At 33.0% G+C, this 72089-nt stretch overlaps 1 pseudogene; it reads right to left on the bottom strand.

The window, feature by feature from the left end:
• Positions 1-24182: 24182 nt before the first annotated feature.
• On the bottom strand, positions 24183-44620 carry LOC149575104 (uncharacterized; annotated as a pseudogene).
• Between the last annotated feature and the right edge of the window lie 27469 nt (positions 44621-72089).

Below are 72089 nucleotides of genomic sequence, written 5' to 3'. Positions count from 1 at the left end.
TTCTACTGACTCTCACATTTCTTTTGTATCTCTCAATATACTATTTTACATCATATTTTTGGTGTGTCATCTTTTGATTTTGCTCCCGAGGGGGCAGGATGATTACATCATTGAATCTAAAATTCAAATCAATCTGAATCTTCATTGCTTGGGGCATCTTGTTCTTACATCATTGAATCTAAATTTCAAATCAATTTAAATCTTCATTGCTTGGGGCATCTTGTTCCCATCTTATGTCCTCATCACTTTGGGCATCTCATCACTAGGGGCATTTTGTTCCCCTCTATCCAGTATCATTTTTCATCTATCTCATCTTTTCATTTTCTGATCACATCTTATAAGAGTCTTTATCATAGTTTGATGGATAGGTATTGGGGTAGGCTAAACCTCAGATCCTAAGGATCAAGCCTCATTCTATGGGTGATTCTATGACTGATGATTGGATCTTGTTATCTTTTATGCTTAGGTATCTAGGTGTTCTATCTATATTCCCTAAGATTAAGCTCCATTTTGGAGAAAATCTTTAAAATATTATTCAATTTAGGTATCTAGGTATTCTATTTGGATCCCTTAAGGTTAAGCTCCATTTTGGAGATAATCTTTAAAAGCTTGTCAATCTAGGTATCAAGGTGTTTTATTTAGATCCTTTAAGGTTAAGCCCTATTCTAGAGATAATCTTTAAATGCTTGTCAATCTAGGCATCTAGGTGTCCTATCTAGATCCTCTAAGGTTAAGCTTTGTTTTTTAGATGATCTTTAAAAGCTTATCAATTGGTCTCTATGTCATTAATTTTAGAACCAATCTTGTCAATCTAGGTATCTAGGTTCCCTAAGATTAAGCTCCATTTTAGAGATAATCTTTAAAAGCTTATCAATCTAGGTATCTAGGTGTTCTATCTGGATCACCTAAGATAAAGCTCTATTCTAGAGATAATCTTTAAAAGCTTATTTAACTCAAATATCTAGGTGTTATATCTAGATTCCCAAAGGTTAAACTCCATTTTGGAGATAATAATTAAAAGCTTATCAATTGGTTTCTACATCATCAAATTGTAGAATCAATTTCATTTCTTGATCAACGCATCATGCTTTCTAGTTTTCTTTGAATTGAACATGTTGCTTCCACATTCATTTAAAGAGGGGAAAAATGTAATACCTCAAAATTGGATCATTGCCATGTTAACCAATTTTGGTCTATTTTGCTCAATTCTAAAGTCCTATTTTAATGGACAATTCTTATTCCAATTTTTGCTACTTGACTTAATATTCAAATGAAGAAAACCCTAATCTGCATTAATCAAGCTACTTATTTATTTCCTAAAGTATTGAATCAAATTAGTCACATTAAACCTATTGATTAAGATTTAATTTAATTTGAAGTGTTTATACTTTAATTAAATTAAATTGTATCCTAAGGCTAATGTACTAAAGAATTAAAAATATTTAATTTAATAATTATGCTCACTTTAATAAATTGAATGAGGGTATTCAATTAAATGAAAAGGGTATTTATGAGGTCATATCTCACTTTATTAAATTAAATTATCCCTTTAAAATCCTCTCTTTAGTTCCAAAATGGAAACTCTGATTGAACTATCTCTTGAATTGGAATTAATTTAGGTAACTTGTTCTCACACTCATGAAAACCTAGTTAACTACTCATCACACTCAGATCTGAAACAATTAACTTCACATTCACAAGGAAGTTTCTATTTCAATTGAGGGTATTCAATTAAATGAAAAGGTATTTATGCGGTCATATCTCACTTTATTAAATTAAATAATCCCTTTAAAATCCTCTCTTTATTTTCAAAATGGAAACTCTGAGTGAATTGTCTCTTGAATTGGAATTAATTTAGGTAACTTGTTCTCACACTCATGAAAACCTAGTTAACTACTCATCACACTCAGATCTAAAAAAGTTAACATCACATTCACAAGGAAGTTTCTATTTCAACTAAATCTTCTCTTTGATCTTAACCATTTGTCCAAATTGATCTTGACCATTGATTACTTCTTGGATTCTGTTTAAGGGACTCCTAATCTCTCATTACAGAGGTTGGAATTTGAATTGTATTGAATTAATATCAAACTAAACACTCATTTTGATATTGCTCAACATTTTAGATTATCATTTAGATCAAAATGCATTCATATAGTTTAATTTTCTTTAAATTGTTATTAGATTAATCACATTCTCATTTAGATTTAATGCATAGTCATATAGTTGCATAAAATCCTTCATTATAGAAAGGTTCAGTTGCCTCTTCCTCATTCTAAGAGCATATAGGCATAATCCTTCTAGTTAGAAGGCAACAAGTCGCATTGTCAGGCCTCTTGGATAAATGACTCCATGTTTATTCTAGGATGACTCAACATATAATGACCATGTTGAAGTGTAGGTGAAAGATCTGAGGTTACATTTTGACATATACATCTACCTTCAACTTTTTTCTATGTTCAAGAACACTACCTCATACATCAATTTGAGGAGATTGAATTGTGTGGACCTATACAAACTAAGTCAATGTAGATGGTTGAGAGGCACTTGAAATTTATGAGGGGCTTGGTTCAACAAAGAGAAAATCCTAAGGGTTCTATTGTTGAGGGATATTTGGTATACCAAACCATGGTGTACATTAGTGAGTATCTTCCCAAGTTTTCAATAAGTATCCTTGTAGATCACATTTGGGATCCCAACTCTATTAACAAATTCAAAGGGGAGTACTTGATGGGGAAAGGTAGATTGAGGAAAGTGAGAGTTAATTACAAGATGTCATTGTTATTGAAGATAAAAGAGGGATATTGTTGTAAAAGAATGTATTCAATCATTATTTTTTTATTGATGTCAAACCTACTATTTGTAGGGATGATATTTTTCTTATAAGATCCAAGTACTATCACTTATTTGATTGATGAAGAGGATTTGATCAACAAGATGTAACAAGAGCACCTAAGGGAAAGGTTTGGTTGTGATGTTGTAATGAAGTGCAAGGATCAATTAAGACAATGGTTAAGTAATGTATTGATGACATACTCAAAGATACAGAGGTTGGCCACACTTAGAAACATTGAAGGAAGAAGTTGTAACAAGGTCAATTGCAAAGCTTAAATTATGATCTTTAATGGGTGACAAGTGAGTTAGTTGAAGCTAAGAAAATTTTTTGTAAGGGTTGAGTAATAGAAAAATCTAGTGTGTGTTAAGTGAAGATCAGGTGTCGAGCATCATAAAAATTTCAATTGGAGCCGAGTGATCTTCATGTGTTGAGTGATCTTTAGGTGCTGAACATTATGAAAAACACAATTGATGCTGAGTAACATAGTATGTGCCAAGCACCAGTATTTCAAATAGTATTGAGCTGCTGCATTATTTCAAATGACAAAGATTCACCAAATCTAAGCCAACATAGTGATTACATTGAATTTTGTGAATGAGTTGGAAGATAAGGATGATGAGTTTTTGGCATAGAATCCTATGTAAATCATTTTTGGTGGAATTCTAAAGGATTATTCAAAAAGTTTCTAGAGTAAATAGAATATGGGTTAGATATAATGTATCCTACCTAATCCATGCAAATTGAAATTGAAGAAAAGAAGAATTGAGTGGGAAAAGGAACTCGAAGACTTCTATTTAAGGAGTCATAGACCAAGAAGCAAAGAGCCATTGATACTATTTTTGCAAGAGAGCCAAGTCTACAAAGTGGTTGAAGGGTGTCAAGGAGAAGACATCTAAGAGAAGGAAGAGCATAGAGGCTCTGCTTCTTTAAGTGATCATGAAGAGATGATTACACTGGTACATTGAGTATGAAGACTCAAGGGGACAAAGCTTGAAAGTAGGGAAAGCTGTCAAGAGTTGCAGAGATTGAAGGATAGGCAAGGGTATGAGCTGAGTAGTGATCTAAAATTTGCAAGATAAGTTGTATGTTGTAATCATATCAATATTTTCTAATACTCTTTAGCAATTGTATTGGATTTCAAAATCTTATGGACTTAGGTTGGCCTAACAGCCATTTGTAAATCCTTTAATAGGGTGGCATTCCAAGTGAATTTTCTAAAGTCCTTAACCAAGCCCAATTCTAATAGGGTGGTTAAATACTCTAACAAGGTCACATTTAATAGTGTGTTGTAAGCCTTTAACAGGGTAGATCTTTTATAGGGCATCACTTCAGAAGAGTGAAAATTGAGTAACATGTTACTGGTGGTTTTTCCCAAATTGGATTTCCACATAAATCATTATGTCATGTGTTTATTTCTTGTGTGTTATATTTGTATGTTGATTTACAGTAACTTGTTTATTAGATAAGTTAAAGCTTGGATGAATGCATGGTTGAATGAGTTCACTATACTTGGTGAAAAGTTTGAATAGGACATTTGGACCTTGAATAACTGATTCTGCCCCCACCACTACCCCCCCCCCACCTGCTCTTAGTTATTCTAAAGAAATTCCAATAATAGGTATCAGAGCCATTTTTTGATTTAGTTTCAAGGTACTAGAAGTAGGAAGATCAAGATGTCCAATAGGGAAGTTCCCAAGCTCAACAAGGACAACTTTTCTACATGGCAAAGTCTAATGAAGTTACACCTTGGATCAATAGGTGACTATGCAAAAACCTCAATTGGAATAGAACATGTGACTTTAGCAAGACCTCTTACTATAGATGATTTGAACAAAAAGAAGGAGCATAACCAAACAATGTTGGAGATTATCTCTACACTTAACTATGCAGAATATGATGACATCAAAGACTATGATACTGCATTCAAGAGGTACAAAACATTGTCAGAAATCTATGGAGGAGATCAGAATGTCCAAAGAGAAAAGAGAGAAAGCCTAAGAGGAAAGTTTAATGACATTAAGATAGAGGAAGGAGAGAATTTTGCTAAGTATGCTGCAAGAATGAAAGAAGTGGTCAGTGCAATAAGAAGTCTTGGTGGTCAATTGGAAGAAAAAACAATCAACAAAAACCTAAGAACTCTACTCCCTATCTATGCCATAAGAGTTTCATCCATCCAAGAGCTTAGGTGTGTACAAGGGAACACACTAACCTTTGAAGGAATAGTTGGAAGACTTAATACCTTTGAGCTATCAAATTTTGACAACTATAGACCTAAGAACCTTAAATCTATTTTCAAGGCCAAGATGAGAATGAAAGATACCAAGGAGGACACATCAAGAAAGAGAAGAAGAAAAGAGAAACATGCATCCAGTGATAGCAACATAGATGAGGAAGATGTGGAATAGTTAGAAGCACTACTGGCTAGGAGGTTCCATAGAGAAAAATGCAAATTCAAAGGCAAGCTCCCTATCATATGTTTGAATTGCAATGAAGTAGGTCATATTGCTATAAGATGTTCATAGAAGAAGAATTACAAAGAAGGAAGCAAGTACAGGAACAAGAAAGAAGATGATAGCAAGGACTACAAGGAGAAAGGCAAGAGATGTTACATTGTTGAAGAATATTCTGAGGAGAATGATGATGAAGTGGTCTATGTAGTCATGAAGGATGAATAAGAAAAAGATGAAGATGAAGCAACAACATTGGTTACCTATGTGAACAAGAATGACAAGTGGATGCTCACATCACATGATAGGAGATAAAAGTAAGTTCATTACCTTTACTCAATATGATGGAAATAATGTTAGATTTGGTAATGATGCCCCATGTCAAATCAAAGGAAAAGTCTCTATCAAACCCACAAAGAAAATTTCATGTGATAATGCATACTATGTTGAAGGATTGAACTACAACTTGTTGAGTGTATCATAGTTAGGCAATATAGGTTACAAAGTTGAATTTGGAAACAAGACTAGCAAGATCTATGAAATTGATGGAAATTTGATAGGAAAAGATGAACAAACTAGAATTAATTTGTTTTACCTAGATATGGAAGATGCAACATGTCTTGTTATTAGACTTGATGATGTATGGTTGTTGCATAAAAGTCTGACATGTTAATTTTGATAATCTGATTAGTATTAGCAAGAAAAACAAAGTTAGAGGGTTGCCCAAGTTGAAGTAACTTGAAAACACAATATGCAAACAATGTCAACTAGGGAAGATGACTAAGTCTAGTTTCAAAAGCAAAACATACACTTCCAATGAAGTATTAGAGTTAGTTCATACAGACTTATGTGGCCCAATAGAAGTGCAACGCTACCTAGGAGATAGATACATAATGCTATTTGTAGATGACTATTCCAGGATGATGACTGTTATGTTCTTAAAGCAAAAATCTCATGCATTTCAAATGTTCAAGTGGTATTTGGCTAGAGTTGAGAAGGAAATAGGAAAGAACCTAAAATGCCTAAAGTCAGATAGAGGAGGTGAGTTCACATCAAGAGAGTTTGAAGTATTTTTCAATGAAAAAGGTATTAAAAGGAAAATGTCAACACCAAGAACTCCACTAGAGAATGGTACTACTAAAAGGAGGAATAGGTCAGTGATTGACTGTGCTAGAACCTTGATGATGGAGAAAAATGTTGCACTAAATTACTGGAGAGAAGTTGTAAGTACTACAGTCTACACATTGAATAGAGTTCAAGTCAAGAAAGGTACTAATGCAACACCTTTTGAATTGTGGTATGGTCACTCACCTAATATTAAATATTTCAAAGTCTTTGGTTGTAAATGCTATATTCTTAAAGACACTAGAAATGGGAAGTTTGATGCTAAGAGTGATGAAGGCATATTTCTTAGATACTCTACTAGAAGTAAGGCATATAAGTGTTTGAATGTTAACACTAACAAGATTGTGGAGAGTGCAAATGTAAATTTTGATGAGCATGTAGAAGTTCAGGTAGATGAGTCAAAGCAAACAAAGGACTATAGATCTTTTGTATACTTCAATAAAGGAATGATTGTTGAAGAAAATACTACAAATCAAGTTGGGAATCAACAAAATTTTTTAATATTTGTTGAGTCTCAACTTGTGAATGTTGAGCTGCATTTAGAAGCCAAATTGTAGAATGTAGAAAATGTACACTGATTCTAAAAATAGTATACAAGAAAGGAATGATGAAATGGCAGATGAAGAAGAACAAAATGACTGAAGCTGAAGGATCAAACATGTCAAGGACTAAACCTAGATTAGACAAGTATGTAAGAAGACATCACCCTGTAGATCAAATCATTGGTGACAAGGATGCCAGATCCATGACAAGGAATAGGCTCAGAAGTGAATCATGTTTGCTGAGCAAAGTTGAACCAAAAATTGTAAAAGATGTACTACAAGACAATGACTGGTATAAAGCCATGAAAGAAGAGATAGATCAGATTAAGAAGAATAAAACACGGTCTCTAGTTCTTAGACTAGCTGATAAGAATGTGATTGGTACCAAATGGGTGTCTAGAAAAAACTTGATGATAATGTTGAGATAACAAGAAAAAAAGCCAAACTAGTTTGCAAAGACTATGTACAAGAAGAAGGACTAGATTATGGGGAAACATTTGCCCCTGTTGCAAGAATGGAAGGAGTAAGAACATTGCTTGCATATGCTACATACAAAGGTTTCAAATTCTACCAGATGGATGTAAAGTTTACTTTTTTGAATGGTATATTGGAAGAGGAAGTCTACATAGAACAACCAAAAGGATTGTTGATGAGAAGAACAAGGACATGGTCTGAGAGGTTGCATAAAATATCTTGTGAAGATAGGATTTGAAAGAATAGATGAACACAACAACTTGTACATCAAAGTCAAAGAAGGTAAAGATATTTTGATTTCAAAAATCTTTGTTGATTATATAATATTTGGAGGAAAAGATATTCTTTGCAAATATTTTACTAATCAAATGAAGCATGAATTTGAGATGTCAATGTTTGGAGAAATAAAATTCTTTGTTGGATTACAAGTACATCAATTGAAGCATGGCATATTTGTGACTCAATCCAAATACATAAAGGAAGTACTCAAAACATTTGGGCTAGAAGACTCAAAACTAGTTAGCACACCAATGTCAATTAGACATAAACTATCCAAGAATGATGAATCGGCTAAAGTAAATTAGACATTGTATAGGTCAATGATTGGAAAGCTTCAATATGTTGTACATAGTAGACCAAACATTGCATTAGTTATTGGAATAGTGGCTAGATTTTTTCCAAACCCAAGAGAAAATCACTTAATGGTAGTGAAGAGAATACTAAGATACCTAAAAGGAATTGATGACTTTGTTTTGTACTATAAGAGGAATGAGAAGTTTGAACTGAAAGCCTACACTGATGTAGATTGGGGAGGTAACATTGATGATAGAAAAAGCACCAGTGGAGGAGCACTTTTCTTAGGAAAGAGATTGAATACATGGACTAGCAAAAAGCAAAGTTGCACCTCACAGTGTACTGCTGAAGCTGAATATGTGGCAACTACTATAAACTACACCAATATTGTATGGATCAAACATTTGTTGCAAGGTATGAAGGAAGAGATAACTGAACTAGTGATACTCTATTGTGATAATACAAGTGATATTAACATATCAAAAAACTCTATAATGCATGCCAAAACCAAGCATATTGCAATCAAGTATCACTATGTAAGAGAGTTGGTGGAAGAAAAACAAGTGAAGATGGAATATGTTAGCCCAAAAGAATAGATTTCTAACATCTTCACAAAAGCACTACCAAAAGATGCTTTTGAGTATCTTGGAGGTAAGTTAGGGGTGATACCCTTAGCTAAGGCTACTTGAAGCAAAAGCAAGTAGGCCCTGCATGAAATGAACTAAATGTTAAAGATATTACACATTGATGTAGAGGATGTCTTCTTTGGGATCCATGCCTAAAGTAGTAGAAGTGCTAAAATTCCAAATCAATCACAAGCAAGGTGATAGAGGGAGGCATTAATTGAACATGTAAGAGCTACATCAACATATTAAAGACATTAATATGTCTTTGGCATTGTTTTCAAAGAGAGAGAAGTAAACAACTAATCAACAACTGTTGAAGATCAACTAATCAACAACTATTGAAGATAAAAGATTCCAAAAAAAGGAGGAGAAGTAGACAACTAATCAAATAAAGAGGGAGATTTAAGAGGTTGATCAAAAAAGTAGAAGATGAACAATAAAGAGGGAGAAGCTAAAATGAAGTAATCAAAATAGTAGAAGGAGATGTGATGTTACAATTTACTTTTTGGCATTTGACTTACTATTCTAACCTAGTTAGTTTGTGGTTGAATACTTTAGTCTGATGGTTGAGTAGTTTGGTTTTTCATCAATGCCAAAGAGGGAGATTGTTGGAAATCTAATTGAAAAGTTCATTGTTGTTGAAGATAAAAGAGGGATATTGTTGTAAAAGAATGTTTTCAATCATTGTTTTGTCATTGATGTCAAACTTGCTATTTGTAGGGATGATATTTTTCTTATAAGATTCAAGTACTATCACTTAGTTGATTGATGAAGATGATTTGATCAATAAGATGTAACAAGAGCACCTAAGGAAAAGGTTGAGTTATGATGTTGTAATGAAGTGCAAGGATCAATTAAGATAATGGTTAAGTAATGTATTGATGACATACTCAAAGATACAAAGGTTGGCCACACTTAGAAACATTGAAGGAAGAAGTTGTAACAAGGTTGATTGCAAAGCTTAAATTAAGATCTTTAATAGGTGATGAGCGAGTTAGTTGAAGTTGAAAAAATTCTCTAAAGGAGCCAAGTAATAGAAAAATCTAGTGTGTGCCAAGTGAAGATTAGGTGCCGAGTATCAAAAAAAATTTAGTTGGTGCCGAGTGATCTTCATGTGTTGAGTGATCTTTAGGTGCTGAGCATTAGGAAAAACATAGTTGATGTTGAGTAACACAGTATGTGCTAAGCACCAGTATTTCAAATAGTGCTAAGCTACTACATTATTTCAAATGACGAAGATTCATATAATCTAAGCTAACATAGTGGTTACATTGAATTTTGCAAATGAGTTGGAAGATAAGGATGATGAGTTATTATCATAGAATCCTATGTAAATTATTTTTGGGCAAATTCCAAAGGATTATTCAAGAAGTTTCTAGAGGAAAAATAATATGGGTTAGATACAATGTATCCTACCTAATCCATGTGAATTGAAATTGAAGAAAGGAAGAATTGAGTGAGAAAAGGAACTCCAAGACATCTATTTAAGGAGTCATAGACCAAGAAGAAAAGAGCTATTGATACTATTGTTGCAAAAGAGCCAAGTCTCCAAAGTGGTTGAAGGGTGTCAAGGAGAAGACATCTAGGAGAAGGAAGAGCACAAAGGCTCTGCTTCTTTAAGTGGTCATGAAGAGATGATTGCACTAGTAAATTGAGTATGAAGACTCAAGGGGACAAAGCTTGAAAGTAGGTCAACCTATCAAGAGTTATAGAGATTGAAGGCTAGGCAATGGTATGAGCTAAGTTGTGATCTGAAATCTACAAGATAAGTTGTGTGTTGTAATCAAATCAAGATTTTCTAATACTCTCTAGCAATTGTATTAGATCTGAAAATCCTATGGACTTAGGTTGGCCTAATAGCCATTTGTAAATCCTTTAACAGGGTGGCATTCCAAGTGAATGTTCTAAAGTCCTTTAACCAAGCCCACTTCTAATAGGGTGGTTAAATCCTTTAACAAGATTACATTTAACAGTGTGTTTTAAGCCTTTAATAGGGTAGGCCTTTCATAGGGCATCACTTCAGAAGAGTGAAAATTGAGTAGCATGTTACTGGTGGTTTTTCCCAAATTGGGTTTCTAGGTAAATCATTGTGTCATGTGTTGATTTCTTGTGTGTTATATTTGTATGTTGATTTACAGTAACTTGTTGATTAGATAAGTTAAAGCTTGGATGAATGCATGGTTGAATGAGTTCACTATAGTTAGTGAAAAGTTTGAATAGGACATTTGGACCTTGAATAACTGAGTCACCCCCTCTCTCAGTTATTCTAAAGTAATTACAACAGTAGTTTATTAATTCTTATAAATATTCAATATAAGTTATTTATATATTCAAAATAATCTTGATTAGATGATGGTATAGATTCAATAATCTTAAGAAAATGGTTTTTGATTAACATGGGAGGGTATTAAATCATTGATTAAAGAATCTTATCTTAATGGAGATCTCAATTTTATACCAATGGTACTTGATCTAGCATATAATTTAAGAGGTAGAAAGGTACATATAAGTTTACTAATCATGACCAATATGTTTAGTATCAACTCATGGATTGATGCAAATAATTTTGATAGGTTTGAATAATTGCATATCAAACAACACAAATATATGTACAACCATAGCTATAAATTTCTCATAAGAAAGTCAGATGACACGAAGAAAAATTGTGATTTTGGGATAAGTGCAGTCTTTGAGGTCACTAATATTTCATCTAGAAATGGCATACATCCTAAACAATATGAATATTGATACTATGACATTTTGGATGATATACTTGAGTGTGACTTCAATTCATTCAAATTAGCTCTATTTGTTGCCAAATGGTATAGGCTACAACTAAATCAAAATGAACCTGATAGTAATGTTATTGAACATGATAGTCAATTTATAATGATTAATGCAAGGTTATTTGAGCTAGTTTGAGATGAGTACTATATTCTTCCAAGCTAATGTGAGAAAGTGATTTACTTTGGTATTCTAGATAAATTAGGTTGGTCATTTATTATTAGATATGATCCAAGAGGAAGGCAAGTAAAGTATAATATGATGAAAGAAGAGGACATTGAAGAATCAAAAGATAAAGTAAATGATGATTATGAATGATTGTTATACAATGATGATGATTCTGGTGATGTTGATGATTATGATAATAATGACCATGCTTATGAAGAGGGTGAGGATCAAGCTGATGATGGTCATGACAATGATGGTCATGATAAAGGTGATGAAGAAGAAGATGATGATGATGATGATGAAGATGGTGGTCGTGTTGGTCATGATCATGATGATGACAATGATAATCAAGATGGAAAGTATGATGATGGTGATGATGATGATAATAGTCATGACTATGATATGGATGAAGAGGATGATCAATGGCATGATAAATTAAATTTATGTCAAGGTATGGTCAATTTCACATATGAGGTATTGATTTATTCATAGATTTTTTTTGACTTGTATGTTTTTATAATTAATTTATTATGTGTTGAAGTCTAATTTCATGGAGTATATACAAAGATTAAGCATAGCTACCATACATAAAGTAGAGGTAAGGAGTTAAAAAATCTACAATCATTTTGATGAATGCATCATGTAAGTTTTGTTTTCTATGTAATTTTTAGCATACATATCATGTAATTTTTGGCTAACTTAAGATAAAAGATTTTAATATGCATGAAACTTAATGCCTTTGAATAAGATCACACACAGTGACATGGATTGGTAGGTATAAGTCAATAGACCCTATAGATACAATTTATTATTTATGTATCTCCTCTTTATGATTCACATCAACTTTAGTCACACATCAAATTTATTATTTAGTTTCCTCTCCTTTACCATATTCATCAATGTTACTCTCATGTAACAAAATATAGAGATCCTACCATGTCTCTCATTTGATAGATTGCATGTACCAACAAATAGGTATTTGTTTGATATGTATTCCTTGATTGCAGCAAATGTGGGAATAAAAGATCAACACGAGGTCAAAAGATTGGAAGAAAATTCAATAAACAAATGCAATTTTCCTGTTGGGGGGTCACATTCTTATGATAATGAGACCAAAGGAGACATGGAGGTGTTTCAATTCTTTTAGATGGGGGGATGAATCAATTAATTAAGGTCCACATGTCCAGATTATTTTTTTTCATAATTCAATGAACCCATATAACATTCTTAACCATGCATGCATTCATTGTGTATCAACCAAAACTGATATGTTATAGTTAAACTAACATATAGAAATGTAAAACATAAAATAAAACATAGTCATCAACACACTTGACACAATTATTTAATGTGGAAAGCCAATTTGGAAAAAACCTCTAGTAACATGCTACTCCTTTCACACTCTTCTAAATTTCTGCCCTACTAAAGGCTAACCCTTTTAAAGGTTACAACACACACTATTAAATATGATCTAGTTAGGGGATTTTGATCACCCTATTAAAAGTGAGCCTTGTTAGAGGACTTTAGGCCATTCACTTGGAATGCCACCCTGTTAAAAGATTTTCCAATTACTGTTAAGTCAACCTTTCTCCAAAGGATTTTACCCTAATCTGATACAATTGTTAGTGAGTAATAGTAGAGTTTGATCTATTACAACTTACAACCTTACTTGTAGATTACAAATCATTATTCAATCCTCAACTCTGCTTGGCTTCTAATCTTTGTAGTTCTGACAATTTATTCACCCTTCAAGCATTCATCCTTCTCTAGCCTTCTTACTTAGCTTGCCATTATAGACTTCTCTTCTTGGGTGACTTGATGAAGCAAACCCTCTTGCTTCACCTTGTCAAATTTTTGCATCCAAAATCTCTTTGACCTCTTACTAACATCCAACTTAGATTCTTGACTAGATATCCCTACATATAGGGAATTAGAACTCTTTTTCGTACTCATTATCCACCTTATAATTTAGGGTTTTTGATGGATTAGGTAGGATACAATGTATCTACCTCATATGTTGTCTTCTCTTGAAACTTCTCTTTGAATCCATTTGAATTTGCCTCAAAAACAATTTACATAACATTCTATGCCTCCAGCTCATCAATCTTATCTTCCTCCTGATTTACAAGTTCCAAGAAAATAAACTTGTTGGTTTCTATTTGGAAAATCTTTGATCTTATTCATAATGCAATAGCTCAACATTATCAATTTACTGATGCTTGGTAGATACTATGTTACTTGGCATCTATTGTAAAATCACTCAGCATCAACTAGATTTTGCTGGTGCTCGACACATACTAAAAATCACTCAGCATCTACTAACTTTCTCAACACCTATTAGTTTTCTTGGCATCCACTAGAAATTACTTTCACTTGGCTCCAACTAAATTTTTTCTTAGCTTGCACTAACTTTTCTCGACACCTTCTATCAACTTGGTCAATCTTAGCAAATGAACTTTTTCCAACCTTTTTTATCTAAACTTTCTTAAGTGTAGCCAAAAATTTTGTAACCTCAAGTAGATCATCAATACATTATGTTATCACTAGCTTAACTAATTATTGCACTTCAATACATAATCATAACTCAACCTTTCCTCTAGGTACTTTTGTTACATCTTGTTGATCAAATAATCTTCATCAATCAACTAAGTGATAGTACTTGAAACATATAAGAAATTGTCTTACCAACATATAGCAAGTTTGACATCAGTAACAAAACAATGATTGGAAACACTTCTTCATCAATAACAATCTTTCTACTCAAATGATCTTTTCAATCATATATCAACAATCTCCCTCTTTGGTATTGATGGAAAACCAAACTGATCAACCAGTCAAACAAATGATGAACTAACTAGGTTAAAATAGTAAGGCAATACCAAAAAGAAATCTTGTGAATAAAACTTCTCCCTCTATCAGCAACTCCCTCTTAGGTTACAAAATAACTCTTATATGATACTCATCAATAGAATATAAAAATATCTCCCTCTTTTGTTTTTCTACTTTCTCACTCTTTATTGCTTCTAGTCTTCTGATGATGTACCTTTACTTCATTTTTCTTCTTTTACACTACAATTTCTCCCTCTGACTTGATCTTCTATTTTTGATCTTCTTTCCTCTTGATCACCTCTTGACTAGTATGCACTTGATCAGTTTACTAAACATTCTCCCAATTCGACAACAATGCCAAAGACATGTACATAACACTTTGACATTTTTTGACATATGTAGATATAGACTTTTGTATCTTCTTCAATTTTCTTCCTATTTTACCTTTCTCATGACTATTTTGAAATTCTAGCTCTATAATTACTTTAGGCAACTTCCTAAAGTAAGATCCACTGCATCAATTTGTATGAAATGTATGTCACCTTGTTTGATGCAGGATACTCCCTCTATGTTTTACATAGCCTTTGATAGGGTTATCACCTCTAGTTTGCCTCTCAGAGACTCATAAGAATCCTTAGGTAATTCTTTGGTGAAGATATCAACAATTTGTTCCTTTGTTGATATATTCCATCTTCACCTCTTTGTCTTGAACCAACTCCCTTACATAATGATACTTTATTGCAATGGGCTTTGTGTTTGTATGCATGACATGATTCTTTGATATATTTATAGTAATTATATTATCACAATAAAGTTTCATTGCTTCATTCCATTTAGCAGTTGTTTGATCCATACAATGTTTGTGTAGTTGATAGTAACAACAACATACTCAACTTCAGTATTAGATTGGGAAGTACAACTATGCTTTTTGCTTGTCCATGTAACAAGTCTTCTACCTAAGAAAAATGCTCCTCCACTAGTGCTCTTTTTGTTATCAATATTTCCAACCCAATCAACATCAGTGTAGGCTTTCAACTCAAACTTTTCATTCTTCTTATAGTATAAGCGATAGTTTTATGTTCCTTTCAAGTATCTGATTATTCTTTTCATTGCCATCATGTGATTTTACCTAGGATTAGCAGAGAATCTAGCAACTATTCCCATGACTAATTCAATTTCAGGTTTGCTATGTATTACATATTGCAATTTTTCAATCATGGATCTATATAATGTTTGATTGACCTTAGCTGATTCATCATTCTTTTATAGTTTGAGTGTTGTTACCATAGGTGTACTTACTGGTTTTGAATCCTCAAGTCCAAATCTCTTCAATATCTCCTTAATATACATTGATTGAGAAATATATACACCATACTTCATTTGATATACTTGTAGTCCCACAAAAAAATTGATCTCACCAAACATTGACATTTCAAAGTCTTGCTTCATCTAATTTGCAAAATCTTTACATAAAACATCTTGTCCTCCAAATATAATGTCATCAACAAATATTTTAGATAATAGTATACCTTTTTCTTCATTTGTCTTCATGCACAAATTTCTATTATCATCTATCCTTTCAAATCCAATCTTACCAAGATAAATATGAAGTCTCTCATACAATGCTCTTGGTGCTTGTTTCAATCCATACAGGGCTTTGTGTAGTTTGCATACCATATACTTTATATTTTTGTCCACAAAACCTTCTAGCTATTCTATGTAGACTTCTTCTTCTTCCAATATTCCATTTAGAAAAGCAGACTTAACATCCATCTAATAAAATTTAAAACCTTTGTATGTGGCATAAGAAAGCAAAATTCTTACTCCTTCCATTCTTGCAACAAGGGAAAATGTTTCATCATAGTAAATTCCTTCTTCTTGAGCATACCCCTTGCAAACTAGTCTTGCTTTGTTTCTTGTCACTTCACCATTATCATCTAACTTGTTCCTGAATACCCATTTTGTGCTAATCATATTCTTTTCCTCTGGTTTAGGAGCTAGACTCCAAGTTTTGTTCTTTTCTATCTGCTAGATTTCTTCTTCCATAGCCTTGTACCAATCATCATCTTCTATGCATCTCTTACAATCTTAGGTTCCTTCATGCTTAGAAAACATGATTCATCTCTCAACCTATTTATTCTCATTGGCCTTGCATCTTTTTCTCGAATGATTTGATCTATAGGATGGTGTCTTTTTACATATTTGGGTAGTCTAAGTCAATTCTTGTGGCTGCATTCTATCTCTCAGCTTCAATATCACTATGTGCATCTCTTCCAAGTATCTTAGCATCTGTTTCATGTGTGTCAATCTTAGAGTCATATTGTACATTCTCCTCATTTTGTAACTTGGCATCTGAATGCAACTTGGTAATCAGACAATGTGACTTGGTAGTTGTTGAAACTTTCTATTGACTTGCTGCATGATTTGTGACATCTTCTTCAGTAGGAATTCCTTCATTGTAGTATGCAAATGTCTTGTAGTCTTTTGGTTCTTTTATAGTTTCATCCTCATGTGCTTCTGTAATCTCATCAAAATTCACATTTGCACTTTCCACAATTTTTTTAGTGTTAGTAATTAAACACTTATAAGCTTTACTTCTTGTGGAGTAACCAAGGAATATACCTTCTTCTCCTTTTCATCAATCTTTCCACTCCTAACATCTTTAAGAATATATCATTTTCTTCCAAATGCCTTAAAATATTTCATATTTGGTGGATGACCATACCATAGTTCAAAAGGTGTTGAATGAGTACCTTTCTTTACTTGCACATGATTCAAAGTGTATATTGTAGTACATACAGATTCTCTCTAGTATTTTAGGGCAACATTTTTCTCCATCATTAGTGTGTTGGCATAGTCCATTATTGACATGTCTATTCTTTTAGTAATTCCATTTTGCGGAGGGTTCCTTGGTGCTGATGTCTGTCTCTTTATTCCTCTATCATTGTAGAACATCTCAAATTCATGTGAAGTGAATTCACCTCCTCTGTCTGATCTCAAACACTTCAAGCTCTTACTTGTTTCCTTCTCAACTCTTGCAAAGTACCATTTAAACATTTGAAAAGCATCTAATTTTTGTTTTAGAAACATGACTGTTATCATTCTAGAGTAATCATCAACAAGTAGCATTATACACCTATCTCCTTTGTAGCTTTGCACCTCAATAGGTCCATATAAGTTAGTATGAACAATTTCAAGTATTTCCTTAGAGGTATAAGCTTTTCTTTTAAAGCTTGATTTTGTCATCTTGCTTAGCTGACATTGTTTGCACATTATATTTTTTGGTTTTTTCAACTTAACCAAACCTCTACCTCTTTTCATGTTACTGATACTGATCAGATTATCAAAGTTAACATGACATAATCTCTTGTGCCAAAGCCATACATCATCAAATTTTGCAATAAGAAAAATAGCATCTTCTATATCCAAATAGAATAGACTACTCCTAGTTTGATCACCTTTTCCAATCAAAATTCCATTTGTATCATATATCTTGGCTGATTTGTTTTCAAACTCAACTTTGCAACCCAAATTATTCAATTGTGACAAACTTAACAAGTTATAATTCAATCCTTCAACATACACTAGTACATTTGACCCCATTTTTAGACCATCTAATAAAATAGGGTCAAATTGGTCAAAATGTGCAAGGCAACATATATATGTTTTTAAATACAAGCCCATGTTGGTCAAAATTTTGACCAACAAGCCCGTGTTTGTCAAAATTTTGACCAACAAGGGCTTACACTATGTCAAAATAAGAAAAAGCACTGTTTGTCACCCTAATTTCATTGTCACATGACTATAAGATAGCTTGTGCACTTAACAATTTCCTACACTGCATTTTGTGCCAAGAAGTATGTGCCAAAAGGTTTTTATAGCTTTAGCACCAATAGGGTTTGACAGCTTGGGTTGTTTGGTGCTTGATTGTAGCAGAGAAGAGCTCGTGAATGCTTCAAAGTTGACATTGAAAGAGATTTCAGAAGCAAAAGCTCTTGCAACATCAAAGAGTCATAGTGAAGTTGAAAGAAGGCAGCGTGAAAGGATTAATTCACACTTGGAAACATTGAAGAGTCTACATCCCAGTGTTACAAAGGTGAGTTGAAGTTTTGATTTATAGATTGACATTTGATTAAAAAAATTTATCCACCTGATTGCATAAAACTGAGGGTTAACATGCATAATATAAGAAAGAAGAAGCACGCTCCATTATATCTTTTCCATAAAGTAGTATTTGATAAACATATAATGATTTCCCATCTAAAGGATATCTTAACATAGATGAAAGGTTAGGTTTTTGCCATGGGATAAAAGATCACTCTCTTCAAGACACATTAACTTGCATCCAAAGACAAATTATTGTACAACATTAAAAAATTTATGATTGTCAACAGAGCACTCATTCACTTGTGAGTTAGGAGAGGTTTCTTACTACCCACCAAGATAACACCCCACCTTTAGCCTCTCTCATATGACTGGTCAGAAATGAAGGATGTAGATATGTACAAGTCCTAGTCTATGGTGATCTGGGATAATTATGGATAGTCTCTAGAAATAGAATTTAAAGAACAAATACAATGAAAATAGCACAAAAATGTAATGTGAATCAAAATAAGACTCATTTTCCTATGAAAAAACATTATTGTGTTGTAATGGTAAAAATCAAGTAGAAGATTAGTTTTTGTGACAAATCACACTCTGCTATTTTGAATTTGTTTGACCTCTCTATTTAGACGAAAATGTTTGTTGAATTTTTAGCTATCCTAGTTACTGCATAACTTTCTTCTATCATATAATTTTTGTTTGAAAGCCCTCATATTTCTTTTAAACTTATATCTGCACCTTAAATTTGTATACTTTTGAGCACATTAAGGCCTCCTTTCATGTTAACTAGTTAAATTTTGCTTGGTTTTCTTCTGATTTGTTAGATCCATACCTTGGTTGTAGTATCAAGATGGCACCACAACTCTTCATCATGTATCTTCAAAAGGTCTGTCATTCATACCATTGTAGAATGGATGCCTATAGTAGTATTGTCTAGTTTCTAGGAAAAATGGTCCAAAAAATTACTCAGCAACTCTACAAAACAAGAAAAAGCATCTACTTCTGCATGGACCTGTGCAGCAACCAAAATGATTGTAATTAGCATTTAATGAATTACAATCTAGATCTACATATCAAGTGATTTAAAGTTTTGAATGAAAGTTTGGTGCACATGCTTTGACTGAAATATGCATTATAAGCAAACAACATTGATGTAAACTAGTTTATAGCCTTAAATTGAAAAATCAATATTTTTGTGGTTAAAAGTTCTATAGCCTAAAAAGTTAGAAAATATTCAATAGTGCATGAAATCAACAAGAGAAAAAATAGTTAGTTGTGTATAAATAATGCTTTGAAGTAAATGGTCTAAATTGGCCTCCTAAAGTAGACATGTACATTCTCTTTTCAATAGATAAGGCAACTCGTACAAATTCATTCAATGCATTCTATTATCATCTACAAATAGCCATCTAAACATTGCATGTTTGTCATCAATGATTTGAGGCATCTTTGTCCTGCCAGATAGAGGAAATGGAAAACATCTCCTGCCTAAACCGGACTACTTATCTAATTCTATTAGTTGAATCTTCTTCTTACAGTTAGTACTTTTGAATGGTAATGTTTCATGCATGTTTCATCTACATTTCTGTGTTTTTATATATTGAAAAGAAATTTCCACCTATTTACACAAAATAATGTCAAATCTAGAGGAATTGTGAATGTGTCTAGGCAAGTGTTTGAGTAGTTTACATCATATAGTATGACCAAACTGTCGATATATATTACTCTCACATAGTTGCATCCAGATGCATTCCTAATCAACAAAAAAATTGAGGGAAGATTATGTCTAACAATTTGAAGGACTCTGCTTGAATACAAGCGACAAGAGTTTCTATATTTTTTTACCCTTGTAATTTATTAATATACAATGATTTGTATTTCATATTTTTCATATCTCACAAAAATTGGATGAGAATTTTACTTCTTATATAATGTCAACTGTGCATAGAAATTTATGGTAAACCAGTAATCTACAGATGAGTTCCCACTATTATGGTTGGATCATCTTCCTTCAAAAATTAACACTAATCATACAACAACTACAACATAATTTCTTAGTAGGAAAGGCCACTAATGTGGGTCCAATTATGTGCTAGTGTCTCAAGGACCTGCTACTGCTTGTTGTCAATGCAAGATACATGCTAGAAGAAACAATTTCTCTCATTCAAATGAAACAAGACTGCAAACTAACATCATTTTCTTCTTGCATATTTTGCTAGGCCATGTGTTAGAAGACATTCAAAAATCATTTTTACAAACTTTCTTTTGATGGAAAATAAATGTAAAATGGAAATAACATCTAGTAGTGTATTTTTGTTACAACAACCATTTCACTAACATAGGTTTGATGACATAAAAAGGAGTGGCTTATTCTGTGTTTCATCATATACAAGAGTCTAACAATTGTGCAGTGGTTGTGTCATTTAATTACATTTTAATATTCTGGATTTTGAGATTATATGTGGTAAACCAAGATCAATGAGGTCATTCCCAATGGATCAAGGGTTGACTTGTTGGTCTAAATATTTTTTAAGAATAAATCCATCCTACTTAACTATCAATCATGGGAAGCCACACAAATGCATGATAGGTTTGTGAGTCAATATTCATGATTACAAGGCTAGTTATTCACCTATTCTAGCATAAGCCTTATTGTAAATGAAAGGAGGAAAAAGAAATAGAGAAAATAATAGAAATGAAGAGTCTCATGCTCAACATATATCCTCTTATAACTGAAATAGAGCTTTATGAATCATGGATCACTAGTCCACAAAAGTAACAATGATAAAACACATATGCATTAGACATTCATAGACACAATTAAGAGTTAGACTTTTGAGAACAACCATCTACAATGCAAGACACATACACTTAGGTTCCTTTGTTGATTAATAAGGAGTCAAAAAGTGTTATATATATGAGACTCAATAGCTCATTTACATGAAATGGATTCTCCATTACAAATGGGAATAGGGCTGCTCATTTATAATAATATCTCAACAAGCAATAAATTCTCCCAAAAAATGAGTTTGAATTTTGAATCCATGGAGGTAGAAGTCATATTTAAGTTGGGTAGCATAGATCTCCTTTGCTGATTTTTGGAGCACCTATAGGATGGGTGCAAGGTAATTAACCTTGAACTTCAACTCTTTGTTTCACATATGCAACTAATGGGGTTGGATTTCTGGACAATGTTTAGAACATGGCTACTAAGCTTTGAAATCTTTTCAAAAGCCATCCATGATATTGTCAAGATTTGGATATGAAACAACTCAATTCTTTTTTTAATATGCATCTCTTGGATTATAACTCAAAAATGATACTTGGTATTTTTATTTATAAATATAACATAATAAAGAATTGTGAATTTTTCTATATTATTCAGTTTTCTCACTTAGACACAATTCTGAAAATAGACTTATCTTTATTTTCTACTATTATCATCTTCTCTATTTGCAATTATTTTTACTTGAATGTTTGTCCTTGACGCCTAGAAAATTTATAGGTTTTTGTCCAATAATTTGATAGGAGGAAGGTTGTTCATCTTTAAGTCTCTGAATATCCTTGGAGGCATTTTGTTCACTTTGGCTTTAACAATTATGTGCAAAGTCACATAATATTCATTTCGAATAGATGCTCCTTTTCTTAATGATTTGATTTCTCTTTTATACTAATTGGTGAAAGATTCTTATCCATCCCCTTGGAAATTTAAATTTAATTATTTTGCTAGCACCACCTCCTGAATATTGTTCGTGCTAGTTTTATCATATTATTACAACATTGGCTTTTATGATATGGGTGATATTTAAACTTCAATCGCATAGAAAATGGTTTTCACATGTTGAATGTATGGCATTTTGGTGGGTGCATGAAAATAAATGGTTCCCCCATGATTGTGCACACAAATTTTCAGAGAAAGTGCCTGATATGAACATGCCACTACTACATTTGCACTTGTTTTTCTACCAAATTTTTTGACCAAAGCTATAATTCCTTTTTTTTTTTCTTTTCATTCTCGTGTTGGTCGAAATTAAAAATTCTATGGCTGATTTGGTTGAAATTTTGACAAACCTATGTATTCTTAAGTTGAATTTTGACCAACTCAATGTTATAACAAAAAAAAAAGAAAAAAAGTTTCATTCATTCACAAATTAAAAAGAAAAAATTTCATTCATTCATGGGTAATGCATTTCCTCATGCACTGATTTATGCCAACTACTAGGATTCCTTGAGCTTTTCCCCTAGCAAGGGCTTGCCATAGACCTTCTTACCACATGAGTGAGCACCTAGGTGAAGTGTAATTTGGTTCATAGCCAGGCATCAAGCCATGAGTCATTGCTTTCTATTTTGTTTGGCTGAGTCATGCACCGCAATGCCCTTTCTAATAATGCTTGCATTGTTGGCTACAAATGGCATAAGAAGCAGACAATGATGGATTGGAGAAGAGGTCTAAATTTTTGACATTTCTTGGCTGGAGCCAAATTGGTATTTCTCCATTCTCCTTTTACTAGGGTTTCAACTTATGTGTAGTTGCCTGCATTTTCAGACACTCTCCAAATGTAGTTGTTTCAATAATTACCATATATTCTAATACAACTCATTTCAAAAATTCTTGTTTAAGCCACAAATATGGGATGAATTTATTGTATCCTAAGAATTTGATTTGTAATGGCTATATGGCACTTCAAATTTTCTTGCGGCTCATCAAAAAATACTATTCCAAGGAAACATTTTGGTAGAATAAATGATAGGAAAAAGCTATGACTAAAAATGCATTTGTACATCTAATTTACTCTAACCAAAAACATTCTTAAGCAGAAAAAAGGATGAAGGATTAGGAGCCTCTTTATGAGCCAAAAAGTTCTCTATTCAAATTAGTATGCATATTCGTGCTCATTTCTTCACTAGTCTATAAATGATTTTTAATTTTTAATCTCCAAGATAACCATGAACTAAATGAAATCACCAACATACAAATCCTTCAGGTTAATTTAAGTGTGTGGAATCCTTCATACTCAATTGAAGCGTGCTGTTTCCCTTATAGATCTATCTCTCTATATTAAAAGGAGAGAAAGCTATTTGTATAAGATATCCATATCACAAAACTACCATACTTTTCTTAGTGTATATAGTCCCTTTTGGATAGTTCTACCTCATTTCGAGGCAACTATACTCAAATGTTAATTTTTTTCTTGGATCAATTTTGTGACAGTTTTTAGCATCAATGTTTTGGATCATCCTATGTGATCTATCAATGTTACTCTCCCGTATCTTGATGATGGATCATGTAGTATGATCTGAAATGTTGATGCTAAAAACTATCACACAATTTATCCCAAAAACAAATCAGCATTTAACATGGATTGTGAAGATCTGGTAGACTTACCTATATTTAAGTCATGTCAATTATTCATGATACATTCTTGGACATTTATTATCGTGGAATCTGCTTCTACATAAACAAGATAGGAAAACATGGCTTCATGCCAAGAAGATCTTAATGCTAAATCTTATAGTTTAAATCTCATTGTGATGATAAAATAGAAAATGTCAGTGTACTTCAACCATGAACTTTACATTGGTTAGCATGGAGAATAAATAGAAAGCAAGCACAAATTAGTAATATATGCATACTTTTGATTTGTATATTTAGCAAATAAGAAAAGAACATAGATTAAATATGAGGAGTTCCAAGCAGGCTGGTTAATACCAATCTCTTTCTAATTTATTCCTTTGATACAAAACTTTAGGAATACTCAAAAAATTGTTCCTTCCTGGTATCCAATTAAACATCTTCACATTAGTTCAGAAACCCTAGGTCTGAAACTGAATACATGCATGTTGAAGAAGTTATAAAAAAATTTAGATAGAACTCAACATACCTTAGGAAATTAAAATATACATCAATCTAGTATATTTGAAATAGGATTGAAGCATTTCATAAACCTTTGTAACTGCTCCTCTAAAACCTTGCACTTGGTAATGGCATCTTTGCATTGCATGCGCTCCTCCTGAAGCTCTAGCTCCAAAGCATTCAATTTTTCAAAAAAACCTTTCATCTAAGTTTCTCTTGCCTTGAATTGAGATTTAATATCTAATTTATGAGAAATCATGGCTGCCATTTTATTCTCTAATAACTACTTTGATTCCTTAGTAGATTCAAGTTGCATTTGCAAGTTTGCCAGCATTTGTTTTGATTTAGTAAGTTGACTTTCTATGTGTTCAAGTGTCTCTTTAGTTATAGCTAGGACTACCTTTTAGATTAGCATTGTCACTCTTCAAATGCATAAGTTGTTCCTCCAACTCTATAACTTGATGTTGGGTATGATCAAGCTTCTCTTTTGTTACAATGAAGACTCCTTCCAGATTAGCATCCTCACTCTTGAGACGTATGAGCTCCTCTTTTTTCTCAATAATTTGATACTATGTGTGTCCAAGATCCTCTTTGGTTTTAGCCAAGACTATTTCTAGATTTTCATTCTCACTCTTGAAGCACATAATCTCCTCTTCTAACTGTCCAATTCTGCTTACCTGGGCCTTCAACTCAGATTCCAAAGATGTATTTTCTACTTGAATGATGTTATGCTTCCTAATTATGTATAAATTGCCACCAACTAGTTGAAAGCATAGGCTATTAGCCTTTTCTTCTCCTGAAAGATCTTGACCACTTTCTTGTCTTCTTAAATTATCTATACTAATCAAATTACAAAGAAAACTATACTACATTAGGTTGGGCAATTGGTTGCAAAAATCTGTGGCTTCATTTTGGAAGATTTCACTAAAACCAAGAGCAAACATTTTCCTAAATTAAAATAACAAAGATATCAGTTCAACAATTAACTCTGTAATGTTTTCTTTGCACCACAAAAAGTAATCCACTAATTGAGAAAACTCTTGAATTCTAAAAACTAGTTTATCAGTATTTGATGATTTAAATTTTTGAGTCTTTTTAGGGTCTTGGGCTATAGATTGTAAGGAATTAATGATGCTGACAATAGCAGTTGCAAACTCTACATCAATAGAACTAATTCTAATCCCAGTATCAGAATGAGAAGTGAAGTTAGCTTTCACATAAGACTAGATATGTGTTTGAGAATCTCTAGTACTTTCAACATCTATTGCCATGGCATATTTGACCTCATCTAGTATTTTATGTAGGTCTGCACCCTCAACATCAACATCAAGGATCATATCATGCTTTTCTTTGAGACTAACTAGGGCAGATTCATTCCAAGTGTTTCTAGCTTGTAGAATAATTAGATTTTCTTGTAAATGGTTCTTTTTTTTTAACAAATTAGAGCATTCCTAATTGATAGTTTGAAACTTTGATTCTTTTTGTACAAGAGCTTCTTCTAAGAAAGCTCTATCTTCTTGATTAGATAAAATATCAAAACTTCTTGAAACATTCTTGTCAGTTATTTCATCTAAATTTCCTACTTCTACGTAATCCAATCCAGTTGAATCCATGGAAGCCAATCTCTCCATCTCAAGGAAATCATCCATAAAATCTACCTTGGACACATCACTGAGCTTCTTAGCTTTGCCAATAGCCTTTTCTATTTTGATATGATCTAGCTCTGCAATTAGTGCTGAAGCCCATGACTCTACACTATGGTCACCATCATTCCTATCCTTAGAAATGGAAGACAAGCTTGGTGGATTGCCTGTGCTTTCATTTCTTGATCCTTCCAAATGAAACTCAAGTGCAGGTTTTCCTTGCCTTTGCCTCAAAGATTCTAACTATTGTTTAATAGTGGAGAGTTTGGTAGCTGTTCTAGCACACATGACTCTAGAAGCTTTAAGCTCACCATTTTTCTTTTAGAGAGCATCTTTTAACATCTTGTTCTTTTCTTCTATTGCTGACACTTTTCTTGTATGGTATTCAGTTGCTTTCTGAGAATGTTCTTTGTGTTTATCATTTAATGTCTCTACTGAAGAATGTGGTGAACCAACACCCTTACTAAGTGACTTCCTCAATTTGATATCCCCAGACTCCCTTCCAGTAGTATCCACTTCAAGTTTCATTTGAACCAATGTAGTAGGCCCTGGTAATCATTTTTTAAGTAGACCTCTTAGCATCTGACACTCGGCCTCTAACTTGGTAACTTTCTTAATTGTTTCTATTTGCTTCTTGCTAGTAGCCTGGGTAGATTTCTTACTAATATCCCTTTCATCAATTATTATACCTAGTTCTTTGTTAAGAGCATGAAGTTTATATTTGAGGCCAACATTCTCACTTTCTAACATCTCAAGTTTAGTTTGATGAACTTTAGCCTCAGACTCAACTTAGTTTCTAGCTTCTTGCAAATCAGATAATGCTTTTGAATTTTCTTGAAGAGATGTGGATGCTACATTACTTCTTGCTTCTGCCTCATTTAGCAGTTGCTCCAATTCTACTATTCTAGAATCAAGATCACATTTTGATTTGTCCCATTCTCTAGTCTTTTTCACCATAGCCTCATGAAGCTTTTGTTCTTGTTCCTCTCTTGAACTCCTAAGCTCCCATGAAATTACCTGATTGAGTGTCTATTATTTTTTAAATCAAATCATATTTGAGAGTTCATGATGAAGAAACTCTGATATTAGTACTCAATATTTTGACTCTATCATAACTTTTTTTTTAGCATGTTTACCAAGAGAAAATCAAAACATTATTGCATTAGGAGAGAAAGTATTTCATTTTGTAAAAGTTTGTTTACACTGTATTTATTAATCAGAGAAAATATGAGAGTTTCCTCTATACAGATTCGTTAGTACTAATTTAGAGGATTTCACAACTAAAGTCTACCCCAAGAAATTATCAAGTGCCACAGTCAAGCTTTGAGACTATTAAGAGAGGTAAAGGGAAACCTAAACAAAAATCTTTCGGTTGTGGGAAGGATTAGTCTAGCATGGTGGATTGTTATGGAAAGGGTAACCTCAAAGTGTTGAAGGAAAATTCATTAGGACCAAAGTTAAGGTGTGAGCATTTGTCTCCTATAAGATCTTTCCCAAGTAAGAAAACTTGTTGATTGTGTCTTTGTCTCTACCACAAGAAAATACGAACTCCAAAACCCATTAAACATAAGAGGCCTAGACTTACATTGAATGAGACTACCACTTTATGTTTTCTAGAGTCTCTAGCTAGTACCATACCTATAAAAGAGCTATTTAGCTAAGGAAATCAAATAAAGATTGAAAATATTGAAGAAGTAGAAATAACCTCACCTTCTCATGAATTCACTATAAAAACCATGTGTGCTGGAGACTCCCCAAGACAATTCTGCACAGTACCTCCAAATAGCAGAGGATTTCCTTTGATACTAGCAAATTCCAAACACCCAAACCCCAGAATAAACACTTAAATCTAAATATCAGTTATATTTTAATGCAAAAATGCATTCACATGTGAAATATAATTCCAACATAGCATAAGAGGGAAGATTGTTCCTACATGATGGTTCAAGCATGAGTCATGGGTACCGACCTAGTCAGATTGTTGTGGGACAAATCTCTAAAAATGGGGCATATAGGTTAAATACTAAAAAAAAACCTAGCATAAGATGAACCCAAATGGAAAATAAAATATGGATAAAGAGTAGAGCCTTACATAAATTCTTTAGGAAGTGGACTTGATATTTCACTGTTCTGCAGTAGCCTGCACATGTCACAAAAATTAGCACATTTTTTTCATATTGTATTGCTCATATCATAATGCTCAGGCATTCATTTCAGAAAGTGATGACTTGTTCTTTTCCTTAGAAATAAGTCAAAATGGATAAAAAAATGTTCTTGTCACAAAATTCCCCAAAAAGACCTCAATAGAGACAAACAGATTGAAGTTTGAAGCCATTGCAACACACTTGCTTATCGACACAAATGGATATTTTCAGGATGTATTCACAATTGGCAATGCAATGAGTCCAATTATTTTAGATGAATGCAACTGAAATCCATGAAAATCAATTTCACTTGGGTTAAATTTCATTTTTCATATGTTGGTTTCAAGTGTACATTTGACATCTTTGCTAGAAATGGGTTTATTAAGTAATATGGTAACATAGAGGAGTAACACAAATTGTCAATGTTTAGTTTCATCCAGATTACCATGGTTAGCAAGTAGATACAAAAAAGATGGTTTCATAAACAAAACATTAGAAAGTACTATAATTTTTTCCTTAAGAAATGTTAGGGTTAGGTCAAGAATCATGGATGTGATTGCAAAGAAGTTGCATATTCTCAATGATTGCATATAAAAAATGGTGCTAGAATGCAAGTGTAAAGATAATTTACACACTTAGCATCTTTTTAACTGAGGAAATTTGAATGATTCACACTCATATATAAACCATTTCAAGCAATGAAATAAACATTCTCTAAATGAGAAAATACAAACCAAAATGATTGAGCATAGCCATTGTTGTAGATTCTGAGATTTCTCCAACCCACTACTGTCTGCCTCTACTACTATATATCTAGTTGTTGTAGGCAGCAATACAAAAGAATATCAGAAGTGTATACCTAGTTGTTGTAGGTAGAAATACAAAATAATATTAGAAGGGTTATCGAGAAGCAGGAAGATAGCAATGCTAGAAATTTACCTACCCTTGTTTTGATTTGCAAGCTACATACACAAACTCACATGCTAATGGTTGTCTTAGGCTTTTTCTTCATCCTTTTTTGAGAACCTAGGTTTGCTAGGTTTTGGCGTGGGACTAACAATTTGTTTGTTGTTTGAAGATGAGCTTCCCTCTTTCTGTGATGTTCTAACTAGATTTGAATTTTGCATTATTCTGAAGCTGCAATATTATTTTAAATAGTTTGATCATTTTATGTTGGCTCCTTGGTATTTCAATCAGCTTCTAAGAAAGATCCACCCTATTTTTTTTTGTCAAACATCTTAAACTTTTTTGCATTATTTACTGGTTGACGAGATCACAACTCTAATACCACTGTGAATGCCTTAACTAATAACTTGCAAACTATCTCTTAGAGGATAATGTTATGTCAATTTACATTGTAAAATGTTATGTACATATGTAGAGTATAATGTTTTTAAATTTAATAAGGCTATTGTGTTGTCTACATTAATCAATGGAATTCTCTAATTTCAAAGATACCCTTCCTTGTGTTTCTTTCAAAATTTAATTGTATCTTTCTTGCTGGATGCACATGCCTTCAATGGACAAATACACAGAAACGTTGTGTCAACTGTAAATTTGGATAGCAAATTGGATCTCAAGGCTATAGCTCTTCAGACTAGAAATTCTTTTGACATCTCTTTGAGGCATTTTGCAAATAACTAAAATACATTGTCTATAAATCCACATTTTGCAAACATCTAGGCCTTCTAGAAATTATAGGATCATTTTAGTTACATTTGAAAACATTAATCAACAATTTCCATATGTGCAGATCTAAACATTAACTACAACATGTCCAATTTATTTGTAGGTATATTTTCCTATGAAGAAAGACCACGCTTGAGAATATGAACCTAGAACAAAATAATGAGACAATGGCTACATTGTGGGCTCAGTTATGAAGAAAACTTGATAAATGTTATTATCCTTGCGAAAAGTGTAAGGGCTTAAAGAATCAAAGAATTCTAATCACAACAGCCCAGAGTCATTGTAGGCAATATGGTCGTGTTGAAGGGGGCCATGATTTTTCGTCCATTGATAAATGTGCATTTCCTACTAGAGGACTATGGAGGTGTGAATATCCAAGATGAGGATAAAACTCCCATGGAAGAAGATGATAATGTGCTAGAGGACATGATTGAAGAAGATGGTATTGGGGTAGGTGATGAAGAGGCTCACAATGATGGTAATAGCGAATTTGATAATAATGATGAAGATGGTCTTGATACCCCTGTACTTGAGAAGGTACATGAGCCCTTATATGAAGGATCCCAAACAAATCTACTATCAGCTATAGTGTTGTTGGTGAACTTAAAGGTTATGAATAGTATACCCAATGTAGCAATGTCACGTATGCTAAGGTATGTCATTTTTGTCATCTTCAATGTTAGTATACAATCACTATTCATTATATTAACAATGCATATTTGTTGTTGTAGGTTGATTAGTAAGTTTTTGTTACCACCATCAAACATTTTTCCTCGTTTGTACTAAGAATTATCTAACATTATGGATCAGATTGGAATGAAGTATTAGACAATACAGGCATGTCCCAATGATCACATTCTATATCATAAACAACATGAATTTGCAACAAAATTCCTTGATTGTCATGTTAGTAGATATCAGTCAGATCAAATAACAAAAAAAGTGCCTCATAAGGTTCTTTAGTACATTCTCATTATTCCACATCTTGAATGATTATTCAGGTGTGCTAGCTTGGCACAATTAATGGATTACCATGCACACAATAGAAGTCAAGATGACATTATGTGAATGCCTACTGATGGTTCTGCATTTAAAGAGATAGAAGAAACATGGTCACACTTTAAAGAAGAATCTCATAATTTGAAACTTTCATTGGCAGTGGACGGTGTGAATCCATATGGAGATATGAGATCTGTTTACTTAGTATGGCCTATTTTTGTTATTAACAATAACATTCCTCCTTGGATGTCCATAAAGAGGGAGCACATAATGTTGTCAATGATTGTGCTAGATATTTTTTTATTTTATAGTTATCTAAATTAATTTATAAATAGTGCATGAAAATGGTTATAATAATTACGTAATGTTTATGTTCATTCAATTGCTAGGTAAATACCAAGTTAAAGATATGAATGTTTATATTGAGCCCCTAATTGACAAGTTGTTCAAGTTATGGAATGACATCACTATGTATGACATTTCTAGACCGATAGGACATCGACAATTTCAATTCTATACAATGCTTGTATGGACAATACAAGATGCCTCTGGGCTAACTCATTTTTGTGGTATGTTATATTGTTAAGATCACATCTTTTTGGTTTGTTATAGTGCTTACACATTAGTATCGAATGCTTAAGTTGTACATGATAATTTTACATGATCCAATTATACATGATCTTTTAGTCTTCAGACAAAGGGAAAATTTGCATGTCCAATTTGTGGTCTGAAGATGAAATGTCATCATTCAAAAAGTTTAAGAAAGTAGGTGTTTTGATGAGTTTAGACACTTTCTCCACAATAATCATAGGTATCGAATTGCCAAGAAACATCTTTTCAATGGGAAAGAAGAGACATCATCAAAGCCATGAAGAATGACACCTCATTTATAGAAATTGGAATATGATCAACTAAATTGTTGAGGTAATGTCCAATTTGTCGTCCGAAGTTTACAATATGTATTTTGATATTGTCTTGTATTTACTAATGCTATAATTGATGCTCATGAAAGTCATCAAGGCATCAATAATCAACTTCCTAGAGGAATGAAAAGTTATTCTACTCAATTTACTAGGTTGCCATACTACAAGGATCTCCCAATCACATATTTGTTTGATGCTATGCATATTGAAAAGAATGTAACAGAGACACTATGGAAAATGTTGGATGGAAGACGTGATAGAGAACAAATTTCTAAAATTTGTATTGACATTCATGAATCCAATCATGCACTAAAATTTTTCATTGAATCAAATAGGAATGGAGACCGCATAAATACAAGTGCCCTTCCTTGGTTATTAAAGGAGCAACAAAGTGATGCATTAAAAGAGTCATAAAAAAAAAAATTCCAACAAGATTTGCTGCAAATATAAGCACTCTTCTATCAAAGAAAGGTGATTTTGGACTAGGGTTGATAACACATTATTGGCATACCTTCCTCAAGGTAAGTCATGTTTTCTATTTAAAATATATTTGTAAGATTGAATGTAATACCAATTGCATTATTTAATAATATATTGAAATGATCATTTTTTAATGATTGTAGTTCGTCCTACCTCTATTCCTTCCTCAACAGTTTGAAAATAGTATTAAACAAGTTATATATGATTTTGGAAAATACATGAGGTTAGAAGAGTGTTTTTTCTTAAATTTGTAGCTATTTATCTGAAATCTATTATATAATTTTATTTGGAATCTTCTTTATGTGTTTTGTGTGTTGAATCTCTTTTAGGTGGTTATCATCTATAGAAATTGATTAAAAAGATATAAAATATTGGAAGAAAAAAATTCCACAACTTATGTGTGAAATGCAAAAGTGTTTACCTCCAATATTTTTCAATGCTCAAGAACACTACCTCATACATCAAGTTGAGAAGATTAAATTGTGTGGATGTGTACAAGCTAGATCAATGTGGATGGTTGAGAGGCACTTGAAATTTATGAAGGGCTTGGTTCAATAAAGAGCATGTCCTGAGGGTTCTATGATAGAGGGATATATGATATACCAGACGGTGGTGTATATCAGTGAATATCTTCCAAAGTTTGCAGTAGCTATCCATGTAGATCGCATTTGGGATCCCAACTATAATGAAAAATTCAAAGGGGAGTACCTGATAGGGAAAGATAGATTGAGGAGGGTGAGAGATAATTATAAGTTTTTTTTTGTAATTTAACAATTCTTATCCATCATCAATATATATAAGTTGTTTCTAACTGGTGTAATTGTCTTCTTTATAGTTGGTCATGAGTGGGATGCACTACACTTGTATATTGCAATCAATCTTGATTGGATGATAGTATGGATTGAACAGTCTCAAAAAAATGGTTGCTCATTAACATGGGATGGTGTTGCATCATTGGTTAAAGAAGCTCATCATAATGGAGATCTCAATTTTATGCCAATGGTACTTGATCTAATATATGGCTTAAGAGATAAAAATGTATGCATAAGATTACTAATCATGAGACATAAGTTGAATATCAACTCACAGATCAATGAGAAGATTCTTGACATGTTTGAATAATTGTAGGTCAAACAACACAAAGCTATGTACCACCATGGCTATAAATTTTGAACAAAAAAGTTAGATGAAATGAAAAAAATTTGTGATTTTAGGATAAGTGCTATCTTCGTAGTCACCAATATTTCATCTAGAACTAACATACATCCTCAACAATCTAAAAATTGATACTATGGCATTTTGGATGATATACTTGAATGCAAACTTAAATTTATTCAAAATAGTTCTATTTGTTTTCAAATGGTTTAGGTTAGGACTGAATTGAAATGATCTCGATAGGACTGTTATTGAACATGATAGTGGATTTACTATGATTAATACAAGGTCATTTGAGCCAGTTGGAGATGAGTTCTATGTTTTTTCAAGCCAATGAAAGAAAGTGTTTTACTTTGGTGTTCCACACAAACCAGGTTGGTCATTTGTTGTTAGTCATGACCCAAGAGGAAGGCTAGTAAAGTATAATGTGATCGAAGAAGAAGATATTGAAGAAGCACAAGATGAAGTAAATGATTATCAGGAACAAAAATTACCCAGTGATGAAGAAGAAGAAGATGGTGATGATTTTGGTCATGCTAATGATAATTGTGATAATGATGATGATGATGTTGATGATGATCATGATCATGATGATGAAGATGGTGATGATCATGGTGATGATGGTCATGATGATGATAGTGATCAAGAGGATAATGATGGTGATGAATATGGTGGTGGTGACGATGATGATCAAAGTGACGAGTATGATGATGGTGATGATGATGATGATCAATGAAATGTCTAGGTAGGATCTATGTTAATTATGATGGGGTCTTGTATGACCAAATATTTCTTTCCAAACCATATGTGCACATATAAACATTAAGTAGAACATGTCAAATTTTTTATAGATATAAATATTAGTTACGCTAAATTTTTAACTTAATACAAATGATTTACATATACAATCTACTTTATTATTAATATTTTTTTTGGTAAGTTTATTACTTTAATTTCATTGCTAATTTCTAAGACACTATTTTTTTTCATAGGGCGATATGGATGCACCATCTTAGACACCTTCAATACAGGTAAAAAAAATTATTGTGAATTTTAATGTTAATATAGAAACAAATGTCATATTATTATGTTCTTTTCTTTATGGATTTGGAGTTATTTTGATGAAAGCATATGAATATTTAATGTCACAAATGATAGGAAAAAGCTACAATGATCGCTGATCAAATGCAATCTGAAATATGGATGTCATATCTACATGACATTAGGCTTAGTACTGACCCTATATTCATCACCCAACAAATTATGCAAAGATACATTGATGAACTTGTTAACATTATCATCAAGGGTAACAGAAGTGACGAGAAAGAGGCATTGAGAATAGAATTGAACCTTAGAATCCAATCTTTGAAGGTAAGTAGTAATTCGACTAAAGTAGTAATAGAAGTTCAATATATATTAATATTTTATAGTATCTTATAGATCATGATCTCTAATTTAATGTGTTCTTGTATAGACATATGTGCCAGTTGTGACATCACATGGTGAACATGGTCAGGGTTGTTGTGCAGTGCCTTCGTGTAACACTTTATTTATTTTGATCAACATTATAACACTTACCTTTTTATTTGTGAATGTTTCTCGCTAGTATCCCATTTGATCTTTATCCATTACAAATGTCTTTGCTAACAATATTCTATTCTTTAGCTCATGATGAAATGCAGACTCCTCCTTTAGTTGGCAGTCCACTATTGTCTGCTACATTATCGGCAAAGAGGACCATGCAAACATCATCGTCTATGCCCACTAGAACTGGTAAAACTTTGTTTTTCTATATTTTGTAATGTGCTATATTTTTTAATGTCTTTCTACAAGTTGATGAACAATGAAGTAGCATATCAGTGCTTAAATGATGTCTATAGAAACCTGCATGCACACAAACACATGCACACACACACCATACATACATACATACATACATACATACATACATACATATATATATATATATATATATACCCACACATAGAGAGACATGGAAATAGGAAAGGAGGTAGACCAATAGAGAGCAGTACTAAAATTGTCATTAAATTGTTATGATGTTTCAGTTGATAGACCAATAGAGAGCAATACTACTAAAGCTGATCCATTTCCTGGAGCAGTTTGTGTGATTAGTATTAGTTTGCATGAAGAGACATTGTTGCTGAATAAGAAAACTATGTTTCCATTAAAAGAACGAAAGCTTATAGGTGCTTTAAAATTGATATTATTTAAAGTGTAAATTTAGTTTACTTTTACTTTACTCATTTTGGACTGATAAATCCTTTATGTTTTTGTAGGTAATAATGCTTTCTTTGAACATCTTTTTCATATGACATTGAGACTATTTGAACCCACCATACGTAAAAGGTACGTAGTTTCATATCACTACTACATAATTTTTCTTTTCTTCTATTTAATGTAATATATTAAAGTTATTGATCTAACAATCTATTTGTTTTTAAAAAGGTGGAATATACAAGCTGTGGAATTAAAAAATTAGTTGATTGCATCTATTGAGGAGAAATTTGGGAAAAATATTTTTGACACTGGCCTACTTCTGAAAAGAGCAGCAAAGCATATAAAGACTGTGAGGGATCAATATAGAAGGGCTCTTAAGGATAATCCAAAGTACGACCGTCCTCCTATGATTCCATTGATGGAGTGGAATGAAATAATAGAAGATGCAAAGGAGAAAAGGCTATGTGAAGATAGAGATAATGAAGCAACATAGGGCAAAAAGAGGTATGTCATTATAGTATTAACTACATTGTAATCATGCACTAATTATTGATATTTGTAAATATATAATCTAAGATATTTGAAATTGTTCATAGATTGCAAGACACATCCGTGGCTACAAAAGCTAGAGTAGAAAAGGTTGGCCAACACAAACTTGGCTTTGGTGGCTATATGAATCTACAGTCTTGACTTGTAAGTAGAGCAATGATTTTTTATTTATTTTTAATATAATGTTGCAAACAATTTTGTTTAATGAAACCATACATGGAAAACTGAAATTATCAAGCAAAAAACATAGGGCACAAATTTCAATGTGGAGGTCACAGATGAAGATAGAAAAATTACCTTCAAGGAAGGCTATAAAGTTGTGGTTGCATGCCTATGTGAAGAATCTGTAAGCCTTGCCCAAGAATCTAGTGCACCAAATGATATCTCATAGGTAAACTGGTTAGATGAAAAGTAAATGAAATTAAATAGTTGAGAAGATTCCTTTTTTGTATTAATTTTAAATGTAAATTGACTACATAACAATGTGCATAACATTTTACTACAGCTTTCATATCCTACCACAAAACCTACTCATGACGAAGGCCATGATGTGCATTATAGTGGTGGAGGTATTAATTTTCTATTGGAAATTAATTATAAAATTATGAATACAATTTAACATCTTCAATTGGAATTTGACATGTATCATTTTTTTGAATATTTCAGAGCATGTTGAACATCATGTTGAAGGAGTGGACCATGTTCCAAGTGTTCAACATGTTGACACGGTGGTAGATCAAAATGTTAATGTACATGATGTGGCATTGTCAAGTAAGAAAAATGCATTTTATGTTGTACTCGTACTTAATTACAAACGTGTAACAGTTAGAAAAAGAAAAAGAGTATGCCAATTTATCCCATTCAATTGTTCTTGCAATAGAGCCCCCTTTAGTGTAGCAACCTCCTGCTCCTCCAAAGAGAAGGAGCCATCATAATTTGACATTACACATGCCAGAAGAGGAGGAGAATGAAGCAGATATGGATGCTCCTATGAGTGCTTTTCTTAAAAGAGCTCAAAAAAATAAAAAATGAAATGATGTCTTAAAAATCTTCTTTGATAAACCTTGTTGGATAATGAAAGAAATTTGTTTTAAGTAATTATGTATGAATGATGCGTATTAATATAGATTTTTATTTTATGTTAATGAATATTGTTATGTGTTAATGAATTTTTGATTAGTATTGTGTATTAATGAATTTTATATCATATTAATGAATGTTATGTGATTGTATTGATTGAATGTTATAGTTCATAAATGGATGAATGAATGAATGAAGTATGTAATTAGATGATAATGGGTACTTTAGATTGATGTTAGGGGGAGGGGGGTGAGGCCAGATGAGCTTCCACCTTCACATAGTTGGCCTTGTTAAGTAGAGAATATTATAGTATTCTTGAAACCAAGTGAAGCTCAAACTAACATAAAATGGACACTTTGCATGTCGTAGGTCTAAAATGATCCACAACTACTGCTGCCATAACATACAATGCAAATGTGATATGGGATTTATGTGTGGCTACCTACAATGTTTGATATTTGATCATTTTGTTCCCTTTATATATTTACCCTTTTTTTTTGCCCTCAGCAATAGTTGTCAATAATGATATTCTAAACTATGCATTAGGTGACTTAAATGACCATTATGGGTACATACTACAATATCATTCTAATAGAAATGGTTGATCAAAGATTCATCTCCATCTTTGGGGAAGAATGCTGACATGATTGCTGATGAGGGAACATGCTTCCTTGTGAGTGAGCTAGGTTCTATAGCTATATGTCTCTTGTTTTTCCTCTTGATGTTAGCTTAGTTGTTGAGGTGAATTATTTTTATAGGCCAAGTCTGTTTAAAATCTTTGATTAGAATTGTCCTACTCATGAGATTGTTTCCCTTGGTTATATTTTGGATAACTAGTTGAAAATGTTAAACTATTGTGGATGCAATGTAGAGAGTTTGTTTTAACTCATTTGTTAAATGTGTTGATCATGAACTATAGCTCCTAACAACACCTGTAAGGATTTTAATTCTAAGCCTTCAGAAAAACACAATTACAGTTCCAAGTACTTCAAAAGACCAAGAAACAACACTGTATTGTCTTATCCCTAGAAAACACACAATGCAACTTTCTAATGGAATGTTACTTCAAATGTACTACATTGAGTCATTGACTACAAATTTCAATTGAAATAAATTTTGAATAAATGTAAGAAATTACTATTCCAACGTGTACTCTAGAAAAATATGTTAGGCAAATTCATCAATGTTCCTTTCAAAATCCAATTTAATTACTTCCTATAGATTTTATAAGTCTAGTTGTATCGAGCACTAATAGGTCGATATTTTGGTGTAATGGCAACAGAATTTGTAACAAGTGGTATCAGAGCTTGGTCTCATTTCAGTCCTTTCGATTAATGTCAAAGGATAGATTGGTAACAAATTGGTAAGCACTTCCCTCAGAATTTGTAACATGATTTAACCACTTCTAATAAGAATGCCACCTTCATGAAAACCAAAAAAGATGTTATATTATATAGCAGCACCACCCCTACCAGTGCTCCACCATTGTTCACCCACTGTCCCTCTGCCATCTTCAAATTTAAACCCTCATTCCCATTTGTGAAACCCTACATCCCTGCATCTTTTGTCAATAAATTATTGTTGAGATTGTCGATTTAGTAGTCAATGCCTCTTTTGAGATTCATGCCATGGATCGAAATAAATCTACCATTTCTATCTGACATTAATAGTTCAAATTTTTGATGCAACAACAAATACTTATAACAAATATATGCAACTGTGGAAAACACATAGCAACTTTGGTTTTTTTTGTCTCGAGACAGATTCTTGTCAAAGAGTTTTCTTATTTTCCACACAGTCAATTTTCTTGTTCATTGTGGTGTTAAAAAAAATAGTGAGAAGCGGTTACAAGGGTTTGTTCAGAATTTATTTTGATGGGAAGAGTAATGGGTTGATTGTATTTTTGTCCACACAATCATTACATCCTGATCTGCTCTATTATTGGCATTTTCTTTTGTAGTATTCTTCATCACATTAAATCTTTAGTTATATTTGTTTTCAAGTGAGATTCTATACTCATTTATTATTCTCTTTCAATTCTTAACCTTATCCCATTTTTATTCACTTTCAATTCTAAATAGGTTCAATAAGCCTCCTAAAGCAATTATGGGCTATTAAAACTTCTAAATAGACCATCCTTTGTTTTGGCATTGTTTTATCTATTTTCTGATGCCTATTCATTTAGTTTCAGTGAAAATGGTTTGAGCCAATAGTGATAATGATTTGAGCCAGGAGAAGATTCTCTGTGTTTTTCTTTTGTAAAAATAAAGACAGTTCAACATAATCTAAAGTCATTATGCCCAAATATTGCAGAGCGCTGAAGCATTTGCATGAGTACTACGATCCATCTATCATTCACTATGATTTAAAATCATAAAATATTCTCCTTGATGCAAACTACAATGCCAAAGTAAGTAAATTTGATTGTAAGGGAATATTTTCACATAGAAAGTATGCTTCATAATACTCTTGCCTATTTAATATGGCATGCAACCTTCAGATTTTGGTCTTGCTGTAATAGTTCGAGGAGTTGTGGACAAATTTTTTTTTCAAGTTTTGGGAACCTTGGGATATGTAGCTCCAGAATACCTTGTAGATGGTATGCCTCAAATACTAGGTTGAGCTTTGAAATTATGTTTATGGCATATCCACTTCCCAAAAAAATCACATCCTAGGAAAATAGATATAATTAATATTAATTTTCTATGCTACAAATGCCCCCATGACATTGATTTGCCTCTACTTAGATAATTTTCTTTGTACAACCAATGACAACATTATCTTTATGTACCAATGACAAGAAAATTTATGGAAAAAAGTGATGTCTATGAATTTGGAGTAGTTCTATTGGAACTGATTATTGGAAGAAAGCCTGTAGACAAATCGATGCTAGAAGGAGGCCTATCTCTTGTTATCTGGGTATGCTTTATCATTTTATGTTTTAACTTAGGAAATTCAATGTATTAGTTGCCAAGAAAGAGTACCCACATATTTTTGAAGGAGATGGGTGTCATTGGTCTTAAGACTATTGTTATAAATGTGAGTACTTTCAATGGCAAAGCATGAATTCAAAAGGACTAGTCTCTCTCAATCCATGTGATACCAAGGCACATGTCGTAGTGGTGTTACCAGTAAAATTAAAAAGTTATTAAATATATTGTAGTTTATAGGGAGTGAGTTGATTGTTGAATATGCAAATATATTGTAGTTTATAGGGAGTGAGATAATTGTTGAATATGTTTTTGATTACTTGAAAACAACTTTTTGAAGGGATCTTGAAACCTTTTACAAAATAGTGCTAAAGATAGGTAGAATTATAGTACTAACTAAGAAACATAACAAAAACAAAATAGGCCAGCCAACCAGAGATGATGACAACAAAGCAAGGGCAAGGCTCCCCAACACAAAGACCCAAGACAACAAAACACAGAGAAGAATCACAGACAAATAGCTACCCAAGATTTTTGAGTAGCTCAACTGCTTCTAATGTGAGCTTGTTCATATTCTCTGCCACTTTCTTTAGCTCTTTAACCTTAGAGGCCATAGAAGACTATTTCCTTTTATAGTTGGCTCTAGTCCTTCTACTTAGTCCAATAGGATTCTTTGTTGCATGATGAGCAATGCATTAGTGAGTTGGATAATGGCTCTATCCTCATTAGAATTTTGTAATTTACCAAGAAGGATCTTGACATGCTCATTAGAAGCCTTACGAAGTTTATAACTCTAATTAGCAATGCTCATCAGGGTAGAGTCCAAACTAAAAAACCTTGTACTTGTTTGTTGAATATGTTAAAGAAGAAACAAATACTAGTTAATTTATAGACTAGAAATGACCTAAATTTCTTGATTTATTTTTTAAATGTTGAGATGCATATACTAATGAATTTTTGGTTTCTAGAAGCCAAGCCACATCTGACACATAGGTCAAAGCTTCCACCTATTGTGGATCCTATGATTAAAGATTTTCTGAACTTGAAACATGTTTAACAAGTAAGTTGCATGCAAAATATTTCTTTTGAAGGGAATTGACACTATTTTTTAAAATACATTCAGTTTATACAATTTTACTCATGTTTTGGTGGATGAAAACTTAACGTTCTTCCACATTTCTTGCGAATTTTATTGCATATCTAAAATAAGACATAATCTTGCCATTTTCCAATAGCTAAATGTCTTTAACTATGATTGGAATTTGGCATCAAATGTATTTTTAAGGTGAGATTGTCAGCTAGTTCTAGTTGATTGCCATTTGAAAATTAGAGGTGCTAATCCTTTCATTGAAGAGAAAATTTATAGTGCACTACATATCATCACACTTACCCAAAAATGTTGAGCCAAACTCCGAAAGTCCCATTGAATCTATAGAAGGAAGAGAAGAAATTGATTATCTAGATTGAAAGTCATTGTCCACTTGATAATCTTTGCAAGAAGAACATCATAAGTTATTTATGATGAAGCAAGAAGGAAAGAAAAATGAAAAAATGTGTTGAGTTGAGAGATAGACATTGGAAAGAAAACCATTGATTATAAAAAGTATTAAGATCAAGTTTAAAAATAATGTTTTAATTGACAAGCACAAAGAAAGATTAGTAGCTAAAGAGCAACAAATTGAAGATTGAGGAATCTTTGCTCTAGTTGCAAAGATAATTATGATTAGAATGTTGACAACACTTGTTTCCAATCATAGTTGGAATATCCACCAAATAGATATGAAGTACATTCCTAAATGAAGATCTAAAAACCCAATTTTGTTAGAAAAGAAAAGGAACACATGGTATGTCACTTGAAAAGAAACTATATGATTTGAAATGAACTCCATGACATTAGTATTCAAAACCAAATAAGTACTTTCCCCAAAGGAAATTGATTTTTTTAAAACCCAATTTATACATTAAGAAGTTTAATTGCATGCTATTATTCCTTCAAAATTTTGGTCATAGGGTATTGTTCATAGTGCTAGAGGTTGATTTTATAGTTATTGTAAATAACTTATATGTGAGGTGAATAAAGATATGAAGATAAATTTGGCGACCATGGGGAACTAACCACAACCTCAAGCCAACTCATCTACCTGTGCATGCTCAACACAAAAAACTATTATGCATATGTAATTGACTATTACTATCTGATGTTGTAGGCTACTACTTTTACTAAGGGACTCAAGTGTCCTTTGAGAATGGTGGACTTTGGTAGAAGGTTGTGCCATAGAAAACAATGGATAATTTAAACCTCAATAATCTATTTAATAACTATTCTGAGCAAAATTCATGATGATATGTTTGGTTAGGATACCAAACCACCTTGAAAACTAAGGAATCGATACATATTTTTATTGAACTGAAATTTTAAAGAAGGAAGTTGAGAAAAAATAGCGACTAAATGGGATTGAAGAGAAATGGAATTGTCTTATATTAGGAAAATTAATTTAAGATGTTTAGCCAAGATTCTAGGATATAAAATATATTGTAGTTCAAGACACATATCAATGATAGTAGGAGTCATATAAACTACATATAAGATAGTTATAGACAAAGGAAAATTTTGATGTGTGGAAGATCATAAGGAAACAACTACTTCAAAATGTGAGGATAATCAAACATGAAAAGATCCAGCCATTTAGATTTGGATAACTGATTATGTATATATACTTTCATATCTTACATAAATTCCCTAATATGTCAAATTCATCTTGGGTGTCTGATAAATGCACTATGGAACTTATCACTGATTAGTACATGTAGAATAAGGCTATAATTATAGAAGGTTACTTTGGAATGATTAAAGGTTTTTAGATTAATATAAAATAAAGACATAGAATTCCAAGGGATATTATAGAGAAGTATGTAGAGAAAATTTTCTTTATTGTGGAAAAAGATCAATTATACCTACATGAAAGTAGTTGACCCATGGAATATCTTCATACATCCTATGGGTTATGAAGTGACATAAGAGATGCTAGAAGGGTATTCTAAGGTGATGTTAGAGTCACCTAGGGACACTACTTGTGAGAGACAAGGTACCTACCAAGAGAAGTATAGTATGGTGAGAGAAAAATTATATAGTTGTACTAGGAAAAGGAAAGTGGAAAACATGGTAGAAAAGATAGCCATAGAAGGAGATGCAAGAAAAGAAGAGTGGAAAGAAGTTAAGAAAATGGCACAGTATAACTATTCTATGGTAGATTGAGTTGTTGCGTTTCTAGGTGTGAAAATAGGAATGTCTCAATGGAATCTCTAAGCTTATTACCTCGGCGATCCAAAAACCCCAATCCTCTTAAGCCACTCAAACTTGTAGGCAAGGTCCCTGTCAATAAATTTGACCTTTGCTAAGGTTTTTTGAGAATTTTGTTTTTATTTTGAGCTATGATTATTCAATGTTATTGTCAACAAAAAAAATTTCATTATAATTTCAAAAAAAATCTACTCAAATCTATATGGATTCTTTCATGGTTTCAAATTTTGTCATTTATTTACTTTGAGCTATGATTGTTCAATTCTATTATTAAAAAAAACTTTTTAATCATAATGCCTAAGGAAAATCTACTCAAATCTATAGTTCTTTCCTAGTTTTAGATTCTCTCTTTTATTTACTTTGAACTATGATTTTTTAATGCTATCATCAACCCAATAAAAAAAATTTCATCATAATGTTCACTTTGGTAGAACAACAACTTGTAGCCCAGTTGTTTAGTGTAGGGAAATTTAGATGTACATTGCAAGTAGTTCAATGAGTTGGGGATTGTCTTTGTCAGCTCATTTGGTTGTTGTCATGGGTATACAATATTATGATGGATAGGAAAATGCTCACATAGACTATCCTATAATTGATCTTCTCCAAATGATGGGGCGTGCCAGTAGACCACTGCTTGATAATGCTAGAAAGTTTGTAATTTTATGCCATGCACCTCATAAAGAATATTATAAAAAAATCTTATATGAGCCATTTCCTATGGAGAATCATCTAGATCACTTTCTCCATGATCATATCAATGTTGAAGTTGTCGTGGGCACTATTGAAAGTAAGAAGGATGATGCAGACTATCTCACTTGGACATTCTTCTATCAAAGACTCACATAGAATCCAAATTACTATAATCTTCAAGATGTCAGCCATAGGCATTTGTCAGACCACTTTTTTGAGCTTATAGAGAGTACATTGAGTGATTTGGAATCAAGAAAATGTGTTGCCATAGAAGATGATATGTATCTTTCTCCGTTGAACCTGGGGATGATAGGATCTTACTACTATATTAGCTATACCACCATTGAACTCTTCAGCTCATCCTTGTCTGCAAAGAAAAAGCTAAAAGAGCTGCTTGAAATTCTTGCTTCTGCCTCAGAGTATTCATAGCTTCCCATATGGCTAGGTGAAGAAGAACTAATAAGAAAATTGATAAATCAACAAAAGTTTGCTATTGACAAACCAAAATATACTGATCCACATGTAAAGGAAAATGCATTGTTGTAAGCTCACTTTTCAAGGCATTTCATAGCTTGCAACCTAACACTAGATTAGCAAGCTTCTTTCTGCTAACCAGATTCTTCAAGCTATGGTAGATGTTATTTCTGGTAATGGTTGGTTCAATCCAGCTCTTGCAGCAATGGAATTGAGCCAAATGGTTACAAAAGGTCTTTGGGACTATGATTTCATCCTATTACCGCTTCCACATTTCACCAAGGAACTTGTTAAGACATTTCACAACTGATAGATTCACAACTGTTAGACATTTCTCATTTTTGTAATCACTTCCCAAACATTGATTTGGCATATAACATAGTTGACAGTGATGTTGTGAGGGCTGGAGAGAATGTAATAGTGCAGGTCACTCTAGAAAGAGATCTTGAAGGTAGACATGAGTTGGGTCCAGTTGATGCACCAAGGTATCCCAAAGCAAAGGAAGAAGTATGGTGGCTAGTAATTGGGGATTTAAAAAGCAATCGACTACTGGCCATTAAGAGGGTATTTCTCCAAAGGAAGACTAAAGTCAAGCTTGGGTTTATTGCACCTTTAGAGCTTCAAGAGAAGACATATACACTATATTTCATGTGTGATTGATAGCTTGGGTGTGATCAAGAGTACACTTTCACAGTCAATGTGAATGAAGAAGAAGATGAAGAAAATGCAAAGGAATGAATGTTATTTACCAAGTACCACAGTTGTATAAATTTTGCATGAAGTTGATATGGTCAATATATGATGATGGAGAAAGATTGTGTGGCAAAACTCTACAACTCAAATATATGGGCTCATAGAATAAGTTTCATCTAGTAACTTGAATTCTTTTACCATGGGTTTCAATGATACATGATTTTAGTTAAAAATTCATTAATAACTAGCTCTTTCCATTGGCTTCACCAATCTATGATTTCAATACAACAAATCATTACTAACGCTAATATTAAGATCAATTGCGGCATGCCTGCATTTAATGCAACCCATTAATTGGGAATCAAGACTTTAGAAAACTAGCTAAGTGTACTTGTAGTTACTGTGTTGAGCTTGTAATAACTTAAATAGTTAATACTGTTTTCACAGCGTAGAAGTATCTAGAACCCCTCCTCAATGACCAAATTTTTCTCATGTTCCTCTTTGTGAAAATACTTGAACCTAGGAAGGTCCTTGTCCAAATTTACTAAGTCCATTATAGAAGGATAGACATTGAAAATTGAAAGACAACCTTTAAATTCTATTGGAAAATTCTCTTGATAATCATCATATGGGATGGATGGAATGAAATAAACTCAATAGATTTACAATATGGAAGACCTTCCAATATCCTGGGATTGAATAATTTTGTACCAAAGGTAGTGAATAGTACATTCATAATGTGGAATGGCTTTCAATATGTCAGGATTGAATAAGTTTGTACCCATTTTAATGAATAGTGCATTTATAATATGGAGTGGCTTCCAATATTTCTGGATTAAATAGATTTAGTTGTACTAACTTTTTCGAAAAGTGCATTTGTAATGTGAAATGTTTTTTATGAAATTAATTAGAGCTATATTATAAATATGAATTTAATTTATTCAATTCATTCATAGAGTTTCCAGTGCATGTACATTTTTATGGACTCATGTTTTAAATTGTTTATGCTATTTATTCAAATTATCATTATAATTAAATTTGTTTAACTTTATGAAACTTCTAAATAATAGATATAGATTTTTTAATTTTTTATAAACTAGTGTCTAATATAAAAGAAACAAACAAATGGAAATTTTAATAAAACTCTTAGATAAAATATAATACAAAACAAAGTAAACGAATTTACTAATATATAAAGTTGACAGATTTAGTATATTGGTTTTAGTTTCAGATTTCCAATATCTCTGTAATAATAATATATGTTGAATGCATGGTAGAGAAGATAGATTTCAAACATGAATAAGAAGATTATAAGTCATATAACAATGATATGTTGCTAATGATAAAATTTTGACTTGAACAATGATAAAGTTTATTATTAATCATTATTATAGCAAAGTTTCAAACTCATTAGTATTGAATTAAGCTTGATAAACAACAAGCTGATATACAAACAACAAACTGAAACAAAAATAAAATTTTTAAACCAAGACTCTTAACTATGATGCTCACTAATGAATATCCCGTAAATATAATTAAATAAAAATCTTAAAAAGAAAACCTGATTATAAAATTATTTTAATGCAAAATAAATTGTAAATAGTAAAAATATTTTTGTGTAGATATTTTGGGTGCTTATAGTGTTGTGTTTAGAACTTACATCCATCTAAAGGTACAATTTTATTTATACTAAATAGTCCTTTAAATTCAACTCACTTGTCGAAGTCTAGTAACCAACATTAAAAAAATCAATTATTAATGATCTATAAGCTTTCTGCAATTGCATGAATGTACCTAAAAAATATCAGTGCTCGGAAAGAGGAGTAAAGTTACAGCCAATGAATGGCCTACAACTAGAAAGGTATCTCCTATTGGCATGTTCTGTGTGGACAAGGGAGCAATGGAAATGGTTGTCAAAGGTTTGATTTTGACAAATGGAAAAAAGCTTCTTCCATTTTTTCAAATATGGTAAATAGATTTTGACTGTGCCTTGCTTGTGAACCATGTGGATGGATTTTAACTCATAGTGGAGATGAGCAGAAGGAATATGGTGCATAAGGAAGACATTGGCTTAAAATATTTCAAAGATAAATAAGCAGTTGGCTATGGGGTCCCGCATTCCACTATGGAAGGCCTATTATAGAGTAAGTTGCTTTCTTCCTCTTAGTGCAAATACCCACTTCTCATTTCCTCTTCATTCATGAAGAAAGGACAAGTTCGACACTTGTGATTTTCAATAAAATCATCTACATCAAGGTCTTTTAAGGTTTAGTTTAGTTTTAGAGAAGAGAAGAGAAGGCAACATAAAATAAGTGGGTGAATGTGAAAATGAAGGATAACAAGGAGAGATTCATTTCTAGTGGGTTTTGTAACATGGTTGAGAATGAGTTAGAGATGCAATACATTCATAAAGTTAGTGTTAGGCCCTGAGAAAGCACACTTCATTGCATTGAAGGGGCTGTGAAGGAGACCTTGTTTCTTGATGATCCCTTCAGCCAGTTTAACAACCAGTCAGCAAAAAGAAAGTGCTTCTTGGGAGTTTAGTATCTCTTTCCCATCCTTGAATGGGCTCCAAATTATTCCTTGAAACTTTTCAAGTCAGATCTTATCTCTGGCATAACTATAGCCAGCCTCGCCATACCACAGGAAAAGAAACTTTAGTCTATGTTCTTTTCTCTACAGTTTGAATCATATTCAATGATCTACCATTCTAATAATCCTCATTAATTGAAGGGTAACATTTATTTTTATTTTCTTAGAGCAACAATGGAAATTATTCAAGGTTTGATACTAATTCACTATATTTTGTAGGGCATTAGTTATGCCAAGCTGGCCAACCTTCCTCCTATTCTTGGACTTTGTGAGTATCTAGCTTATGTACTTGAAAGCTTTTATAATAGTTATAAGGCATGGGCATCAATGATTTTGGTAGTTTGGTTATTTTGACTAGTGACAATTAAATGGTTTGGATGTATAATTGTTGTGAACTTTCTAATGCTATTTTTTTTAGTTGATAGCAGAAGAGATGACTTATGATAGATGCACCATACTAACTTTACTTCTCTCTTTATGTGCTTGAATGCTTTGGGTACTTTAGTAGTTTTAATTTTAATTTGAGGAGAATAGAATGAGTGGTATGATGATTCTCCAAAATTTGGTCAGCTAAGATTTTCATAATTTCATCACTATCTTCTTTTTCATAATCATAGTCTTTTTCATAATCATAGATTATGAAGTGTGATTCGAAACGTAGATGTAAAATTTATATAAAATAAATTTAAAAAAATCTCTTTATCAAAATGAATAGTGAAAAATGACTACCAACAATGTACTATGTGACTAAAAAGGTACATCCTATATAGTATCTCATATGGATTAATTCTCTCCTGTCCTGTCACCTATCTTTTTATTTAGTTCCAACATTGCAGCTAACTATCTTATAATGTATTTCATTAGAACTCCCTTTCATCTTTCATCTTAATTTGTAGCTAACTAGAACTGTAGCTAACTATCACGTTTATCAGTGTCAATTTCCTTGATATATCAATCTAGAATTCACTTCTTTTTCCTTGTGTAACTTACTTTTTGGTTATGATACGTAGGCATCAACATTATTGCTATTCAATGCATCCAAAAGGCTAAGTTACTTAGAAGTTAAGACTTGATTGAATTTGACTGATGAAGATATTTTCAGATTGCTACATTCTCTTTCATGTGTGAAACATAAAATTCTCAATAAAGAGCCAAATACAAAAATTGTGACACAAACAGATGTCTTCAAAGTCAATTCAAAATTCACGAATAAGATGAGGAGAATTAAGGTATGAACTCTAATATAACAAATTGTATACTATTTTGCCTATCTATTTTTAACAAAAACTAATGCATGTGGAGATCACATGGGAATTGGTTTCTACCTGATTGCAAATTCCACTCCCACCAGCGGATGAGGAAAAAAAGGTGATTGAGGATGTGGATAAAGATAGATGTTATGCAATTGATGCATCAATTGTAAAAATTATGAAGAGTAGAAATTTTTTAGCACACCAACAACTTGTTATGGAGTGCGTTGAGTAACTTGGATGGATGTTCAAGGTGAATTTCCTGATTGGATGCTAGATAATTTTTTTTGCATCACTAGTACTATAGATTTTCTTTCTACTATCCCATAATGAATGGGTTTATACCTATGTGAATTTGTAAAAAGGGGTTTTTTATTTTTTTAGTAGATTGTCCTTTATTCATAAGAAAATGATATACCTGGATAAGGAGGCATATTGATATATCTTCATAGGCATATTGGCAACTGTTTGATGTACTTTTGGCATGGTGGTTCTTTGGAAAGGGAGGAGATCCTGGTAGCGGCAAGTCCAAACTTCAGATTGTTGTTCCTTCTATGGCTTTTGGTGAAGCATTAATAAGTTTTGTACTTTGCCCAGCAGAGTTGATAAAGGTAACAAGAACTAGACTTTGTATCTATTGTATGTATATAAATTGAATTCTATACTCCATACCATTAACTATTTGCTATTTTGCAATGTAGATTGCAAGTTTAGGAGAATGACAATAAGCAACTGAAAAAGCAACAGTAGAGATATGCTAGGCCTCTGGACTATGCACTAAAAACTCTTAGAAATGAAAGGGTAAGGTGTTAAATTGTTGTTACTATTTGCTATGTAGTTGTAGACATGGAATATAAATGCTTCACATGGTATCCTTCATTATAAAAGATACTGTTTGATTGTTTCATTGGTACATAATTTTCTAGGTACAAGGTTTGTTTCATGGTGGCCTAACTACATTTTTTAGGGAGTCTATTGGAAATAAAATTTTCTTCAATACTTATGAATTGAATTGTTATCATATGCTTTCACTTATTAGTATGCATGATAAGGTGAATCCCCAAATGAATTCCCAATCTTCTCAATTTGTTAGAGTAGATTTACTTGTGGGGTGTAGAGCACATGGAGAGCTTGCCTACTTATTTAGAGTTTTGTTTCTCATCCTTTTCCCAAAGGGATGTCTACCTCTACTGCTTTGTTAAATACATCAAAAAGGATTTCACAATGTTCCTTGTAAACTTTTGCTAAATCTAAATTTGATGAATCTTGACGAGTTATGAATTCTCCTTCCAAATTAATTGATTCTAAATCACCATCATTCCTATTTTTTAGGCTTCCATTAGATTGACTACTAAATATAATGGTGCTCTCATGTTCTTGCTGCAATGCTCTGTCACAAATTACCTTGCAATTACAAAGTCAATTTATATCATAGATAAGCTGTATACAAGCTCAAAGTCAGTAATCATTACACCTATATGAAGGATATCAATTAAATATCATCAAGGTGCCTTAGTGTACATAGCTTGTAAGAGGGAGAGATCAAATCATTATGGAAATTGCCTTTTAGGTGCCTACCAAAAATGGTATGATTCTTTAGAATGATGGGGCTCTTGCACAAGTAGCATAATGATCTCTTTATGGGATATATTAGATTTTGCCCAAAAATAACAAGTCCCACAACACAAGTTATTTATAAATAGTATTCTATATATAAAATATGTAATTGCAATTCAATTTAGAGAAAATTGTATCAAGGATTTATGATCATTATACAAATGATATTGAAAATAGAACACCCTAAATTCACTTGTATCCATTTCACTGCATACTTCTAATAACTTACCATATTAGGAATTTAGTGGAAAAGCTTGATAGGATGTTGGGAGAGTTGAGACTATCCTCCTCAACTAAACTCAAGGGCACATAATGAGTGTCCAAATCATATGGCCCCTTGGGCCATGAGAATGGCAGGACGTCTATCATCTTGTAGTTGTCGTATTTAATGATAGAACCAGTACTGGTGCATCTTTCTATCAAAAATTTTCAAATTGATCCCAAATATGATGTCTGATGGAAATCAGATAAATAATTATTAATCTTATGTTCCTTGTTAAGAGGATCAATGACATTCTTCCTCAACCAAGGCCAAGGGCATGGAATGAGCCTCTGAGAAGAACCCTTAGTCCATCCATCTCACGATTGGCATACTTGACAAGAGAAGACCATTACTGTTGCATCTTCTTAACAAATTTATATGAGATTAATAAAAGAATACTTTCATACCAGTTACTTTTTATTATATTCTTTATTGTTGTTGTTTTATAAACCGATTATTTTCTAATTCAAACATGATAGTTTGATTTCCACGAGGTTTTGCAAATCCTCAAGACCACAAGATAGATTAAGCATCAATAAGTAATTGTGAAAGATCCCCACCCAAACTCGATCCAATTTTTCTATTTTTTTTTGGTTTGATGTATGTTTTGGACTCCCAGGAATGGTGATGTTATTGAGTTCAAAAATTTTGATGACTTTGGCTGAGTTCACTTTTATGCTTGTTTATGATAACACATTACAAATGATTAAAGGAAATGACTATGCAATGAATCAAAACATGTACAGCTAAATGATATGGCAAAATATGAGTTTATTATTTACTGCTAAGACTGAAAAGAGAGATTACAAACTTATTATCAGTCACAAATCAAACTGTAACAATTCAATCCATAGGTTTTAATGCCATATAATCAACATGTATCACATCCAGATGCTAGCTAGCTATTGTAGGCTTATGTAGGCCACTTTGGGACTAGAAAATGACCACTTTAAGGTATGGTATGAAGTATGATCTGCAACAAAAAGACTAATATTATCCTACACGGGTTTGATATGCAATTTCTAGCCATCATATTAAGTGCCACGAATCTAATATGCACTTTTAGCCACTATATCCCTTTAGATATGGTAAGTTTTAATGAAACTATAATTTGATTTTTTAATTTGATTCCAATATTGAAAAGTAATAAATCAAATGACTAGTACATGGTGATCCTATTACACCAAACATCTAGAACTAGATAACTTGAGCAGATTACATATTCACATTTGGATCAATGCTTTGGCAATATAAATTGTAGAACTAACTATAAAGAAGCAAAGACTAAGTTTCATAGTCAATATTAAGGCATTCTTATATCTCAAATTAGATGTATAGGAATGAGAAATGTTACAATTCTGGATCCACATTAGCTCTTCAAGTGGTAGGCAGCACGCCTCTATTTCCCATTGTGACTAGTAATTCAACTATGATGTTCAAACCTCTGATTTTGTCATCTAGCACCAACCTTAAGAGCCTTCCAAGTTATCTATGTTGTTTAAATCTCTCTCAAATATTGCTTATTTATTTATTGCTATTGTCAGTCCCAATTGTAGGGATAGATTTATCAATTCACCCCTTGTACCACAGTTATCCTAGTAAAGCCATGATAGTCAAACAGTGAAGGTTGAACTTCTTTTGAGATTCTAATGCATGGATTTGAATAAATTCTTGTCACATTGAATGAATAGACAACTATTGTTGCTAAGAACACATTTTCAGTCTACTCGTCTTTTGTTTGTTTATGATCCATAGTGTTAGTTTATAGTTAATAAATTATAATATTAGCTTATCCACCACCTATGAGCATCATCTAATTGCAATGAGTGCTAAGTGTTCCATTCATTCTCATGAGAGATGAGTCCTTGTGAACTATTACTCATGAAACATGGGTCAATGAGTTTGACCTAAAATCTACAAAGCTGAATCCACATAGCAATATCATAATTTGACTTGCTGTGGAAAATATCTCCTACTTACTAATAATATATTGCTGTGTTGGGTAGTTAATGGTTGGTTCTTATGGGGAAAATGGCTTTAGAAGCTAAAAAAGTGAAGGCCTTTTGAAAAATAATTGAATATTGTAATTGATATAGAAAATATAAAAACAATATAATATTTGTGAAATTTTATGTTACTTAAAAATGTGATTCTATATTTTGTTTCCATTTTTTAATCTTGTAGTCCACGTGTACATCAATGTATCATCAATGGCCTTTAGCTATATAAGCTATAATCTTATTCTAATCTATGTCCTTTCCCCTTATAGTCAAGCTATTGGGTACAGGTTTGGACTTCATCAAAATGAAATTGTTCCCTTGCTTATTAACTATTGTAAAAGTGCATCTGAAGTTGATGAGGAGCTAAGAGAATACAGCTTGTAGGTGTGTTGCCCCACTTTTCACCATATACAATTTTTGAAAAGTGGAGAATGAACTAATTTCATGTTCCATCAAGTCGAGTCAATAGGTCTTTCTTCTTTAGATGCTGAGTTTCTCCATCGAGTTTTCATCTTTTCCCTTCTCCCATGTCACATATAGACTAGGTGGGTATTTCTTGATTATCATGAGTCTTAGGGGTAGTTTAGAGCCATCCTTGATGGAGATTCTCAATTTTTGCTACATCGTTTGATTTTCCTGTAGCTCATTTGATCTGGAGTTAGAGAAAATTGAATTGGCAGAAAATCAGGTTTCGACTTCTCCATAGCAGGGTTTTCACACCCCAAATGTGTATTTTTGCAAAGGTTGGTGAATGATATGTTTAAGCTTTATTGAAGTAAAGTGAATCTTGTTATAAAAATATTGTTCAAGTGATATCATGACCTCACAGCAAGAATCATTTTAAAGTCTGGAAAATGATCAGAATAGTGATCGACGAAAAACTAGAAAAGAGCTTTTCCGTGGTAGATTCTGAAGTCAGAAATCAATTTTTTGAAGAGGTGTATGTAAAGGAATTGAGGATGCTAAAGGGCCCCACCTCTCACTTGTGAAGTTGGTTTTGTGTTTTTTTGGAGGCTTAAAATAAAGTGAATAGGGCAAAGGAAGTAAAACAATGAGCATTGGAGAAAAAACAAGTTTCTTCTTCTCCATTGTGGGTTTTCGCATCCAAAAGGTAAAACTCTACAGGGATCCATAGCTGCTATTTGTAGGCTAAAACAAGGATATGTAAGCTGCATAATGATTAAATCATTCAAATATCATCAAGTTTTCATAGCAAAAATTACTCAGAACTCATTAGGATGAGCGGGATGAGCATTAGTGAAAAACTCAGAAGTAGCTTCTCCTCTGGTGAATTTCAAACTAAGAGGTAAATTTTTTGCAAAGACCCAAATAGAAAAGTAAAGTCACTAGCAGGCCCCATTTTTTTCTCGTGAAGCCTCTTTTATGTTTCCCGAAGGTTTTTAGTAAAGTTCTTAGGGTAGAAAGGTAAAAGCAAAAGCTTAAGAGGAAAATCATAAATCCGCTTCTTTGCTATGGGTTTTCTACCCCCGAAGGCCATTTTTTGCATTTCAAAGAAAGTCATTCCTACAAGCATGGTAGGTATGTGATTTGATTACAAATTATTTTGGGCAAGTAAATAGAAGAAAATTAGTGGATTGATTAGGTTTTTGCAAGCAGAATTGAGTTAAGAGGATTTTGCCCAAGGAAGTACTCCATTCTTATTTTTTTGAAAGATGGATGAAACAGAAAGTAAACCAGTAATTAATGAGAGTTACCATTGAGCCAATAGAAATAGTGAAAAGACAAATATTAATCCATTAGAACCTTTATATCTACCAATCCAACTAATTTACCCTTAATTTTGCTTGTGTGGCATGATTTATGAAATTCAACGAGAAAATCTAGGGTTATTTTATAAAGGGGGAAGTAACAAATTTTCAAACTATTGTTTTACTATTATATTATTCTACACGATAGTGCTTTCAAGTAGTTTTCAGAATTATAGAGTTTGCTTGTTGTATCATCTACAATTGTTTGAATTTTTGCTATCATACATCAAATAAAATGGCAACAAGATTCGCGGGTTTTGATGGATTGGGTGGAATTAAGTCAGCATGGTCGACTATCACAGATACTTTGCTCCATTTTTATGATATGCAAGATTTTCAAAGGAGATTAAGAGCAAAGCCAATTCATCCCATAATGGAAAAACTTCAGGGAAGCAGATTAGTAGAAGTAGCTAGGTTTCCTATAGTAGTACAAGCCCCAGAGTTGATTTTGGAATGCATCAATCATTATAACCCAGATTCAAAGTAGATTCTATTGCCTGACCAAATAGTGCTAATTTCAATTGATCAACAAGCAGTGGTGAATTGCTTGCAGATTCTAGAATGGGAGGAGTTCTTGAATTTAATAATGAGTGGAGCCATGTCTGAGTACTCTTTGTAGAAGATGGTTTGAAGGAGGGAGATCATGCAGTCTTGGTTTCAAAAGCCAAGGGGAGCTAAGAGTAAAGTCCCTAAAACTCTTTTCGGCACGGACCTCAAACCAAAAATTGTTGACATTTTGGTTCTGTTGTATCGACTCAAAGGTGAGGTAGAAGCTTTTAATTTTGTAGAGTAGTACTTCTTTTGGGTGCAAGTTATTTTCTTAGACACACAATATATTGACTGGGCGTATGAGCTTAGTGAACATCTTTCTAGGGCTCTCAGTGCAGCCAAGTTTTATAATTCATTTTATATGTCCTCTTTCTTGATATACATGTTGGCTTCTCTTCAATTGTGGCTGGGACTCCCTAGAATTGAGAATTTTCCTGATAATGTAAAAAGTTATGAGTTTCATCCATGCTTGCAATTACAGAATAGTTATGTAGAATACATCTGGGTAAATGATGCATTCACCATGGGGATTTGCACAAAGCTCCAATGGTGTCCTGAGTGGAGATTCAGTCTAGAAGTGATGGAAACCATCAACCAATTTGGCAGTTATTTCATTTAGCTTTCATCATTTTCTTATTTGCATCTTGCAACATTCAATGGATTCCCACTAAAGCTGCCTAGGTATCCAGATGATATGATCATGCTCATGGAGATCATGGGGAAAGCAATACAAGTGAACGTGTTGAGCACCGGCTTGAGGAAGAAAGGGTATGAATTCCCTATAAAAGTTGGAGCATATAGTTGTGAAACTAGATCAGATGAAAAGAATATACTCAAAGCATTTAAGAGTAAATACAAATTGGAAGAGTATGAAGTAGTAAGGCCCCTATTTGATCCTAATGGATATGCTAGAGATGTGCTCCAAATTGGAAGCATAATCAAACATGTGACAACCATGGAGGATTATTGGGCAAATTGTAAGAATGAACTGGAGAGTCAAGATCATGCCTTTGCCATATTTACAATTGATCAGGTAAAGACATATGGTATAAATTTAGATGTGGAGGGATTGAAAGATGATGGTCAAAATATATATAGCAATACTCCCAAGTTGAGGAATACTCCCATTAGTTTCAAACTGTATGTTGACATAGAAGAAGACTTTGATGTCATGATGACAAGAATTATCAAAAGGACTGGGAAGTGGGTTGAATGGACAGTTAAGAAAAGCTAGAGTAGGAGCAAAACTACTCAAGCTTCTCCACCTGCAGCTACTACAACTTCATCTCAAAGTGCCACACCTAGTGCTACTACCATAGCTGCTCAACGGCCAGCCCAATCTATGGGAGGAGGTGACTAGCCCCTAGAGAAGAATATTCTAATAGCCCCAACCTATCAAGGTGGATCACTACCAGTAATTGGAGCTCAAGCTAAAGCTAAGAAAGGAACGAAAGAGCAAAAATATGGGTCTCCTTCTCTAGTCTCACCTCCACATGCCACTCTACAACCATCTCCTCATGTTTCCCCTGTCTTATCTCCTCATCATAGCCCTACACCAGCTGTAAGTGATCCTTTTCTAAAGCCCACTAGTTCTCCTATTCAAATAGTAGAGGTTGGAGATGATAAAAGTAGTAGTAGTGAATCCACTAAGTCCGATGAAGTTGCAAAGAAAGCTCGAGAAGAAGAGAAAGCTCTAGGTTCATCTCGGCTCCTTTATCGAGATCCAAAGACCCCCTTTTCTACAGCTACAACAACAATGACTCCAATGAAGAAGAAAATGTTCAGCATTGAATCACTTGAAACAGCCTCCCAAGTGATTAGTACAGAGTCTTGGCTTGAGGATACTTTGGAGAAGAAGAGAAAAAGAAAAGATGAAAATTTTCCTTCAAAGGATGTTGTATCTCAAGTGGTTCACTCAGGATCTACCTTAGTAAAAGCTAAAAAGCAGAAGACCTTGTCAATATTGGGACAAGATCCAGAAACAAGGCACTTAACTATGGAGGTAGCAAAACCAAACAAGGCAGGGAGAATTGAAGATATGACGCTAGATGACTTCACTCTTTACTCAATTGATCTTGGAGAGGCTAGACATGATACAAAAGTAGGCATATGGAAATCGAGTAATGAGGTGATAGAAGAGAAATTGGAGGACATTAAGTCATCAAAGGTCAGAATGAGAGCAAAAATAGAGGAGTTAATAAGGTTCATCCAGCAATTAGTTGTTCCATTGGCAACTATTATTGGTGTTCCTACCACTAAAAATCCTTTAGCAGAAGAGGTACAAGCCTTCATATCACAGCTCTAGAAAGATAGGCATTTTTGTCAGATTGGAAAGGAATGGATCGAGAAACTCAATGTAGATGGAGTTTCCATAATCGATCAAATTGGGAATATTATCCTCCGGCTAGAAAATGAAAAGGATAATATTATGTCTAATAGTAATACCTTGGCTAGAGAAAGAGCAAGATGCATAAAATGTATTTCTCTCCTGATAATGGTTATTTAGATGAAGGCAAAGGATGCAATTGAAGCAAAGATTCTTAAAAAGGGAAATGAACCTCTAAATGAATGGCTCTAAAGTATGCAGTTCAAGATGGAAATGATTCAAGAGGCTAAGAAAGGACTCAGAGAAATAGGGGACAAGGTGAAGAAGACCCATGACAGAGCATTTGAGCTTATGCGAGGATTGCACACTAAGTCACAAACTAGTGGACAAGGGAAATCCTTTATTAATATAGAAGTGATGAAGAATAATTTTTCTATATATTTAAGTAACCTGTTTGAGATAGCTTCAAGTAGTCAAAATAGGGTAATAGAACTACAAACACTTGGTGGATGCATGCACGTGACTGCTGAAGAAGTGGCAAGTCAGCTGAATGAAGTAAAAGAACTAGCTCTGGAGCATTCAAGGTGGCTAATGAGATTCGCCAACATGGAAGTGCCTAGTTATGAGGAGATGATCCCAATTATAGTGGCTGCCAGAACATATAGGGAAAAAACTGAAAAGGCAAAGAAGTCTAAATGATTTATTCAACACTCCCTTTCTGTTCTCTGATGTAAATGTTGCAAATTTTTGTAATTTTTGAAATCTGACAAACTAGCATCTTGCCATTTGTCATATTCAAAAGATGAACTATTTGAAATTCCTATTGTAACGGTCATCTCTCAACCCTATATGTATGAAGTTGAATGATTAATCAAAGGTTGGCAAAATTTTGGTGTGAAGTACTATCTGTTGCAGAGACAATTGAATGGAACTTCATTTCAATCATTTTTCGTTCTACTAGGTACTATGATTAGTTAGTATTTCCTTTTGCCTTACAAAGAACTAAGAAAGAATAGAGTTTCATTTCCCCTATTTTCTAGAATATGAATGAATGTAATAAGTATTGTTATAATTCATTTGAAGAAAGGATTCTATAATTTTTCCTGATTCATCAGTCATAGTCTAGATTTGAATTTCAATTTGTTCTAGTCTTATGCAAATAGATTTATGGATTCATAAGAGGTGTGAATATGTGAATCTGTTTCAGTATTTAGAAGTATTTCTTGCCTAAATTAAGTTCTAGTTAGGCTTAATTTCGTTTTCCTCTTCTGCTCTTGGGTTAAGAGCATACCCCACATTAGTCTAGGAATTAAACATAATTCCTTAAACATCATTCACATAGGGAGCTATACCTCAATTCAGAGGGAAACTAGATATTCTTAGAAACAGTTTCCCAAATGTTGTGTAAAGTTGTTCTTAGTTATAAGTTTGGGCACATAAAAAGAGGAAAAGAAGAAGAACAAAATCTATTTACCAACAAGGTGTTAAAAGAGTTTGGTTGCAGAGAAATTATGTATTTTCATCTCACACTATTTGTTAACATTAGTGGTTCCATTTTAAAAGTTCATATCATTTATATTGAAAGTATATGTATGTTTTGTGAAATGCATCTTTAGCTTTCATTCTTCAAATAGAAAACCTTGATTATTCAAAAATCTATAAATAATCACCTTAAAGATGCAATTTGAAGACATTGGAGAGTTTTGTCCTATGTTGTGCCAGAGATGTGGCTATTTACTGTGATACGATTTTGGAACTTGCTCTGGACTACATAAGCTATGATCCAAACTACACTCATAATATGGAAGAAGATACAGAAGAGAGTAATGGAGAGGAGGATGAGTACGTTAAAATTTCTTAAGAGAATTATTTGTTTGAGAAAATTCAATTTTTGCACAATGGTGTCTCTTATTTTCATGTAATTATGAATTTTATGACTAACATGTGAATCCTATTCTATTGATGTAGAGAGAGTGCTAATGAATATAACGATAATGAGGATATCAGTTGGAAGGTTCGAAGGGCAGTAGCTAAGTGTTTGTCTATTGTGATAACATCTCATCCAAAAATGCTATTAAAGTTGTATGAGGAGGCATGTGCTTTGAACCTTTGTCAATTATTGCTGGGAGGTATTTATTATTTTCATAAAAGTTGACTCTATTTGTCCTATACATTTTCCATGTTTTTTGACCTTTGTGTGCCCAATAAATTTGGCTTAATGTCTCTTCAGAGTTTATGGTTTACCTCTAAAGAGTGACAAGAATGGCCCTTTATCTTTGTTAGAGTCAAGAGGATACATAAATTCTATTCTCTTGGCATAACACTAACTTACTAATGTTATGCACAAATAGGAATAAATTAAGTTTGAAATGATATATATCAGTTGTTATCTCATTGCAAAATGTGGTTAGCTTTAGGAATTCTTTTATAAGATGTTATATGAAATGATTGCTAGCTAACACCTACCAAGGAAACATAACTTTCTTCTTTCCATAGTGAATTCTACTCAAGGTTTTGGCATTGTGAAGTGTAGCCTAGTTCTTTATGTGCCAATGGAAATACTGAGAATGCTAAGAGATGGCATGGTTACTCTTGTTGATGTTATTTCTTTTTTGATAAATAAATCTATTTCATTTTTTGGTTTTTTAAATGGGAAGTAATCTAAGGGGAGAACACTTCATTATTTTTCCAAGTAAGTGTTTTTATAAATATAAAATGATAGCATTATTTAGACTTGCACAATACACAAAATTTTTCTTTGCTTCAAGCGAATTGGAGGGGTGACTTGGTGAGCTGACTTGGCAAGCCGACATGGTGAGAAAACTTAAAGAGTCAACTTGGTGAGGTGGCTTGGTGAGCATACTTGAAAATTTGACCTGGTGAGTTGACTTTGGGGATAGACCTAGCAAGTCGACATTGTTAGCGGCCTTAAAGAGGCAACTTGGTGGGGCAGATTGGCAAGCCTACATAGAGAGCCCCACTTGGTGAGATGAGATAGTGAGTCGACTTGGTGAGATGACATGGAGAGCTAACTTGGTGAGCAGACTTAAGGAGTCAACTCATTGAGGTGACTCAGTGAGGTGACTTGATGAGCAAACTCAGAGTCAAATTGGTGAGTGTACTTGAGCAATTGACTTGTTGACATGATTTGGTGGGGTGACTTGGCGAGCCCACCTAGCGAGCATAATTGAACAGTCAACTTGGTGAGTTGAACAATTGAGCTAACATGGTGAGTGGGCTTAGAGAAGCAACTTAGTGGGGCAACTTGGCAAGCACACATAATAAGCCAACTTGTCGAGGCAAGGTGGTAAAACCACTGGGTGAGCCAACTTGGTGAGTTGACTTAAAGGATTGACTCATTGAGGTGATTGGGTGGGGGTGACTTGGTGAGCTGACTTAGGGGGAAAACTTGGTGAGTGAACTTAAAGAGTCAACTTGGTGAGCGTACTTGAATTTTTGGCTTGGTGAGTTGACTAGGGGAGTTGGCTTGGTGAGCTAACATGGTGAGTTGACTTAAAGTGGCAAGTTGGTGGGGCAAGTGGGGGTGACTTGGTGAGCTCACTTGGAGAGTTGGCCTAGGGGGAAAACTTGGTGAGTAAACTTAGAGAGTCAACTTGGTGAGCATACTTCAATTATCAGCTTGGTGAGTTGACTTGGGGAGCCGACCTGACAATCTAACATGGTGAGTGGGCTTAAAGTGGCAACTTGGTGGGGCAAGTTGGCGAGATGACTTAGCAAGGCTACTTAGAGACATGAAATGGTGAGCTGACTTGGTGAGCAAGCTCGATGAGAGGACCTAAAGATTGAACTTGATGAGGCACTTTGTTGGGGTGACTTGATGACCAAACTCAAAGAGTCAACTTGGAAAGCATACTTGAATAGTCAACTTGGTGGGGCAAGTTGACAAGCCAACTTAGTGAGTCCACTTGGTGAGGCGAGATGGTGAGTTGACTTGCTAAGCTAACTTGGTGAGTGGACTTAAAGATTGACCTTGATGAGGAACTTTGGTGGGGTGACTTGATGAGAAAACTTAAAGACTCAACTTTGTGAGCATACTCGAACAGTCGACTTGGTGGCATGACTTGGTGAGCTGACTGAAAGAGTCAACTCATTGAAGTGACTAGGTGGGTGTGACTTGGAAAGCTAACCTAGAGAGTTGACCTAGGGGATGAGCTTGGTGAGAAAACTTAAAGAGTCAACTTGGTGAGCACACTTGAATTGTTGGCTTGGTGAGCGAACTTGGGGACTTGGTGGGACATGTGGGCGAGCTGATTTGGTGAGGCAACTTGGCAAACTAACATGTAAAACTGCAAAATCAGATTTCATTATCAGAAAGTTTGTCATTTTGATGCATGCATTAGTTTGTATTTAATAAATTCTTTCTTAAATTTATTCTTTTTAAAATCCCATTCTAACTATTTAAAGGAGAGAACTGTGTGTATTTTGACCAACCATCCATCATATGGAACTCATAAAAGGTCTTATAACTTGCAATTGACATGTCTTTACTTCTACCACTACCATTATTAATCAGTAAAAGCTAAATTATCATTCTCTAATGTTGCCTACTAGTTAGACCATTGCAATATAGTGCAACAATGATATAAAGAAAATTTTGAGGAAAAGATTTCAGTTCAATACCAAAATTGTCCGCTCATATCCATATGTTCCTAATAGTCCCAGAATGGTTTTGTTGAAGTCCCCAATTCTTGGCTTTCATTATCTGATAGAAGCTTGCTCATTATAATTGGAAATAAATTCAACTCCAAAGATGAGTATATTTTTTTCTAATTCTGCCATGTAGCTTTAGGAGAACAACAACTGAGTGGTCAAAAAAAAATCTCTCCCCTTTCTCAGGAAGGGTTTCTCCATCAAACATGAATGTGGCATTCATCTAGCTGGTTCATATTGCCCTAGGCCATGGCCAAGAAGATTTTTTGACTAGCATGAAATATACCTTCTAGTACTATATCCTAGATCAAAATCTGGCCAAACTTTTGATGGATGCCTATAGTTTATCCCAAAGCTCTCATTTAGCAGTTAAGAGATGATCATTCAAGAGGAAATAGTTGAGAGCTTAGAGTGACACAATTTTTAGATGATCATATGAAATGAAATGTGCGTGCGAGTAGAAAGAAACTAGAAAGAAATTTTGTACAGATGAAGGCATGAAATGGATGGTTTTGGAGCACTTAGCACAGACACTCAACATTTAGTACATATCATCATTTGAGATCAAATGGGTGTATGGGATTATATGCATAGTGAATAATAAGGGAGGGAATTGAACCCTCCCTGAGGCTCATTGTTGTTGAGGTCCACTTCAAAAATGGCCCTTCCTATGAAATTTCCATCTAAAATCTTTCTAATGAGATAATGTGTTATGAGCTCTTCATCAATGGGATGGAACGTGAGTCTAGGAGGCAGTTGTGCATCACCCATATCATGATCATGGTTCATGATATGGGTGATGCACAATGGCCTCTTGGATTCACGTTCCATCCCACTGATGAAGAGCTCATAACACATTATCTCATTAGAAAGGTTTTAGATGGAAATTTCACAAGAAGGGCCATTGCTGAAGTGGACCTCAATAACTGTGAGCCTCAAAAAAAATTTGACCAGGCATTGGTAGAAATTTTGACCAATGTATAACAATTTTCTACCAAACATTGGTTGAAATTTTGACCAATACCCAGTAGTTTTCTACCAAGCATTGGTCAAAATTTCAACCAATGCCTTGCAGTTTTTGACTAATGCCTTGTAGTTTTCTACCAAGCATTGGTCAAAATTTCAACCAATGCCTTGCAATTTTCTACCAAGCATTGGTCAAAATTTTGACCAATGCCCTGCAGTTTTCTACCAAGCATTGGTCAAAATTTTAATCAATGCCCTACAGTTTTCTACCAAGAATTGGTCAAAATATCGACCAATGCTTGGCAGAAAATGACCTAGCAATTTCAAAAGTTTTCAACCAAATTTTTTTTTTGACCAATGTGTTGGTCAAATTTGGTCAAAGTTTAGTCAAAAATTGGGTTGAAATTTTGACCAATAAAGGTCAAAAAATGAGCCCAAATATACTAGTGATAGTAAGAATTGTCACATAATATCTTATATGTAAGCTTAATAGACCCTTTTCCTTTTATTGAACATGGTGCATCATAACCAAATCTTACACTATATCCATCATAACATGTTAAGGTAATGAAATTACTTTTGTCTCTAGTCATGTGATGTGAGCATCCACTGTCAATGATACATTTGTCATTCTTGTTTACACAAGTCATAAGTGTAGTATCCTCATCCTCATCTAATTCATCCTTCATTACAACATATACCTTATCATCATCATTTTCATTTGATTTATTTTCATTAACAATGTAGCATGACTTCTTGCCTTTATCTTTTTAGTCTCTTCCATCATCTTCTCTTCTATTTTTGTGCTTGTTCCCTTCTCTAAAATTCTTCTTTTGTGTACATCTTGCTGCAATATGACCAACTTCATTGCAATTAAAACAAATAATAGGCTACTTACCTTTAAATTTACCTTTTCTTTTGCTAAATCTTCTAGCCACCAATGCTTCCAATTGTTCAATGTCTTCCTCATCTATACTACTCTCACTAGATGCATACTTTATCTTTCTTTTCTTCTTCTTTGTCTTTACCTCCTTAGAATCCTTTAGTAACAATTTTGCTTTGAAATCTAATTCAATACTCTCTAGATGGTAGTTGTCAAAATTGGATAACTCAAATGTAGTGAGTCTAATCACAAAACCTTCAAGGGTTAGATCATTTCCTAGTATACATCTTAGCTCTTGAATTGCAGACACTCTAATGGAATACACATGCAAAAATGTTCTCAAAACTTTACTTAGCACAATATCATCATCTATTTTACCAGTTGCACCTTTTATAACACTAACAACTTCTTTTATTATAGCAACATATTGAGCAATGTTTTCACCTTCTTCCATTCTCATGTCATCAAACTTACCTCTTAGGTATTCTGATTTGGCTCTTTGAACATTTTTGTCTCCTCCATAGATGGTGTTTATGGCATCCCACATCTACTTTGCACTTTTAATTTACTTGATGTCATCAAACTCAGGATAGCTTAGGGAAGAGGAACTCTCCAATATAGCTTGATTGTGTTCTTTCTTTTTCTTCAAGTATTTGGCAGTTAGGGCTCCTACTGGATCAATATGTTCTACTATAATGCAAGTTTGTGCATAATCTCCAAGTCCTCCAAGGTGTAGCTTCATCAAACTTTTCCATGTAGGAAAGTTATCTCTGTTTAGCTTGGGTACTTCTCTTTTTGACATCTTGATCTTTATGCTTCTAGTACCTTAAAACCAATCCTCTCAAGCAACTGCTCTCTGATACCAATTGTTGTAATTCTTTTAGATTAATTGAGAGGGGGGGGGGGGGGGGGGGGGGGGGGGTTTGTGAATCAATTAATCAAGGTACAGATGTCTAGATAATTTTTTTTCACAATTTAATGAACCCATATAACAGTCTTAACCATGCATGCATTCATTGTGTGTAAAACAAAATTGATATGTTACAGTTAAACTAACATGCATAGATGTAAAACATAAAATACAACATATTCATCATCACACTTGACACAATGATTTAATGTGGAAACCCAATTTGGGAAAAACCATGAGTAACATGCATCTCCTTTCTCACTCTTTTGATGTGATGCCCAATTAAAGGTTACAACACACACTGTTAAATGTGACCCAATTAAGGGATTTTAATCACCTTGTTAAAAGTGAGACTTGTTTGAGGACTTTAGGCCATTCACTTGGAATTCCGCCCTATTAAAGGATTTTCCAATGACTATTAAGTCAACCTTTCTCCAAAGGATTTTACCCTAATTTGATACAATTGTTAGAGAGTAAAAATAGAGTTTGATTTGATACAACTTACAACCTTACTTTCAGATCACAAATCACTATTCAATCCTCAAATCTAATTGGTTTCCAATCTTTTTAGTACTGACAACTTGTTCACCCTTCAAGCATTCATCATTCTCTAGCCTTCTTGCTTAGCTCTCCATTATAGACTTCTCTTCTTGGGTAACTTGATGAACCAAACCCTCTTCCTTCACCTTTTCATATTTTTGCATCCAAAATCTCTTTGACCTCTTACTAACATCCAACTTAGCTTCATGACCTTATATCCTTACATATAAGGAATTAGAACTCTTTTTCTCACTCATTATTCACCTCAGAATTTAGGGTTTTCAATGGATTAGGTAGGATACAATGTATCTACCTCATATCTTATCTTCTCTTGAAAATTCTATTCGAATCCATTTGAATTCACCTCCAAAATAGTTTACATAAGATTTTGTGCCTCTAGTTCATCAATCTTATCTTCCTCCTAATTTACAAGTTCCAAGAAAATAAACTTGTCGACTTTTATTTGGAAAATATTTGATCTTATTCATAATGCAATAGCTCGACATTATCAATTTACTAATTCTAGACACATACTATGTTACTCAACATCTATTTTATAATCACTTGGCATCAACTAGATTTTATTGGTGCTCGACACATACTAAAAATCTTTTGGTATCTACTAACTTGCTTGACACATATTAGTTTGCTTGGCATCCACTAGAAATTACTTTCACTTGGCTCCAACTGACCTTTTTCTCGACTTGCACTAACTTTTCTCATCACCTTCTATCAACTTGGTCAAGCTTAGAAAATGAACTTTGTCCAACCTTTTTCATCTAAACTTTCTTAAGTGTAGCCAAACATTTTGTAACCTCAAGTAGATCATCAATAAATTATATTATCACTATCTTTACTGATTCTTGCACTTCAATACATAATCATAACTCAACCTTTCCTCTAGGTACTTTTTTTATATCTTATTGATCAAATCCTCTTCATCAATCAACTAAGTGATAGTGCTTGAAACATATAATAAATTATCTTACGAACATATAGTAGGTTTGACATCAGTGATAAAACAATGATTGAAAACACTTCTTCATCAATAATAGTCTTTCTACTCAAATGATCTTTTCAATCAAGTTCCCTTAAGTTACACACATCTTCAGAAAGAATGGGTACCAAAGCTATCTCTAGTTAACACTAATTTTTATTTTACGAAAGTATACATCACATATCTCCATCTTCATTACATAGTTTGGGATTATTTTCCATGGACAACATAAAAGGTCAGTTATAATAAAGTTGTTGAATTGATGGAGTATGTAGGATCTTATTACAATAACAATAATTGGATACATATTATGCAATATAAAAAAAGTATGTGTAGGTATGCATTGTTAGTAAATTATACACAATACAAAGAAAATGATCAAAGAAAAAGGTTCACTATGTACATTAATGGAGGGCCAAAAGAAATAAGGAATATTGTAGATATTATAAATATTTTTTGACCTTTATCAACTAATGATGTAGGAGCATCCAAGGTGTGAGAAAAATCTCGCATCACCTTAATATATTTTTATTTTAAGCCTTTTCTATTTTAATTGTGACTAGTAGACAAGGGGGTTACTTTTTCAGGGAACTTACTATTTTTTTGTAAGTTTTTCATACAAGCTTGGAATTTCCTTATTTCAGAGGTGGATATTCATCTTAGATATATTAGCCTACTAGTTGAAGCTTAGTGCCATATCATGTGTATTCATTGATCTATTACAGATTTTTGGTTTGTAATTTTAGTATATTAAATTCAAGCTCATTGTTGGAGGCCTTAAAGTCCCTAGATGAGGCCCAAAAACTTAATGGATGGGCATGTGTGTGGATTTGAGCTCATAGATCAGGAGTTGAGGTTTCCAAAAGGAGGTTATAATATCCAATCATAGCAATACTTCATGACTTATGGCCTTCCTTAGTTGGGCCAACCAAAACATGCAAAATAAATGTCAAAGGTGCATTTGGTCAAATTTATATGTATTGTTAGGATCTATCAGCCCTAGGTATTAAGTTTGAATGTCCAAAACCTTCCTGAGTGGCATAGAATTTCCTATTTAAGAAATTCCCACACATTATCGATGACATCTCTAGGTGATAGTTTGCAGCTTTGTCTTGTAGATTACTGTAACGAAGGCACCCATGCAGGTTAGCATATTGTAATTATGAATTATATATTTCCGCATTCGCGGTGATAATAAGAAGCTATATTTTGTTCTCACAATGAATGTTGTTTCTTTATTTATGTTATGTGTTTATGGTATTAAGGTGAGCACTCTTCATCAACTAATAAGTGACCGAATTACATATTCAAGGCATGTGAGGGAAATCGTATTTTTGTATGTGCAATAAAATCAATAAGTGGAGGGGAAGAGCTTCTCATAAATTAATTTTTTTTTGATGAATAGACCTTTTTTATTAATTACAATTTAAAGAATATATTCACAAAAAAAGTGGACGAGGGATACAAGATCACCCCATGAGTTCAAATAGCTCAAGGCTAGATTAAATTACAATTTGAATCATGTAGATACAAAAAAGCCACTATCATGGGACTAGTAAGTATAACATTTTAAACCGATTTCCTCCAATTAGTGACTCCAATATAAAATATACTATTTTATTAATAATTCTTTGTTACAAGTCTATTAGTTTCATGTCACTGCTGATTGCTAAGAATTACTAATCTTTGTCATAGGGCAACATGGATGCACAACAAGGCACAAGCAGGGATGTTCCTCCCACCCCTTCTTTGGAAAAGGTAAACCTTAATTAGTGAATTGTACAAATTATATAGGAACAAAATTTCATATTATTACATTCTTTTATTTATGGCTTTGGAATTATTTTGATAGAATTTTACTAATATTGATGTCACAACTTGACACTTATAGATAGGGAAAATAAAAAATGACGGTAGATCAAATGTGATCTAAAATTGAGGCAACATTATGATATCACATGTAGTGTTGATCCCTTCTTCATGGTTAGCAAGATGATAAATAAATGTAGTAAATAAATTCTTAGCCTTGTCTAGGAACAAACCAAAATTGAGGAGAGAGAGGTTCTCAGAGATGAATTGATACATAGAGTCAATTGTATGAAGGTAAGCAATAATTAATCTCAAGCAATAAAGAAAGTTATCTTATGGATCATGATCTAAAATATATATGTGTTCTTATTATAGGAATTTTTCACAACTATGGAACCTAGTCAAAACAACAAAGGTTGTAGTGCACAACCTTCAAGTAAATAATCCTTAAATCTTTAACCATTCATTTAACCTTTGCATGCATTATTGACTCAACTTATGTTTGGGATGCTTCCGATTACCCATTTGATATTTATCCATCCAAAATATCTTTGCTAACAATGTATTCTTCAGTTCATGATGAAGTGCAAATGCATCCTTTGATCACTAGTCCAACATTTTTGATAACATTGTCAACAACAAGGAGCTTGCAAACATCTTCATCTACACCATCTAGAGTTGGTAAATATTTATTTTTCTATATTTTGTTATGTGCTAGTCATGCATTGATTTTATTTTCTTGGGTGAATTTCATACTCATTGACCTATTTTGTGCACTAATTGATATGCCTACAACTAATACAAGAATAGAGACCAATACTAGTGATAATTTACAACCTTTTCCTAGATCAGCTCATGTTACTAGTACAAGTTTGTTGGGGGGGAGTGGGGGTGGAGAGGGGTCATTTTTGTTGAACAAGAAGAATATGATTATGTTAAAAGTACCCAAGCTCCCAAGTGCTTTAAAATTATTATTATTTATAGTGTAATTATAGTTTACTTATACATAACTTAGTTTGGACTGATAATCCCATGATGTTTTTGTAGGAAATGATATTTTTTATGACTCTTTTTGAAATGAAATTAAATCTATTTGGGCCCACCATATGTAAAAGGTGCATAGCTTCATATAATTGGTAGAATATTTTTATTTTCTTCCATTTATTGTACTATATTAAAGTTATGTAGTTTTAGTTTTTTTTTATCTAACAATTATGTTTTTCCAAAAAATGTGGAATAGACAAGATGTTGACTTAAAAAATCAGCTCATTAAATCTTTAGAGCACCTCTTTGGAAATAACATTTTTGACAATGCCCTAATTCTTTAAAAAACATCAAAACATATAAAGACTATGAGGGACCATTATAGAATGGCTCTAAAGGATAACCCAAAGTACAATTGTCCTCCTATGATTCTACTGATGGAATGAAATGAAATAATGGAAGATGCAAAGGAGAAAAGGGTAAAGGGTAAAGGAATTCAACTAGAAGATGAAAAAAGAAGGTATGTCATGATTGTATTAAGTAGAATGTAATCATGCACTAATTAGTGATATTTGTATTTATAGAATCTAACATGTTTCAAACATTTTATAGGCTACATGACACATCAAATGCTACAAAAGCAAGAGTAAAAAAGGTTTGCCAACACAAACTTGGCTTTGGTGGCTATATGAAACTTCACTCTTGACTTATAAGTAACAACAATGAAATTTCATATTAATTTTTATTTATATAAGGTTGCAAACAATTTTGTTTAATCAAATAATACATGCAAAACTAATGATATTAAGATAAAAACATAGTGCACAATTTTCAATGTAGAGTCCATGGATGGAGACAAGAAAATTCCTTGAAGCAAGCCTATAAATTCTTGGTTGCATGCCTATGCCAATATTCCCAAAGCCATACCAAAGAATCTAGTGCATGAGATGACACATAGGTAAATTGGTCAAATGAAAAATAAATCAATTTGAATAGTTAATCAATTTTATTTTTGGTGCTAATTTCGAATATAAATTGACTATTCATGTTTTATATATCAAACAATGATAACAATGTGCATGATAATTCATTACAGCCTTCAAATCCTATCACAAAACATGCACATGAGAAAGGCCATGATGTGCATCATAGTGGTGGAGTTGTTAATTTTCTATTGAAAATAAATTATGTAATTGTTAAAAGAATTTAACATATTCAATTGTAATTGGTATAACCTTTTTCTGAATATTTTAGACCATGTTGAACATCATGGTGAACAAGTGCAACACATTCCTAGTGTTCAACATGTCGAGGTAGTAGTCGATTAAAATGTTATTGTACATGATATGACATTGTCAAGTAAAAAAAAAAGAATGTTATGTTCTACTAGTTAATAAAATACTTGTAATAATAAAAAAAAGTATGTGAATTAAACCAATTTACTTGTTATTGTAGCAGACTACCCTTTAGCTCAACAACCTCATGCTCCTCAAAGTAGGAGGAAGCATCATAATTTGAGATCAAATCCATAAGAGGAGGAGAATGTGGAAGATATTGATATTCCTATTAGCCTTTTTCTTTAAGAAATCTAATAATTTTTTAATTTTTTTAAAATGCTCTTTGATAAACCTTGTTTGATAATATTTGTTGGATAATGAAAGAACATTTTTTTAATAAATTATTTATGAATGTTGCATATTAATATTGAATTTTATGTCATGTTAACGAATATTGTTATGTGCTAATGAATTTTATGTCATATTAATGAATGTTATGTTATTGTGTTGATTAAATGTTATAGTTCATAAATGGATAACGTATGTAATTAGATGTTAATGGAGAATTTAGAGTGATGTTAGGGGGAGGGGGTTATTTCCAAATTAGCTTCCACCTTCACGTGGTTGGCCTTGTTAAGTAGAGAATATTAAAGTATTCTCAAAACCAGGTGAGGCTCAAACTAACATACCTTCATTAATTAATCAATTTCATTTGTTCTAGGTCTTTTCTCATTAGTGCATTTTGAATGTGCCATTGTTAGGAAACTATCAAATAAAAAATTAGAAGGGCCAATGTTCAACTTCTCTAGCATGATTCAACTTCATTTGGTGTAAGTATTCTCTTCTTAAATGCATCAAATCCTTTTTTATACATGTTTAGATTGAGCATAATTATGCATTTCATATTTGAGTTTGGTTAATCAAGGATTTGAGAAACAATCCATTCTATCCTTTTGAAGCATCATATAGGTTCACATCTTTACCATAACTAAGGGATCTATGAGCTATGGTTCAGTTATTCTATATTTAAGTTCTTCCAAGTAGAATTTGATGATAAAATTCATATTGTTGATGAAGACATGTACATCTAGACCTCCATTTGAATATTTTAATCAACATGTACAAGATTCTCACACCAATCTTCAAGTGAATATTGATGAACACATGTATCATAATAGTACATGATTAATTTGGTCTTGTAACACTCTTTATAAGCCCATCTAAGATTATCCAATGGAGATTGCATAAGATTTGTCCCTCTAACCTTAACAATTAGAAAGAAAGGAAACACTATTTTCTATCATAGTAGAGGGAGGTAAAATGCCACCTATGTTTCC

This window comes from Cupressus sempervirens, chromosome 2, assembly GCF_028749045.1.
Source record: "Cupressus sempervirens isolate cs-2001-9-10 chromosome 2, ASM2874904v1, whole genome shotgun sequence".
Classification (NCBI taxonomy): Eukaryota; Viridiplantae; Streptophyta; class Pinopsida; order Cupressales; family Cupressaceae; genus Cupressus; species Cupressus sempervirens.
This window is presented reverse-complemented; position numbering and strand designations above follow the sequence as displayed.